The sequence below is a fragment of the Eptesicus fuscus genome, chromosome 9 (assembly GCF_027574615.1).
Source record: "Eptesicus fuscus isolate TK198812 chromosome 9, DD_ASM_mEF_20220401, whole genome shotgun sequence".
NCBI lineage: Eukaryota > Metazoa > Chordata > Mammalia > Chiroptera > Vespertilionidae > Eptesicus > Eptesicus fuscus.
This window is the reverse complement of record NC_072481.1, coordinates 30,053,111-30,122,932: the sequence shown is the minus strand read 5'-3', so window position 1 is coordinate 30,122,932 and position 69,822 is coordinate 30,053,111. Positions and strand designations below refer to the sequence as shown.

At 54.5% G+C, this 69,822-nt stretch overlaps 1 protein-coding gene and 1 long non-coding RNA gene across 3 annotated transcripts; one reads left to right on the top strand and one right to left on the bottom strand.

Moving 5' to 3' along the window:
- The first annotated feature begins 7,134 nt into the window (after nucleotides 1-7,134).
- LOC129150292 (uncharacterized) lies at nucleotides 7,135-7,641 on the top strand. The gene is made up of 2 exons (XR_008557043.1): nucleotides 7,135-7,417; nucleotides 7,548-7,641. It is a non-coding gene; the product is annotated as an uncharacterized LOC129150292 (long non-coding RNA).
- A 43,238-nt stretch (nucleotides 7,642-50,879) lies between these two features.
- EDN2 (endothelin 2) lies at nucleotides 50,880-56,280 on the bottom strand. 2 transcript variants are annotated; one of them, XM_008151291.3, is made up of 5 exons: nucleotides 56,139-56,280; nucleotides 55,635-55,791; nucleotides 54,052-54,174; nucleotides 53,008-53,106; nucleotides 50,880-51,574 (listed from the first exon to the last, which is right to left on the bottom strand). In XM_008151291.3, exons 1-5 carry the CDS (start codon nucleotides 56,200-56,202, stop codon nucleotides 51,481-51,483), a joined length of 537 nt encoding a protein of 178 aa, XP_008149513.1. In that variant the 5' UTR covers nucleotides 56,203-56,280; the 3' UTR covers nucleotides 50,880-51,480. The 2 variants fall into 2 exon arrangements, with proteins under 2 accessions (XP_008149513.1, XP_028016063.1); XM_028160262.2 differs by lacking the exon at nucleotides 56,139-56,280 and having other exon boundaries at nucleotides 55,635-56,130.
- Nucleotides 56,281-69,822: the final 13,542 nt, after the last annotated feature.

Below are 69,822 nucleotides of genomic sequence, written 5' to 3'. Positions count from 1 at the left end.
TGAGAGGGTTCGTGTGCACACACCCATCTCCCCCAGTGTGCCTGGACTGATGGGGGACAGTCAGGAAGGGTCTTGAGGGCAGTGGCAGGCAAGTTGCTGGAAATTTCTCCGTCCTGCTATTTTTTTAGAGGGCTGCGCTCTCTCCACTTCCAGTTGGCAACACCCACTTTCTCACGGTCCCTCCCTCCAGTATGGGGCCCCTCCTTCAAAGCTCCACTCTGGCAAGCTGCCAGCAGCATCCCGGGGCTAATGCACCACTTTGGAGGGGCTGAGGAGGGTGGATTAATGAGCAATTGGCTGTGGGCTGTGATCAGAGCCAGCCCCGGGCCCCAACCCTGGAACCAGCAGCTCCCAAAACGCCAGTGAGTCGGGCCTCCCTCTCAGGGCTGAGCTGTAAGTACCAGGCAGGGGCTGTACTGGGCAGGGCACCTGCTTGTGCCAGGCCTGGCCAGCTGTCCTGTCTTATGTCCTAGAGCCCACTCCACAGCCTCCCTAGGCAGGAAGGGGTAAGGAGTGGCTCTATATATGGGGTCAAAGCTGAGATTTCCCAGCAGGGACCCTAGGCCCCTTCCAGGCCACCCCACTCTCTGCTCTGGGGGATGGCTGGTTGGTTTTCCCACATTCCTGGGAATCTGAAACAGCAAGAGAGGTGCTAGCCCTTGCTTGCCACAGCCAGCTCCACTCCTGGAGGCCGTGCCTGGGAGAGACCATCAGACTCACGTGGTGAGGTGGGCGGGGCACGCGGCCCCACAAGCTGGCTCAGGACACACGGATTGGTTGGGGCCTCTGTGTGCCACACCCTGTGTTGCAAATGGGATTGAGGACCAGCATCTGCTTGGAAGAGTAGCTTTTGTCATTTCTCTGGACCTCAGGTTCCTCTTCTGTAAAATGGGAGTGATGGAGACACCCACCTTGGAAGGTTGTTGCAAGGTTTCTTTCTTTTTATTTTTTTTCATGTAACAGGTCTTTATCAGCAAGTCCAGAAATATTCTTGGTGTAACACATATGACATTTGTATATAAATTTCTCCAGGTATTTTAGATTTCAGAATAGTAATATTTGGGATTTCCACAACTCCCATAAATATTTTATTTTTTTATTTTATTGAGTTTATTGGGGCAACATCCTATCTAATAAAGAGGGAATATGCTAATTGACTGTCACACCCTCACAAGATGGCAGTGCCCACAGCCACAAGATGGCGGTGCCCAGTCCCCTCAGGCCAGCCTCATCCAGCCAGAGTTCCCCAGTCCCCTCAGCCCACAGGGGAAGGCAGTTGGGGGTGATTGGGCCAGCAGGGGAGGGCAGTTGGGATGATCATGCCAGCAGGGGAGCAGTTAGATGTCAATCAGGCCGGCAGGGGAGTGGTTAGGGGGCAATCAGGCAGGCAGGCAGACGAGTGTTTAGGAGACAGTGGTCCCGGATTGTGAGAGGGATGTCTGACTGCCGATCCTGTGGGATTGGGCCTAAACTGGCAGTCAGACTTTCCCAAAGGGTCCCAGATTGGAGAGGGTGCAGGCTGAGCTGAGGGACACCCCCTCTCCCCCCAGTGCACAAATTTCATGCACCGGGCCTCTAGTTGGTTAATAAAATTATATAGGTTTCAGGTGGATAATTCTATAATACATCATCTGTATATTGTATTGCATGTTCACCACCCCAAGTCAAGTCTCCTTCCATCACCATTCATCCCTCCTTTACCCTCTTCATCCTCCCCCACCCCCTTTCCCTCTGGTACTCACCATACTGTTTCCTTTGGTTAATCCCTTCACCTTTTCCGCCCAGACCCCTAACCCCCCTCCCCTCTGACAGCTGTCCGTCTGTTCTCTGTATCTACGAGTCTGTTTCTATTTTGTTTGTTAGTTAACTTTGTTCATTAGATTCCACATATAGGTGGAATCATATGGTACTTGTCTTTCTCTGACTGGCTTATTTCATCAAATACAGTGGCTGCCAGACCAGGAGGAGGTGCCTATGAATAGCCTAGCAGATTGGTCCCTGGTGTCTCATGCCTCCTGGCACACCTGCCTGCTTGGAGCTTCCCTGGGGTGGGGGAGCACTTGCAGGGCCTCACCGGACTCTGTGAGATGGTGAGGGGTGGGGGTCATGCCAAGGCTGGTGCTCCCGGCAGGGGCTCATGGTGAGGGGTGCTGGGCAGGCGGCTGCTGTGATGGTGGAGCTCCCCACCTAGCCTGCTGCTCCTGTCAGGGGCTGCCCAGCCATGATGGAGGGGGGGGTGCGCGGTTCTGGTTGGGTTCCTCACGGCTCCAGCAGACAGATGGTCACTCTGTATACAGGTGCTGCTCACATCTGCACTGCAGCCCTCTGGCCACACCTTCTCCATAAGCCCCCCCCGCCCCCTTCACATCCTGCCCCCCCTCCCCCAGGCAACTGCCTAAAGCTGTCTCAGCCCCATCCCAAGTGCAGGCGGCTTTACAGTTGTGCACGTGCACCACCCACACTCCCACATGCCCACAGGGTGCCCACTCTGCACACCCCCTCCCTCCCACCAGGAGAGCTCGCATGCTGCGCAGAAACACCCCAACCTGAACCTGCGGTTCCTGCTCAGTGTGGGGGGGGGGGGGCGGGGAGGCAGGGAGTGGGTGAGTGGCACTGTGCTACTCCTGGGAGCTCTCTCACCCCAGCCTGTAACTTCACCCTGGGCAGGCCGCTAGCAAACTGGCAGACAGCTGGTTCCCCTCTCCCGGACCCCCAGTGCACCCATGGCTGGCGCTGTCTCTGACCCTCACCAGCCCAGCCCTCACCCTGGTCCCACCAGGCAGTGTGGGTGCAGCACCAGAAGTGACTCCAGACATACCAGATGGCTTGGGAAAGGGGCCCCGGGGCCTCTGGAGCCAGCACAGCTGTGTGGCCTTGGCCAAGGGACCACCACCTCTCTGAGCATTTCTCATTGGTCAACTGTGAGCAATAATTGTACCCCCACACCCGGGAAATACGGGAGGATGTTGGAGGTAAAGCACACACAGGAGCTCACAGAGGCGAAGAGACCCCACTTGCCCACGGGACAAGGCACATAGTAGGTGCACAACATGTATCCCTTCTCTCCCATTCTCCCTCGGGAGCAGATCTGGGACTGAAACTCAGGACTCCTGGCCTGCTCTGAGCTGCATTGAGGAAGCGCCTACTGTATATAGGATGCAGCCCCTGGGATGGTGGGGTAGACAAATGCCAGCCTCCATCTGCTTTTGTCTCTCTAGCCCTCCAGCCTCCCCCTCTGTGTCCCCCACACCCACACCCACACACGTACACACACATGCACACATACATGTATACTTCTCTCAACACCCCAGGAAACAATTCCCCAAATCCTTCAGAGACAGCCTCTCATTTGCCATTTCTTAGATGGGGCAACTGAGACTCAGGTTCAGTGACTTACCCAAGGGCACTTAAGTACACAGATCTATGACGTCCCCTCGGCTGGACTCCCCGCCCATCACCCTGCACACCTTCCTCCCCGAGGACTGGGGCCACTGCATAAAGTCTCCTGACATCCGGCTGTGTCCCCCCCAGGGGCTGTGTCCCCTCCCAGGGCTGTGCCCCCCTCCCAAGGTCATGTCCCGGGCTAACACACTCATGCCTCCCTCCCAGTCTCTTCCTCAACCCAGAGGCACCCTCGCTCTCCACAGTCTGTCACACACATCTCCCTGCTTCTAGCACCCCTCCTTCTTGCCACAGAAGGGGCTTTGAGCCCCACCAAACGTCTCAGTGACCCCCACTGCCTGCAGGATCAAGTCCGATGCCGCCTGCACCAGCTCCCCATGACTCCTCCCACCCTTGGCTCTCTGTGCTCCCAAGCCCGGACCTGGCCCACATGGTCCTGCCTCTAGACCGGTGCTGCCCCGTGCGGTAGTCCCTAGCCACACGTGACGATTTAAATCTAATTAAAGTGAAATAAGACAAAAGAAAGTTCCGTTTCTCACTCACACTGGCCCCATTTCAGGTGTTCCATGACCTGAGGTGTCCGTGGGCTCTGTAGAGCTCTCACCCCGCAGAGTTCGCTGGGGCCGTGCTGCTCTAGACCTCGGTCCAGGCCCTTTCTGCTCGGATGCCATTCCCTCTGTGTCCTGAGGTCAAAACCTACCCTCCAAAGCCCAGCGCATGCGTCACTTCCTCCAGGAAGCTCCCCTCCCCTCTAGGCAGAAATGTTCCCCCATTCCCTCCCTCCTTCCCCCAGTCCGCCCTGCCTCTCTCCCTCCCTCCTCTGCTGACCTCACACTTGCTCTGTCCCTCTAGGACCTAGAGTCTAGGTGATCCCGAGCCCTCTCCACCCGGTTCACACACCTGGTCTTCCTCCTGGGACTTCACCTCCATGAGAACAGTGCCCATGGCAGACCCGGTACAGCCACTCAGCACAGGGCTGGGCGCAGGGGCTTCTGTGACTGTCCACCGAGTGACCGACTGGATGAATGCCCACAGCCCAATGCAACCAGAGCACTCCTTCAGAACCTCTGTTCTCCCCTGCTTGCCTGCCTCCGGCTACGGGGAGCTCATTCCCTTACGGGAATCCATTTCCGTCTTCAGGTGACTCTGTCTGTCCGCAGGTCTGCGCTTACGGCGAGGTGGAGGCCATCTCTCCGGAGCTGCCCCTGAGGGCCTTCTCTGCCCCAGGAGCCACACGGAACAAGCCTGTTGTCTTTCCCCACGACATCCGTTGGCTGAAACCCCCACTGCTCCGTGCTCTGGGCTGAGGATGGAGGTCTGGCTCCCGCCCCCGGGCTTCTTAGCTGTTGTGCACGCATCACGCTCGATTCTCAGCTCTGCACTGTGCATGGCCTGTTCTCCACGCCCCCAGCCCTTGGCTGCTGCTTCACAGACGAGGCAAACATGAACCTCTGTCTCCTCAGGAGCCCCAGTCCTCTTCCCAGGGCCACTGGGGACACCCCATCCGTGTGGGCCTTGAGCAGAAGGGAAAGTCTCCCCTGGAAATCCTCTAATGGGCTGGGGAGGGTTTGAGGCACACTCTCCTGCCTCGCCAGCACAAAGCATCCCCCTTTCAAGGCTGTCTTTGGAGAGAGAGCCTCTGACCTGCCACCTGCTTCTGTCAGTCAGTCCTGAGGAGACGCGTCCGGGTTTGGGGAAAGCTGCCGGCCCATGGGTACTCATCACAGCTCTGCTTAGAGCAGCGGGAAGTGGAAAGGGCCTTCAGATGGTGAACCAGGGAGCAGCCTCTGGGCAGAGATGGGACGCGGAGCCCAAGGGGAGGCTCACGGAGCCCTCAGTGCACCACGGAGGTGGTTAGAGTGTGGGGAGGCCAACGCCCAGAGGTCACTGGATGCTGAAAGTGAGTGGTGAGCCGGTGTGGTGTTGCTTTCTTGTGCTTTGCTGCTGTTGTATGTTTCAGATTTATTTAACGAGTATTAATTTTATAGTGGGCCGGGGCAGGAGGGGGAGAGAGAGAGAGGGAGAGTCCAACCTTTCCAGGCAGCTAAAACTGCTTCCAGATGCAAACGAGAACCACGTGTGCCCCTCTGGTGCTGATGCGGGTTTCCCCCCCGCCGGGCCCTGCCGGGCGGGCGGGGCGCTTATTCCCCAAAGCCGCCCTCCTCCGAGGAGCACTGAACATCTTGGTCCAACGTGAGGGACCAGGCTTGCCAGGACTTCCTTCCGCCGCACTTGCGGCCTTACCTCAGGCTTGGCCGTGGGGTAGCTTGGCCGTTCTCTCCGCACACGTCCTCCTCAAAGCACAGAGTTATTTTTAATGGCCGGCCGTCCCCCTGCAGGGCTCATGCAGGCCAGGGGTGGGGGGAGGGAAGGTGGGCTGCAGGCCTGGCAGTTAGCTGGCTGATATCCACGTGCATGAGGAGGCAATGCCGTTTATCTGATGGCCCAACCAAGGAGTTTAATTATAATTTGGGTTTCCCAGGCCTGGGGGGGCGGGGGCGGGGAAGTCCCTTCCAAGTCAGGCGAGGCCTCCAACATCCTACGGCCAGGGGAACCCAGAAGTGCAGGAGATCGAGGCAGGAGACCAGAGCAGGCCAGGCGCCCCCAGCCCCTGCTTCTTCCTGCCCAGACCTGCTCCCCGGTTTCGTATGCCCCCAGATGCCGGGCCTCCTCAGCCGGGTGTCTGCTCCATGGTAGGAAGTCCTCAGGGAGCACTCGGTGCACCGAGAGGGCACCTCGGTAGGGTGCCTGCAGCCCCAGCCCCAGCAGGGAGCGTGCTTCTGGGAAGGGGGAACGCGCTCAGCACGGCAGCAGCCTGTGCCATCTGAGGGGGCGAGTCCTGGGGGTGCCTGGAGAGGGAAGCCTGGGATGGAGCAGGCAGAGGAAAGAAACAAAGAGGGGCGGAGGATGCCCTATGCTTATTGAACTCTTTCTCCCATTTTAAGGAGAGGGAAACGGAGGCCTAGGATAAGAGACTTGTCCCCGGTCACACAGTCTGCAGCAGATCCAGGATTATTATCCAAGACATTATTAGGCTTTTAATGGTGGGGGACCAGGACCCCCGGGGGGGGGGGGCCTCACCACGGACAGCTCCTTGTGAACTGTTCTTCCTAAGGACTCTTTTGGTCCTAGATGGGCCCGTATAAAGAAGGAACAGTCTGCCTGAGGCTGTATATGCTCTAGAAAAAACAGACGTTGGAGTAATGCACCTGGTTTATACTGTGTGATGTTGGGCAAGACACTTAACCTCTCTGAGCCTTTCCTTTGATGTAGCTGGGGATCAATACCAACCTCACAGGGTTAGTTCAAAGCAGAGGGGCTTTCCTGGTGAAAGGGAAACCATATAATAATTCACTGAGCCTGTCCTTGTAGTCTCCTGCCAGGCCTAGGGGGCCCATTTCATAAGTGAGGAACCCGAGGCTAAGAGGGCAGGAATGGCTTACCCCAGGTCACCAGGTAAGTAGCAAAGCCCAGATGTGAACCCAAGTCCTGCTGGCTCCAGAGTCTCTGAGAGCAGTGGCCTTTTCAGGGTAGAGAGCATGGGGGTGGGGCGCTGGCCTGCTCGGCCACTGGCCCCCTCCCTGAGCTCGAACCTTCATAAGCCTTCACTTGCCAAGTCACAGCTCACCTTATATGGGGCAATAATGGGGCCTTGTGAGGTCAAGTGCGGACCCCGTACCAGGAGGTGCTCAACCAGTGTTAACCCAGGGCAGGCAGCACTGGCCCTACCTGGCTGTGGTCAGCAGGAGCTGTCCCTGCCTGAGACCGGAGGGCAGGGCATGTGTGTCTCCTTTCCTGAAACCTCCGTGCCTGACGCAGCCTGACATAGGGCAGGTGCTTGATAATTCACTGAGCAAATGAAGCAAACCCGGCAGGTAGCTGAGGCCCCATCCCCACCCGCAGGAGCTTTGCCTGGCTCGCTGTCTCTATAGCCCTTCTCTTCCTGCGCCGGAAGGTAAAGGACCCCGGGTCAGTGGCTCAGGGGGACGTGGACATCTGCCAAACTGGTCCTCAGGTCTGAACGTGTTCTTGTTCCGTACAAAGGACTCTGTCCGTTTACTGAGCACTTACTGCACACCAGGTTCCACGCCTCCCTGATGCCTGCATTCTCTCATTTATGCCTCACAACAACCCCCTGGGAAAAGAGCTGTGAGCATCTTCAGTTTTTAGAGGTGGAATCTGAAGATCAGAGGAGAAACGACTTGCCCAAGGCCACACAGCAACAAGCAGGATTCCCACTCAAGTGCATCTTTGTGGTTGCCGAAGTCTGTGCTCTTATTCATGACACTGCACGGGACCCGTGTGCCAGGTCATGCCTCGACAATCAGGTCTGATGAGCAGGTGCCTTTCCTCCCTGTCCCAGCATCATGTCCCAGCCTCAGAACCTCCAGACCCTTCTCAGGGCTGGCAGGCTCCCCCTGCTTGCCACTGGCTGGGTTTCTGCTGCGCCAGCGCCCCCTGCTGGACGGGACTACTATTGCTTTGTCCCAAACCCTGCCCTCTCCCTGCTATCGCTTGGGGTCTGCAGGGCAGCAGCTGCTTTGGCACAGCTGGACCACCCCCTGTGTATCCAAGAATTCACAGGACAGGATCAGCCTTCTCCCGGGCTTGGCCCTCCAGGCTGGGCCCAGCAATTACTTCCCTTGGACCACAGAATTCTTGTTCTCTCCCTGCCTGACGAAACGGCTGCTGCTCGGTCTCAGGCCAGTGGTCCAGGTGTCTTCTGGACAGAAGGTCCAGCACTGGCCGGAGTGCCCCCAGGGACGCTGACAGAGGAGAACTGAGTAGACAGCCCTGTCAGCCTCCCCCCTTCAGCCGCCTGGGCACAGGAGGCTGCCCTGGGCTCTGGGGGGCAGAGGAAGAGGGAAGAGATGCCAGTGTGGATGCTCAGGTGGCCCCCAAGGCTCTCAGAAACTTTCTAGCTGGCCCACTTCCTCTTATTTCTCATCCTCTCCTCAGGCCTGCAAACCAGAGGCCCAGGGCCCTCAGAGAGGGTGACGGGGGAAGGAGAGGGGTCTGGTGGCCCCTGAGCCCACGGTGTCTCCCTGGCTGTCTCCACCAACTGCTCACCGAACCCCTCCCGCTCTTAGGAAGGGCGAGCGGGGAAGCTGGAGCCAGACGTCCTGCGTCCTTTCTGCACCTGCCACTAACTTACCTCTCTCTGGGCCCTCTCTCTCAACGGCAAAATCCCTTTCTGGTATGAAGGGATGGGCAGAGGGCTTAGCACAGAGCTGGCATCGGGACCGGTTTGTGCAATGCACCCAGGGCCATGAGGCGAGGTCGTGCCTTGGCTGTGAGTGTCGGGGTCCCCGCTCACCTCCAGGCTGCCTTCCTCACCCTTCCCTCCTTTACTGGGGCAACCCTAAGGGGGGTGCTTCCCACCAAGTGCCCCCAGAGGCTAACAAGCTCCCTGCAAACTCCACTGCGTCTGTGCTTGGCCCTCCTTTCTCCCCTGGGCAGGCTCCACCCAAGGAGGCATGCTGGGGGCAGCTTGAAGCGGGAGAAACTCAGGAAGGGCCCATCTGGTTCCAACCTTGGTTCTGCCACGTGGTTCCTCACGTGGAACTCTGAGCAAACTGTGTTCCTGTCTGAGCCTCAGTTTCCTCTTCTGCAAAAGGGGAGCAACGACACCTGCCAGGTTAAAGGAGCAACAGAGGAGGAGCAGCTCGCAGAAGGCGCCTCATGGTCCCGGTTGTGTCTCACTCCCCTCTCCCCTCTGGGCCTCAGCTGCTCTGAGCTGAAGTTTCTCAAAAGCATCTCAGGCTCAGCCTGTTCCCCTCCCGCATCAGTGCCCCGTCTCAGCAGCTGCCTGTCCCATCGCACAAACCAGAATCCTGGAGGGGGGCGTTTCTTGGCTCTTTCCTCTCCCTCAACTCCTCCCCAGCCTGCCCCCCTGTCCCGGCCCTGCTCCAGGAGGTTCCATCCTCACACACTCCTGTCCTGACACCCTATCCCAGTGGTTGGCAAACCGCGGCTCGCGAGCCACATGCGGCTCTTTGGCCCCTTGAGTGTGGCTCGGCGGTAGAACCACTTCTTCAAAATAGATTCGCCCAGGCCGAAAACCGACTTCTGCGCATGGGCCACTAAGTTTCAATTGCACTGTATGTGCGCACCCGCACGTGATATTTTGTGGAAGAGCCACACTCAAGGGGCCAAAGAGCTGCATGTGGCTCGCGAGCCACGGTTTGCCAACCACTGCCCTATCCCTACTGCCCACTGGCACTGTGCTGGCCCATGCCACCGTCACCTGCTCCAGGAGGCCCCTCGTCCACTGGCTTCTTCCCAGCCCTTTCCCTGGACGGCAGCAGTGACATTTACCAGACAGTGAGCTGTTCCCTTGCTGAAAATCCTGCAGGGCCTCCCAGGGCTTTTAGGATAAAGATCAACATCCGTAGCCAGAGGCCCTGCGTCGTCTGGGCCCTGTGACCTGCTGGCTCTCAGTCCCCTGCCCCTCACTCTGAGCTCCAGCCATCCTGGACTCCCCCTGCCGGCCTCGGACAGGCCATTCCCTGTCTGGAATGCTCTTCTCCACCCCAGCTCATCAGCAGGTGGCTGCCTTCCCGTCTCCAGATAGCAGCCCAGGCGCATGGTCTTCGGAGAGGCGGTCTTCGGCCCCTGCCAGGTTAGATGTGTTTGCCACCAGCTCCCGCCAGCCCTTCTTTGATTGGGCCCTTTTATTGGTTTCATTGAACATGCCTCTGGGTGATCCTGTGGAGGGTCCTCTGCCGCAGAGACCGCAAACTCCCTGCGGGCAGGGCCGTGTCCGTGTCTACTTATCACAGCACCCCTAGTGCCTGACACAGAAGCCAGAGTGAAGTAGGTGCTGGGTAAACATGATCAGGGCTCCTCGAATCCTCTGTGGCTCTCAGTCTGTGTCCTGGGTTTTGCACATGAGGATGCTCAGATTGGTGGTTGGTTAATGAGCTCACGGTATGGAATAGAGAAGCTTAGTTTGAGATTCAGGAGTTTCAAGTTCCGGTCCTGGTTTTGCTGTGTGACCCTGGGCAAAATTATTGCCCTCTCTGAGCCTGCTTCCTCACCATACCACGAAGGGGCTGGGTCCTAAGAGGACAGAGCAGTCCTTTCCCACAGGACTGGCCCAGGAAAACGTCTTGGAGGAGATGGGCCTGTGCAGGGTCTGATGGGAGGGCAGGACCGAGTGAAGCAGAGCAGCTGGTGGAAGGCATTCCAGGTGGGAAGAGCAGAACCTGTGGATCACATGCGAAGCTGGACAGAGGGTAGGGGTCGGGACCCGGGGGAGACAGGAGCAAAAAGAGAAGGAAGAGTGGGGAGCAGGGGCTCATTCCCCCTCCTAAAGTCGTCTGGGGCCCCCAACTGAGTACAATCATAGTCCCCCCCACCCCCACAGAACACGGCCCTGCTTGAAGGCGCCTTAATTGCAGGGCCCCTTAATTACGCACCCCGCCCTGCACCTCCTGCCTCTGGCGTGGTGGGTTAATTTCCTGCTCCCTGGAGCTGCCCTGTTAACAGTCTTGCTTTCCTGTAACCGACAGCTCCCTCATCAGATAGCAGCAAGGACGAGTCCTCTGGGGGAATCAGAGGCTCCTGCCTGCCGCCCTCCATTGCCTGGAAGATGGCATCACCACCCAGGAACGCTGAGCCCAGACCCCCTCCCGGTTCCCCACAGCCTTATCTAGTCTGGGATCTTGTGTCTGGCTCTGCCATCTCCTGTCCTGTGCCTCCCCCTGCCACTCCTGGCCCGACACGGTTCCTCAAAGCCGATTCCTCAGATGGTTTGGGTCTAAAAGCTGTCAGGCTTGGTGACCGGAGCCCCTTTGGGTCAGTGCTAGAACCCTGGCTTCTTGGGCTGAGGTTGGGGTGGGTGCTGGGATCTTGGCTGGGGGATGGGATAATAGGCTGGGGTACACGTGCTGGATGCAGCAGGCTGAGTTCGCAGAACTAAGACTGAGATGGGCTGGAACTTGCTGCCAGAAAGAACCAGGATCCCTGAAGCGGTGGGGTCTGGGGAGCAGGGAGTAAGGGTCTCACCCTGAATACTCAGCCTGCCCAGGAGGCCCAGTATCCAAGCAGAGGGGAGAGACTGGAGCAGGTGAGATCAGCTCTCCTCCTTTCTCCCTATGTTTCAGCCGCATGGGCCTCCTTTCAGTTTGCCTGATTCCAAGTTCAATCCTGCCTCAGGGCCTTTGCACGTGCTGTTCCCTCTACATGGAACCCTCCCCACTCTGCTCTTTGCATGACTTGTTTCTTTGCTTTCTTCAGATCTCAGCTCATACAGCACTTCCTCAGAGAAGCTATCCCTGACCACCCAGTATTTTCCATTGTGTCACCCTGTCTCTCTTTCTAGCACATGTAGCTATCTGAAATGACTGCCTAATTTTTTAGTTTATTTGTTTTTTATCTGCCCCCTCCCCCCGCTACTAGATTATAAATTCCATGAGAGCAGAAACTGTGTGTGTCTTGTTTGCAGTGTCTCCCCAGGTTTTAGCCCATTGCCTGGCACACATCTGCGCTCAATAATATTAGTGTCCCACGTTCTGATCTTAAAAGTCAAGACAATTTGTATATATATATATTAGAGGCCCGATGAATGAAATTCGTGCAAGGGGCTCGGCTGCCGCTGCTGTCTCGGCCCCCACCCGCCACGGCAGCAGCCTCTCCTTGCCCCTCCCCGCACCGTGGCTTCATCCGGAAGGTTGTCTGGAAGGACGTCCGGTCTAATTAGCATATTATGCTTTTATTATTATAGATATATATGATATTTCCTGTATCTATGCTTTTGCATGTGCCATTCCTTCTGTCTGGAACGCCCTTCCCTCAGCTTTTACCTGGGTGAATGGAGGAGGTATGCTTTCCCAAGTGTCTCACTGCCCCTACCTTGCCCAGCGTCTCTCTAGGAAGAAGGAAAGCAAACCTCTCTATGTCCCCCACGGTGGGGTTTAGTCAATAACACGCTGGAGGAGTTTCTGTTTGGATCTAAATTCAGTGCATCTTTCTGCAGGTTCAGCTCATTTCTTCAGACTCTGTCCTCAACCAGACAAAGGCAGATCCATTTTATAGTTTTAAAAACTGCCATTCATTCATTCATCCATTCATTCATTTTCTAAGCATCCGCTGGGTGCTAGGCCTTGGGTTGGGTCCTGAGGTTACAGACAAGAAGGCACAACTTCAGGCCTAGAGTAAGTGCCCAGTAGTTGGAGGTGGGACTGGGCAGACAGTCTAGTGCAGCTGGCCGGTGCTGAGACCCGTGTGCAGGTGGCAGGGGGCTCAGAGGGGACCCTGGGCGGCTTTCCCTGAGTTGTATTCAGAAGGATGAGGGGACAGTGAGCAGGCAAGGTTGTGGGGGGAGAGAAAGGGCAAGTAAATCTTAGGCAGAGCCAGACAGAGAGGAGAATGGCGTATTTCCTGCACTAAAAACTAGTCTGGTTTGAATATATACAGTTCAGGGGATGTAACAATAATGGTGGATATTTACTGAGGGCACACTATATACACAACACTCTATGTGCCTTATTTAACCCCCCAGCAGTCCTAATTTTATAGGTGGGGAAACTGAGACCCAGCGAGGGGGAAGGCCAGGGTCACAAGCCTGTCAGGGACACCTGTCTGCCCAGCTTTTATATGGGCCGGACCTTCCTTTGTGACTGTCGTGTGTGAGACTGGAAGTCTGACCCCAGGCTTTGCTGTCATTGTCATTGCACACAAGTATACACAAGAGCCTCATTTTTATAGGATACCTGTGGTGGCTCCTGAGAGACCCCACGCGTTTTCCTGGGAGGGACCTCATGATCACTGGGAACACTCTCCCTGCCCAGAAAGGAAAGCACAGAGCCGGGGCCAGAAACGCACCTCCTGCTGCTCACCATGCTGGCTCCATGCCTGGCCCTGGGCGGGGCCCCTCACACACTCTCGCGTGAAGGCCTCGTCACAGCCTTGCAGGAGACAGTGGCACCCTATTTACAGATTCAGAAACCAAGGCCTGTACCGAGGACACTCAGCTAGACCCTGGCCGACTAAGACAGTGGCATTGAACGGAGGTCTCTCTGGTTCCAAAGCCCCAGCCCTTACCAGTATATGTGCACAGCCCTTGGCAGTTTACAAAGCCCTTCCTAATCCCTTAGCTTATTCCTTCTTTCATTCAACAAATATTTGCTGGGCCCATAGGACATTTGATTCATTTTTCTAGGTCTTGAGGAAACAGCCTGAGCAGATTGATGAAGTCCTTGACCTTGCAGAGCTGACGGTTTGCTGGAAGAACAGCCATTATTGGTATAATTCACAGGGAAGCGCCTGGTTACACATTGAGCTGAGTCCTGTCCATGAAAGGAAGGATGCTATGGCACACAACACCTCAGTGAGACTGGGAAAATGGATATTGTCCCCATTTTCCAGATGATAAAACTGAGACCCACCCAGAGAAGTTCAGTGATTTGCTCAAGGTCACATAGCTGGGTCAAGTCAACTGATAGAACTGGGACTCCAGCCAGACCAGGGTAGGTCACTTCTACTTTAGCGCTGGTTCTATTTCCCCACAAAACAAACCTAGGAGAGAGCAACTCACCTACCTGTACACACACACACACACACACACACACACACACACACACACACGTACGTGACAGAAAGAGTGACCTAAGGCTCAGGGTCAGTGAGGACAATTGCAGCTGGAGACGATGGCACGAGAGCAGCTCCGGAGCCTGTCATTCCTGCATCAGGCGTTCGTGTGTGTCTCCCTGCCTCCTGTCTGGTCTTCCTGCTTCTGCACAGAGTCTCTGCGCTCCCTGATGCCTGTTCCATACATTTATTTGCCGCATAAGTCAACCTGAGTTTCCTTCTGTTGCAAACAAGAACCCTCATTAGTGCAGACATTGGTGCTATAATTGGGGTGCAGGCAGAGACCTTGAGGGAATGGTGGGAATCCGGGATTGGTGACTTCCCTAGTTAGGCTGACAGCAGGAAAATAGCAGGTAGTGCTAAGGGGTGGGACCCAGCAGCTCATGGTACCTATGCTGAAATGCCTAATTAAAGTGTCCCTTGTGGTCATCTAAAATGAAGTGCCCACTGAAGGCGAGACGTTAGTGGCCTGAACCACTGAGCAGAAGAAAGGGCAGGAGGAACTGAAGGATGCTGGGAGGCGATGTCTGTTGTTAATGGCACTGGTTAGTTTCAAGAAAGAAAATATGAACAAAAATCCCTAGAGTCTTAGCTCAAGGGATGGACCGAAACTCAGGAATGGTCTATGACTGGGGAAAAGAATCTTATCTCTTATCAAGGCAGGGCTGAAACTCCCCAAAACTAAATGCCTCATTTGTTCTGCTGAATTATAACGTTAGCTGAGTTCTCAGTCTTTGCAGGTCGTTACAACAGTTTAAGAAATTAATCTTGAGAGGGTGATAATTGAGAATCAAAATGGGAGCATATACGAGGACAGACTCAGCTATCCAGACTTCCAAAGCTGTGGAGTCTACCATGTTGGCCCAGCTGGCCAGCTCCCGTTAGATGAGGCTCTTCTGCCTCAGTAGGACTCCTTGCCCAAGGGTGTTATCTTGCAAAGGGAACCAGCAATCCTCATTGTCCCTCCAGGCTCAGGACTAGGTCAGATTCCAGCATGTGCCTAGGGACCAATTATAAACACAAACCTTGGAGGAGAAAGTTTACTCACTGACAGAATGACAAGACTTGGCAAAATTTATCTTGGCAAAATTCTAGGGAATACATAGGGGGTGGTGTGAATTCTCAGAAGGAATAGCATTTTATTTATTTATTTTTATTTTTTTAAATTTATTTTTAAAATATATTTTATTGATTTTTTACAGAAAGGGAGAGGGATAGAGAGTCAGAAACACCGATGAGAGAGAAACATCGATCAGCTGCCTCCTACACACTCCCCACTGGGTATGTGCCCACAACCAAGGTACATGCCCTTGACTGAAATCGAACGTGGGACCCTTGAGTCTGCAGGCCGATGCTCTATCCACTGAACCAAACCGGCCAGGGCAGAAGGCATAACATTTTAAATCTGCATGAATTTCCTGATGTTGATGAGCCTGTCTGAGCTCTGGATGCAACACTGGTTTGAGGGGCTGAAAGGAATTTCTTGATGTAAGAAATTCAGAGGAAAGAAATGCCCTCTAAACTCTGACCCCTAAGAAAGCCCAGAAGAGACACCCTTCACCAGGACCTTGGGGAAAAAATCGCTGAGCAGGGAAATGCCAGCCTCTTGAGAAACCCCTGAATGGCTGTCCTCTGTGGGCTAGGCATGCTGGTGGAAGTTGCCATGGTTGAATGAGCCCTGCTTTTGATTGTAATGGACGGTTCCTGGTGTGATAGAGGACATGTGGTGGCACTTAAACGTCGAAGGTTGAGTGGGTGGGGTGACCATTATAGAGCAGAGATACCTGGTAATCAGAATGGTCCAAACTGCAGGAATTGTGTGTGTGTGTGTGTGTGTGTGTGTGTGTGTGTGTGTGTGTGTGTGTGCGGGGGCATGGTTAATGACCATGATTTTATGGCCAAAAGAGATGGGGAGCTCACTAAGATTCTATACTGATTCAGATAATAAGAAAGAGGTGCCTCTAATGAATGGAAAATAAACATTTTCAGAACCTCACCCAATCAATATGCAGAACCAGAGTCTGTTGAGTGAAAGAGGAGTGGGGTCCCTGAGAAAATGCTCTGCAATGAAAATAAATTAAATAATAATTTAATTCCTTAAAGCTTCACCAAAGGGATGGGTGGCCATATTTCAGGGTAACAGAGTACAGGCAAAGATTCTAGATCTTCTGAGAGTTATTAGACACTAGCCCTGAACTAATGCGAATTCCTAGAGACCCAGATTACCCCTGAGATTTACCAGTTAGAGTGGGGGCTTCTAGGGATCATCTTATGGAATGTTGACCTGAGTCCCCTCCATGGCAGAGAGCAGTCATGTCTGTGGCTACTTATCCAGGTTCTCAGTGTCCCGTCAGAATAGATTTCCGCAGGACTGCAGATTTCCTAGCCTGGCTCCGTGACTCAGGGAGCATGCACAGGCCAAGTGAAAGCCACCATAGGTTTCCAGATCTCATCAAAATAGACAGGACAGCAACACTTCTTCAGCGGAATCGCGAAGGAAAGCTACTGTCAGAGAAAGATGCAGGGATGATGATTCTATTTAACTTTCTGGTTTGGCCAGAGCACAAGCTGGATGAGTCTTAAAAAGTGAAAGCGAATTATTATAATAATTAATCAGGTGGTGATTCCAGGTATAGTCCCGCAATGTACCAAGTGTGGTCTCATGACTGGAACAAGTTAATGGGTGTCTGACACCCCGAGGATATTTTTCTTCTCTATCCTCATAATCAGAGGACACCAGAAGCGCTGCGGGTTTCTCATGGCAGGGATAGCAGTACACGTGTACTTCCATCTTGCCTCAGGGCTGTGTCGACTCTGACTCCCTGTCTAGCTTTCTAACAAGTTAGTTTATAGGGACCTTGATCGTTTCATCATTCCATAGGACATCACACTAGTCTAGTACATTGGTGATATCAGGGATCATAAAATGGCAAGTATCTTGAAATACAATTGTGTTTCTAGGGGGTGGGGTGGAATAGCCTGAGAAAGTACAGGGAAAGTTCTGGGAAAACAGGAGCCTGGGAAATTCAGAACATCCCCTTCAAAATGAAGAATAGGATGTTAAACTGTGCAGACCTGATCACTAAGAAAGGAGCACCTCACTTGGGGGGCAGCTTTGGATTTTAGAGGCAGCATATACCATGTTTGCATGTACTACTTCAAGCCATTTCCCGAGTGATCCAAAAAGCTGCTGGCTCTGAGTGGGATCAGAGCTGGTTAAGACTTCAAGCCAAGTTCTTATCCTACATTCGATTCAACGGAGGCTGAAGAGTCCGTGGCAGATTGCAATGCTGTATGGAGTCTTTGGCAAGACAAGATAGAGAATCACAGTTAGAGACCCTTCAGTTTTGGAGCAAGGCCATTCCTTTCCTGGCAAATAACTATACAACTTTTGAGAAACAGTTCTTGGCTTGCCCCTTGGCACTGTCAGAGGCTAACCACCTGACCATAGACTATGAAGTCATCGTTTAGTCCAAAATACCCACCATGTTATCGGCTCCATCTAACCATTAAACGGAGCATGCCCAACAGGACTCCTTCATTAAGTGAAAATGGTAGAAAGGGGTCTGGACCAAGCAGGTCCTGAGAGCACAAGTATGTTGCATAAGCAGGTGGTGCACACTTGTGGATGCCATGTCTTTCCCAGCCTACACTTGTGCTCTGCCTATAGCCAACTTATTGAGAAAAACCATTCTGCGCCTGGTTAGCAAATGGCTCTGCATGGCAAGCTGGCACCAGCTGGAAGAGGGAGGCTGTGATGTGGCAGTCCAACTAGAAGTATCTCTGAAAGACAGAGTAGGGAAGTCCTCCCAGAAAGCACTGCTTTGGTATATCTCATTGTCTTGGTCTAAAAAAACAGATCTAAGTTCTACAGTGATTCATGGTAAGTGGCTAATGATTTGGCCAGACAGGGACTTGGGAGAGACAAGATGGAAGGATTGGTGAAGGAGGAACTTGGGGAAGAGGCATGTGCTTGGACTCACAGCATGGACCCAGCATAATAAGCATACTTATGTCCTGTACGAGCACTCGCCGAAAGTTCCTAAAGACCCTGGATGAAAGGACCTTAATAAACAACCCACACAATAACTTCCTTTTGGATGCCAGTTATTCTGTTTCTCTGGCCACCCCATTGCTTGCTCAACGGGCTCAATGACAGAGCAGCCATGACTGTCACCCGACACTGGATTCCTGTCTTCATGGAAGGGAACAGTAATTTTTCCTCATTGGAATAGCCATTTATTCTGGATTTGGAGTTGCTTCCCTGCCTGCTATAATTCTGCCAGCAGCACCATCTGCAGACTCACTGAACACCTCACTGGCATGATACCCCATATGACATTGCTGTAGACCAAGGAATTCATTTTACAGAGAGAGGAGTAAACCAACGGACTGAAGCTAATTGGATCCATTGGTCATGCCAGGTACCCCACTGCCCAGAGGCAGGCGGGCCTATAGAATTATGACCAATGAAGAACTTAGTTCCAGAGCCCATTGTAATTACAAAGACTATGATGCCAGGGGGCCATTCTACAGGACGCCAGATACACTCTTGACCAACTGCTTCTACCTAGTGCTATTTCTCCCAGAGCTGGAATGCATGGCTAGGGGACCATGGAGCAAAAGTAGGGGTGGCACCACTCACAGTCTCACCTAATGACCTTCTCCCCAAACTCGGAGTTTAGAAGTGTTAGTAACCAAGGAAGGAATGCTTCCTCTGCATTCAAATGGAAGCAGAGAATGTCAGCTGGCCATTGACAACTCCTTACGTCACTGACAAACAAGCAGAAAATGGGCTTACCATGTGACTGGGGCTAATGATTCTGATTATTATGAGGAAGGCAGCTTTCTGATATTCAGAGGGAGCAAGGAGTAATAGGGATGGGAACTGTTTTAGGCTAATTTAACAAAATCACCATAGTCCTGTATGGGTAGGAATTCCAAGGTCCCAGATCTGTAGGAATGAGTGGGTGACCTCACTCGGTAAAGCATTTTGCCAAGGAAAGGAGAAAATTGGTAAACACCAACTATGTTCTCATACTGAGTACCAGAAGGAGATCTGTAGTATTTGTCTGTATACAGGGGTGGGCTAAAGTAGGCTTATGATTATAATACAAATAAATAATACACTAATTAAAAATAATAATAATACAAGAATACTAGTAAACTGTTTTGTGTACTCACAACTGTAAGCCTATTTTTTGCCCACCCCGTATATCCTTTATTCCCTCCCTGTCATGTCTGTGTTAATATATTTTAACCCAGTGCTTCTTAATCACTAATGTGCATACACATTGTCTGGAGATCTTGTTAAAATGCAGGTTCTGAACTTGGGGGTCTGGGTTGAGACCTGAGACTGCACTTCTGAGCAGTCTTCCTGACCTCTTTATAGGAAGTAATCCTTCCCAAGTGACTCTAATTATCCCGCCTTTTCCCTCCATGGCAGTGACCGTTGAGATTATTCATTTGTTTATTTATTCACTCATTTGCTGCCTGTATCTTACACTACACGGAAACTGCATAGAGAAAGAGACCTTCCATATCTTATTCATCTCTGCATTCCCAGCTTCTAGGACAACATATAGCACACACTAGGTACTCAGTAATTAATTATTAGTGGAGTAAACAAATGTATGTAACTCATGTAATCACTTGCACTCGCCTGTATATACCTAGAAACGTACAAATACACGTACGGGCACACACAGGCATAGGCGTATAGGAGATGTGGTTAGATAGAAACATACACACACAAGCCGGTGTGGAGATTCACGTGCACAAACAGAAATTTGCGATTCACATTTTTAGACAGAGGAACACAGAACATAACAGAAACGCACACTTCCTCCAGGAAACCCAGACACCAGAGTCCCGGGTGTCACTGGCCAGTCTCGCAGCGCTTCAGGCTGGGCCCTTCTTGGCTGCCTTCCAATCCCCTCTAGGTGCCAGAGTTTCTCCAACGAAGTCAGAGAAAGAGCTCAGAGCTTGGACCCCTCCACCTTCCTCTTAGAGGCCCCTGCTGCTCTGCCCACCCCCACCCCCACCGCAAGCCTGAGCTAGTGTGTGTCAGTCAGTGCTGCTGGATGCAAAGCATGTCCTTCCTCTGGGCTGCTTGAAGGCAGTGCGGATGGCTCCTTCACCCCAGTGCTGGCCAAGTACAGTGTGGATGCCCAGGGTTCTCAGTCCTCAGTCCGACGGGCAGCCTGCAGCCAGAGAGAGGCGGCCTTGCCCCCATCACACAGAATGCTTCCGAGACCAGAATCATAGCCATTCTGAGTGCAACTGGTTCCCTCTATGACTCAGGGTTCTGAGCCTGCTCCTGCGTGTCCCATTCTGGGCCCTTCTCTACAGAAAGGGGTTGTAGCTGCTGCCCAGGCCCCAGTCTATTTTGTTTGCAATTATCAGGCCACAAAGCTCAGAAGCTGCAGTGAGCAAGTTTCAGCAGACAGACCCATGTCTCTGCCTAAAGATCCCCACTCCCGATAATCCCCGAGGAAACATGCAGCCTCCCCTTCTCCTTGGTGTTCCCCCCCCCTCCACCCGCCAGATCTACTTTGCTTTGAGTCCCTGATTGGCCTCCTCATCTCATGGCTGGGGTCCTCTCTGAGCCTGCCCAGGTGGGGGCAGAGAGGGGGAGTCAGGGCCTGCTTGCACCTACAAGGCAGGGAGCTCACTCCTTCCCAGGGCCCAGTTCCCCTAACCATGGATGGTCCTGCTTGTAAGTGACTCTGCTCCTATTGCTCCAGGAAAGCCCTTTAGAATTCAGAGGCAGGGCCCATGTCTTCCCCGAATTGTCTCTTCCTTGTGACCAACTCCAGACTTCACTCCATCCAAAGAGGACATGGCTTCAAGTTCTCATTACTTACCTATTCGATCGCTTATTCAACCAGTAGTTATATCGAGTTCCCACTATGTGCTCAGTGCTGTGCTAAGACCTGGGCCTCACTGGTGAGCACAACACATTGTGTGCAGCCTCATGGGGGGTAATTCTCTAGAGAGAGAGACAGATCAAAGGAAATGAAAAAATATTAATAAATATGATGTTATGATCATTACAACAATGTTAAAAGAAAGAAAAAATATTGCCCTCATGTATAGAAAAGAATAAGGGAAAACCCACCGTAGGTTTTGTGGCTCTGAGGCCTCTGAGGAGGGACATTTAAACTGTGATCTGAAGGATGAGAAAGAGCCACCATGAGAAGAGCTGACCCTTGCGTGGCCTCGGGTTACTATGATTATTTCCTGGAGCACTGAAAGTGATGACCAGAGCCTCAATTTCCTCATATCTTTAATGTGCATAATTACGCCTGCTAAGAGGGCTATTAGAAGGAACCAATGAGATAGTCAAGTTCTGTGCTATAACTAGAATCACTCGCCTCACTAGTTTGAGAGTATTGGTCACAAGCCTCTTAATTTTCCAGTCAATTGCTCAAGTACCCGTCTGTACAACTTAATGAGAGTCTAATATTTTCTGATTGAAGCCATTGCCGGCCCTTGTTGTCCAAATGAACCCAGGAGGTTTCCCAGTCCAACAGGGAGAATCCTGCTTCCCATGCTTAGAAGAGAGAAATGAGTTCTTTCTTGTCAGGCCATCAGTATTACTGCCTCTGCTGCTACCACACGGGGGCGCTGTTGAAGAGCTGTTCTGCACAGCTTTGTGAACACCTGTCCGCCCTTTGGCAGAGCCAGTGGCCCCGTGCTTTTGGCAGGTTGGCTCCAAGTTATAGCTTTCTTAGACTCACACTCACGCACTTGGCCGTTGGTCCCAAAGCAAGACCACCCTGCCAGGCCAAGAAGGTCTTATAGCCTGAACCACATGGGAAACCAGAACCAGCCTCCTCCCAATACTCCAGACCCTGTGCTGAGTCAGCTCATCCTTTCAGACCCTCCCCTCACACATGGATGGTGTGGCACGTACTTGGTGTCTTTTCTGGACAATGAGCTATCCTAGCCCTTAAGACATAACATGGAGCACAGAGGATTCTTGGTCCCTATGCAGATTTGCCCACCAATGCCTCAGAGACCAGCTTTGCAAGTCAAAGGAAGCCTTTGTCAGGTCACAGTAAGTCGTGTCACCCTTTCCCAGGACCACAGGGGCCTCCTGGCTTTGTGGTCGAGAGCTGAGAAGGACATGCTTCCCTCACACTGGCCAAGTGACACTTACCTGAACCAGGGGACAGCTCCATTTGTACTTTGACAGAGAACTAGAGGCAGCTTCTCTCACCCGCCAGCCCTGACCTAAACTATCCTTGCTAGGGACTCTGGAGAGGATGCATTTCCCACTCAGCCTCGCAAACCACCCAGTGAGGAAGCAGCTGCTGCAAGGATGGACTGGAATGATGTGGGCCAGGAAGAGTGGCCACTTAATGAATGTCAGGCGTCACTATTGTCATTATTCTCTGAGCGCATTTCGGGTTCTCCTGCAGTGAAAACACATCTTAGGCCCCTCACTTAAAGATTGCTTGGGGCCTGCCTTCTTGACTTAATGTAGCCCCTTCCCCATGTGAGACAAGAGCAGCCTTTACTGCCTCTCTGAGCTGTGGTTAAGAGGCCCTATGTCCTGCCCCTGCCCAGTGCTCACCTGGATCCCTCCAGATGGACCAGGCAGGTCTTCCCCAGCATCAGGGAGAGGGAAGGGCAGCAGGGGTGGGTAGAAACAGGCATTCCATCTGGCAGGCAGGTGGGGAGGTGGGGCCCCTGGACCAGGCAAAGGAGAGGCCAGCTTGCCGAGCCCAGCTGGAGAAGGGGGAGCAAAGCCCTCATAGCTGCAGGGTGCAGGCTGTGTCCACAGTGACCCTAGCCCAAGTCCCTGCCTCCTGAATGACAGCAAGCAGAGGCCATGATCTGCCTCGCAGCCATGGCATCATCAGGGGGCAGTGCCACCCTCAACTCGCAGGGGCCCACTCATGAAGAAATGGCCTCTTGATAATATTGGCATGGACACCCCTGCATGTCTTCCTTCCCGACCCCCAAATCTGAGCTCTTCAAATCAAGATGAGTGACTCTGAGTTCAGGGGGTAGGTGAGCGAACTCCTCTTGGCTCTCTGAAAGATGTCATGAGAGGGGTGGAGAGAAACCACCCTTTGCTGTGTGGCTTAGCCACGTCAGGCTATCTCTGCAGGCTGCAGTGTCAGCTCCCAAGTGACCTTTGAGGTTCCTTCTGGTTCTGACATTCAGTGGAATAGCAATGACAAGAGCAGCAACAGCGACCTTGTGAGCGCCCCTCTAATGAAACCCTCCTGAGCTTGTACTTACATTACTCCACTTCATAGACAAGGAAACTGAGCGTAGAAAAGATAAGGTAAGTAATTTGCCTAAGATTGCCCAGTGGGGTAGGGGCAAAGCCTGGATTCAAACCTGAGACTCTCTCTGAGTGCCAAGTTCAGCACACGTGACCCTTCCACTACGCCCTCTGGGCCTGCCTTTTGGGGTGTTGAGATCATCTAGTCAATGTTAGTCCATTGCTGGTCTTTGCTGATGGGAAGTGACCCATCCCTTGTTTGGGTTTTGTGCTTTGTGGCCTTAAAAAAATTTTTCCACTCTTTTCTACTGTTGTTTCTGAAGAAACCGGCCAAGCTGACTCAGAACAGCCAGCCGGAAGAACTCAGTGCGAGTAAGTCAAACAGCCTCTTGCCTAAGAAAGCTGATGTGTGTGGAGGGAGGGAGCAGGGAGTAATTAGGGCAATATCTCGTAGGGGCAACATGCTTCCTTCTTGGGGGAAGATGGTGGGCCCATCTGTCAGCAAGGCCTCCTGGACTCCCCTCTCCAGGCCGGGCACCGTGGGGGGTAGAAGGATGTCAGGAGTACAGCAATCCCTCCCAGGTCTGAACGCTCTGACATGAAGACGCCCCAGCCCTTTCCCGCTGCTCCACCTCCCCCGTACCCTGGAGCTCAAATCCTGTTAGGAGATAAGATTTATATTCGTGAAAATGAAGGAACAATAAGATGATTTGTACCAAGTGTGTGGTCCGTCTACTCATTAATAAGCACTTATTGAGTGTTCTTGGGGCCAGGCACTGGGCTAGGCAAGGGAGGTGCAGAGACAAAAGGGACTCTGTCTCCCCTCCTAACACAGGACCAGTGGGAAGGCAGGCTCATTACCCAGTCAGGGCCACCACCATGGGTGCCAAGCACTGGGCTAAGTCCTCCTGTGCATCTCCTGATTTAATCCCTAAAAATCCCATGAGGTGGGACTAGTACTCTTCCTGTTGTGTGTGGGAGGGAACCGAGGCCCAAGATCCTGGAGCTTGTAAGGGGCAAAGGCAGGGCATGAATGCAGGAAATATGGCTTAAATTGTTATTATTATTGTTGTTGTTGCCATTATCATTTTTTTTTCTTTCAGGAAACATGGCTTTAAAGGTCAGGTCCTGCCGTGCTGGGCCCCGAGCTGTGGGGGCTGTGGGCGTGGGGCGCTGAGAGTGTAGGCTCGGGCTGGATTGTGAAGGCCCCGGTGCTTGTGAGTTGCTCCTGGAGCTAGTGAGGCAGGCTGTCAGTGCAGAGGAAGGTGAGCTGTGTGGTCGGAACTGAAGCAGCGTGAGGCCGATGGGCTTGAGCGGGCCACTGTTGCACGAACAGCATTAGAGAAAAAGAGAGGCGGGAGGTGGGGGGGTTGGATTGGTGGGAGCAAAGGGAGGTGGGGAGGCTCTCCAGTGTGGAAGGCTCTCCATGTGTGGGGGGTGCAGGACAGGAACCACCGGAAGGGTGAGTCCTCGAAATGCAGACTACTGTTGTCCCAGGGGCAGTCGGCACTGGCTGTTTGAACAGGCGATGCCCAGGCAAGTGGGGCTCAGAGATGCCATGTGCCAGGCTCGGTGTGGCTGTAGGCTGAGCAAGGCAGACATGGCCCCTGACTTCATGGAATTTGCAGTCCAGGAGCCGAGATAGACATGAATCGAGCAACCACAGGCACCCATGGGTGCGTGCAAACAACCTGGCAGCTGATGCAAACCCAAGGGCCCTGTGGGGGATGGTGGGAAGTGTGGGAAGAAACCCTTGGCCTGATCTCTTGGGGATGGGTCGGGGGAGAAGAGAAAGCATTCCAGGCAGAGAAGGCAGCAGGAGCTAAGCCTAGGAGACAGGCAGTGATGTAGTGAATTAAAAGACAAGCTAAAAGGCCAGATGGCTGGTGCTCAGAGAGCTAGAGGAAGGATGGAACAAGGTAAGGTGCCAGCGTTTTGGGGTTTACTGGAGAGCAACTGGAAGACAGTGATGACTTTTAAGGAGGGAATAACATAAAGACATCGGAAATGGCATAAAGAGATCTGTGTTCTAGAAAGATCCCTCTGGCTGCTGTAAGGAGAGTGGTATGAGGGGTAAGTATGGCTTTGAGAGACCCATTAGAAGTCCCAGAGTTAGGTCCTGGTAGTGGAATCGAGAGGCCTGGGTGGATTGTACAGGGGTTTGAAAGGTGGACCCAGCAGAACTAGGTAACTGGCCAGGTAAGGGGGTGAGGAAGAGGAAGGGCTGGTGGCTCCCTGGTGGACTTCAACTTGAACGAAAGGGTGGATGGTGGGGCTGTTTACAGAGATGGGGGCTTGGGAGGGGGAGCAAGTTTTGAGAGAGAGAATCCTGAGGTGGTTGCAGACATGCTCCGTTTGAGTTGCCTTTAGAGACATTCAGTAGAGGCGGTGGGTGCCCAGGCCTGGGACTCAGGAGATGTGGATCTAGGAATCACTGGTTAGAGATGGGAATTCAATCCGTGGGAGTGCCTAGGGGAAGAGCATGATGGGAAGAGAAGAGGACCCAAGATTGACCGCTGCATTTGGGTGGAGGAGGACTGACAAAGGAGATGGGGAAGATGCTGGCAGAGCAGTGGAGGGGCGGGGGAGGGGGGGAGAGAAAAAAGGGGTGTCAGGAAACCCCTAGGAGAGATTGGTCAGCAGGGGGGCTGACACAGAAAGACCAGGCAGGTTGAAGACCACACAGTGCCCTGTGGGTTTAGGGAAATGGAGTCACCAGTGACTTGAGCAGAAGCAGTTTGGGTGGAGGGTGCAGAGCGGGCAGAGGCAGCCGGCTGGGCTGGGGTGTGGGAGTGACACTGAGGAGGTGGGACCTGGACATGACAGGTGCCCACCAGGAAATGGGGCTGAAGGAGAGAATGGGGCTGGCTGGAAGGAGAAGGGGATGGACAGAGGCTCCTTTGTCTGCCTGCGGGTGGTTTTGGGATGGGAGGAACTGGGAATGTTTTCAGGCCGGGGAGAGGGAGGCTCTGGTTTTCCTTCACAAAGTAGACCCTTGAGGCTAAGAACAGCTACAAAAACCCAGAAGGGCCCTGGGAGAAAAGGAATTCGGAGTTTTAGCTGAGTAGCAAAAAGGCAAGCCAGCAATTGCCCCTTGCTCCGCCAGGGCAGGTCACAGAAAGGCCTCCTTCGGGCGGGAGAGGGGGAGAAAGTGAGCTTTGCTTGGAAGGAGGATGGAGCCGCTTCTCGGAAGGTACACAGGCATGTGAAAGGGTGGGTGGGGGGACGTGGATTGAAAGTGAGAACAAACGGTAAAGATTCATATTTAAACTTTGGTGTTTGAACTTGACTCTTAGCAATGGCAGCTTGTAGGGGAAGTGTTCTGGCTTGTAAAACCGGAGAGCTTGCTTCTGGTTTAGCTCTGCCATTCCCTGACTTCGGGGCCTTGGGCCTCCGTTTCCCATATTTAAGTCGGGCTGGAGGTGAGTATTTCTAATTTTTTCATGTGAAGTTGTGGTTTGACACCCTGGCTAGCTTGTGGTGGCTTGGTGCTTAGTACGTGTGCTGCGTGAGCTGCACGGAGTAATAGCAGCCCTGATCGTGACAATAGTAGCTCAAGTGGATTGAGTGCCATCTCTGTGGTCGGCACCAGGCCAGGAGCTTCGAATCCTGGGGAGGGATCATCATTCCCATTTTACAAAAGAGAAAACGGAGGCTTACTTCCCTAAGTTCACAATGCCAGGAAGTGGCAGGATGGGGATTCCTCTTGCCATGGCTCCTCTGACTGGGGCAGACTCAAGACCGCCTGTTCTTCAAAGGAAGGTATGCCCGCTGGCTAGGATCCCTCCTTTCGCCACAGGCTGTAAACGACCTGACAGGCCAAATCCAGACTGATGAGCAGGCTGCATGGGAGAGCACCCCAAGACTCAGAGTCAGCAGTGGGGCAGAGGGGAGCCGTGGGGATCAAGGTTAGAGACCAGATCTTGGCGATGCTGAAAGCCAAGCCGAGGCCTGAACTAGACCCTGTAGACATGGGGAGCCATGGAAGGTTTGGGAGGAAGGCTCAGCAGACCTCATAACAGGACCCACATCGGACAGGTGGGGATGAGGTTGGAGTCCAGCAAGGAAGAGAGCAAGTAATAAACCCAGAGGGGATTTATGAATGAGCTAGATGGGGAAGGAACAGGGCTGGCCCGAGGGAGGCGCTGGCCTCTCCAGGTCCAAGCATAGCTGCCCACCTCCTTGGAAAGCGGCAGGGAATCTGAGCAGGCCAGCTCCGGCTCTGAGCCCACGAGAGAGATGAGTTGGGACATGTCTGAGGGATTTTGTTGTCTGTTTACACACCGATCTCCTGCCTTTGGCTGCAGCTGGGAGCTTGCGAAAGCCCTAGCCTGCAGCTGGCTCGATCCCACTCTGTCTCTCGGTCTTACTGCCTCTGAGGTACCTTGGGGGTCCCCTGGCCTCCACTCCCTCTGCTGCAGGGCCTCAGTTCCAAGGACTCTGCCTGCCTCCTTGTCACCTGCCCTCCAGGGACCGGGACCGCTCAGATCCCCGTGGAGGCTTGTCCTGGGCTCAGGCTCCCTGGAGTCCCTGATGCCACATCAGTGGGTTCCCTGCCAACACCCTCAATACTCAGGAGTCAAGACTGTGCACTCCGAGGCCCCACCCTCACCGCACGTGGACACTGCATTTCTTTCCAAGCACTTTCACATCTATTACCCGATTTAATGCTCCTCTGACCTGAGAGATCAGCCGCTGAGCGGCAGGCCAGAGCCAGAGGCGGGGCTCCCCCTGCTACTGCTCAGGGCTGAGGCACCCTCAGGTGCCGAGCTGGAAAAAGGCCTGAGACACAGGACACTTGGGTTCTTCCCCGAGTCCCAGAGAAAGTCCTGTCCCCCCTCTGGGGGGTGTGGGGGTGCGGCCGGGGAGTGGACTAGAGGACCTTTACATTTTTCCAGCTCTGAGACCCGGTGGAGGACTGAACCATGCCCGTTATTCAGCAGACACCCATTGACCCTGTGTGTGCCCAGCCTGGGCTGGGGCTGGGGCCACCTGGAAGACCTGCCCTCAGGGCTGGGATGACCCATATGATAGGCCTGGCCCACAGGCCCAGTCGCTGTGCACAATGAGGCAGCATCCAGAAGGCTGCTGGCTCAGGAAGGGGGTTCTACCTGCAGCCTGGGCCTCCAAAACTGCCGCAGACTTCCAAGCGCCTCTTGGGACTCTTTGCTTTTCTCCCCAATTCTCACCTGCCCCAGGTCTCTTCTTCCCCACCCATCCCACCATCACCCCAGCCTGGCCCCTCCAGCTCCTGGCCCTCTGGCTCTTGCCATGCCAATCGCTCAGTGGCACAACCCTTGCCCTTCCAGCCTTTCGTTGCTTTGCTCTGCTTCACCAAGGATCACCAAGGACCTGGACGAACTTAGGGGCTAAGAGGCAGAGGGATGATGATAGGACACGATCTGAGGCAATCCCGAGGTGGAGTGTTGTGGTCTGTGTTGTGGGGACACCATGCAGGGGCCTCCTGCTCCCACCCTCATTCCTTTGCCCCAGGGCCTCTTGTCCTCCCTTCAGTGCGTGTCTCTGAGTGCCCTGCCCCTGCTCCCCTCAGGCCAGCCTGTGATGAGGGCCCAGCAGGCAGAGCCCAGGGGTCCATTCTGCGTGGGAAAACCTGGAACAAGGTTCCCTGACACACAGACCATCAGAACAGAAGCCGTCCTCAAGTCTGCCCTTCTCCCATTTTACAGGCAAGGAAACTGAGGCCCAGAGAGGAGACTGATGTGTCAGAGCTGATCTGAAGTCAGTCCCCTAACTCCCAGGCATGGCTTCCTCCCACAGCATAATGCTGTCTCATTGGTGATGACTGCTATTATTGTCAGGACACAGGCATGCAAAGTATTATCATTGTTGTTCTTGTCTTCACAGCTTGTATCGTGACACTACTTTTGGTCACTCATTGAAGCCTCCCTACAACCATCACGTGCAACAGATATTCTCATTCCAGTTTTACAGATGAGGAACCCAGGGGGCTCTGAGAGGCCAAATGACCCATCTGCAGCCTCCCAGTCAGCAGGTGGCAGTGTGGGGAAGTGGCCCGAGAGCACACACGGAGGCCCAGTGCCGGAGGTCAAACCCCAGTTCTCTGCTCATCCGCTGTGTGGCCTTGGGAGGTCACTTGCCCTCTCTGAGCTTTAGCTTCCTTCCTTGTAGGTCAGAGCTGTCCATTCCTTCAGTGGGGGTGGCTATGAACGGGCCTAGCAGCACTGGTAGTGCCGGTGCCTGTCACTAGCTGTGTGTCCTCAGCAAATCCCTCTCCCTCTCTGATGCTGTGTCTAGAATGGAGAAAGCAAGACCCACTTCACAGGGGTGGAGTGGGGATTGCAAGAGAGGGTGCACTGGCAAAGGGTACACCCTCTTTGGTGCTCAGTAAGCCACAACCTACCTGAAGCTGTGTAATTTCTACAGCGAGCATGGCCTGTGGCTGGGAGGTGGCCTCTCGTTGTCCTCCATCTCACAAACATGGCTGCAATGAACATCCTTTGGGCTCCCTTGCCTTGCTTCCTAGAGGGAAAGTCCCGGGACTGCCTGTTGCAGGGTGGAAGGGCACAGACATGCAAGTTGGCAGCTTTTGTTTTGAGCAGAGCTCTGGAGTCCAGGGATCTGTGTGTGACTCTCTACCAGGCCCTTTCCCGGTGTGTGGCCTTGGGCAAGCGACTTGCCCTCTCTGGGCCTCAGATCTCTCATCTGTAAACCCGGGACGATGTCACCTGCCTCCAGGATCGCTGCCTGACATGAAGGAAGTGTTCATAAGCTCCTTCTCACTGTGCTCCCAGCTCGCTCTGAGCACCCTTCCTCGGCCCCTCTGTAAGAATCCAAAGAGGGGAACGGTGGCCTGGCTGAGGTCACGCAGTCTGTATGCCATAGCTGGCCCAGATCTCTCCGGGCCTGTTTCAGCTCTGGAACACTACCCTGGACCCAGGGTGGGAACTGAGAAGGATGGAAGCTGTGGGGGCCTAAGACCTTCTGCAGGTGCAGGCTTTGGGAACATGGGGACAAGAGGGGGACCATTGGGTAAAGGTTCCAGGTGGTTCTCTCATCCTAGATGTACCTGCTGATCCCTTGCTACTTCCTTATCTGCCTCTGGGCTTTTGCACCACAGTTAGCTCCACCAGAATGCTTTCACGTCAACCCACCTTGGGGCACACGGCCTTTCCCGCTGGACTGTGAGGGCAGAGCCCCCTGCCTCTGTCTCCCGGGCAGGGCACAGCGCTTCTCAAGGAATGCTGATTGAAGAGAATGCCCTTGCATGTTTCAGTGGTGGGCTGGGCCAATTTCATAGTTTCTAATGGAGAAACAGAAGCCCCGAAGGGTGATGAACTTTGTTCGCAGCCACACAGTCTGTCCATGAATCCTATTCTTACAGATCTACTAAGTGCTTAGTGCTGGCTAAGTGCCTGGCTGGGAAGGGGCGAGGTGTGGAAGGAATACGAAGACTCAGGTTCACGCCTTTGCTGGGACCTGGCCTAGTTATGGCCCCTCTCTAGGCCTCAGTTTCCCACCAGTTCCCCGCTGTACTTCTTGAGGCTGATATGAGAAAGGAGTGGAGACTATGCCAACGTTACCCATGGGTGTAATGGTGCCGATGAGCCCTGGCAGGGAGGGGGGCCTTCCAGGGTGGCCAGTTCGGTCTGGAGCCAGGAAGGCCCGGGCCAGGTCTCTCTCCTCTACTTACCAGCTGTGTGACCTTAGACAAATCACCTCTCCTCTCTGAGCCTCAGTTCCTCCTCTGTGAACAGTCACCTCCTCAGAGAGGCCTTGCCCAGCCTTCCTCCATCTGCCCCTTCATTGCTCCCATAGCTCTGGTCCCAAGGTGCAGGTACCTTGTTTGCTCCTTTTTCGGTGTCTGTCTCCCTCTTTCAGAATGTAAGTTCCACGAGAGCAGGGATTTTTGTCTGTTTTGCTCCCTGCTGTATCTCCAGGACCTAGCAAGTGCTGGCACACAGAAGGAACTCAATAAATACCTGTTGAATGAATGGATGGATGACTAAATAAATGCAATGGAGTTAATAATTCTACCCCCCCGCCCCTCCGCAAGGAGACAAGATGCATAATGTGCCCGGCCCAGCACACAGTAGGTTCAATCAGTGAGGATGGATCTGCTGTTGCCATCCTGGAGACAAACTGCAGCTGCGTCCTGGATGCTGGCCCGCAGCGGAGGGCAGAACAGCTCAGCAGCTCTCCCAGTGCAGCCTCCACTCCCTGGCTTGAGCTGGGCTTCTAATTGTTCCCGTCTCCTTGGCAGCCTCCGCAGCTGTCTAATGAGTTTGCACCCGATTGGCCCCTGGGCCTGGACGCACAGCCCAGGCCTGCCTGCCCATCTGCAGGCAGACAAAGACCCTCTGTCTCTGGGATCTGCCTCCTGCCCGCCCCACACCTCCCTGACAAACTGAGGTCTCGGCTGCCAAGCTTCTGAGTGGAGGAGCCCAAGACTCCCATGTGGACCAGGGGCACACCGCAGAGTGGAAGGACTGTTTGCCATGGAGAGTGGGGTCCTGGGTTCAAGCCCAAGCTCTGCCTCAACTACTGGGCGAGGTGGGAGGCCATCAGTGTCATGTGGAGGAGCATGGCCTTGTCATGACTCCCTTGGGTGGGAATTCCTGGCTTTGCGAGGACAAGTCAATCTGTTTCTTCCTCCCTGAATTAGGCGTAGATTACATGCGCTAACAGGGGCAGCTCCTGGCACACATGAGGAGCTACTGTATCATTGGCGACCGCCTTCGATCCGGCAAATCAGTCCTCTCATTTGTGAAAATGGGCTGCAGAACTCGGCCCTCTGACATTTTGGACTAGATCATTCTTGCCGTCTAGGGCCGTCCTGTGCCTTGCAGTGTGGCCAGTAGCTTCCCTCACCTCCACTGACCCAGTTTCAAGGTTCTCTGTCAAACTCAGGAATTCCCTGACTTGTTGCAGGAAGCCAGAGCACTCCCCACCCTCCGACCTCAACAACCCGGGCTTGCAAACACCCACTTATAAGGGTTCCCCTCAGTAACCTCCCCAGTCTGGGGTCCCCAAATGCCTCATGGGAGTACTAAGGCTGGGAAGAGGAGGAAGGCTTCTTTGTGGAGAGAAGCCTGAAGCTAAATTATGCAAAAGCTGTGGCAGGATCCAGCCCTGAGCACCCTGAAATCTCCTTGATATATATGCTCCCTGTTGCATTTTCCTGGATTCTCCCATCTTCCTCCCCAAACACACAGGCTGCCAGCCCATAACCCTGCTCCTCCTCTTCCTTTGCTGGGCCCAGCATTCGCTGAGGCCCCATCTGCGCACCGCGCTCTCCCCTGCTCTGGATCCCCAAGCCGCTGTGCCTTTGCTGGCACTGTCCCTCCTGCCCGGTGCCTTTCTCCACCCTCCCCTCCTTCCAGGGTCAGCACTGAGGTCCCTCCTCTCAAGGACTCCCCCAGGTCTTCCGCCAGGCTCTGCCCTGCCCCAGGCTGCAGAGCCAGCCCTGAGCTCACGGCTCTGCCAGAACACATGTCTGCCCAGCATGGCATCGAGTTAATTTATGAGGTTGACTGTCTGCCCTCAATCCCTGGAGCCCCAGGGCAGGGCCTATCTGATTCATGGCCCAGCGCTGGGTCTGGCCAGCATCAGGGAGGCTGTGCTGAGCTGCCCTGATGTGCGCTGGCTCTGGGAGGAGGCATCATGAGGTCTGGTTGGCACAGAGCACAGGCCCAGGGGTGGCGGGGACTTACCGATGTCAGGGCTGCTGGAGGAGCTGGGAACCCTCTCGGCCCTCCCTCCTTCACAGGCTCACTCACCGTCCCCTCCCTCCCCCTTCCTCTCCCCTGGGTCACTGACTCATTCACTCAGTAACTCCTCGGGCTCATTCATGCATCTGCCTGCTCCTTCACGTGCCCGCTCACTGATGGGAGAGCGCATTTCTTCACTCACTCTGCTCATCTAACAAACACTTCCCGAGCTCTGATAGTACACCCAGCCCTACCCGCTGCAGAAGCCCTGGACGTGCAGAGAGAAACTGGCCCCAGCCCAGCTCCGAAGATGCTTCTGTTCAGGAGTGGCGGGGGCGTGGGGGTGGGGTGGGGGAACACAGACATATAAACAAACAAATGACTGCAGTTCTGAGTGAGAGAAACTCAAGTCATGAACAACGTGACTGCAACTGCGGAGGGATCTGGTTCAGCTTCACAGCGGAGGTGACATTTCCACCTGCTGCCTGAGATGAAGAAATACCAAGTAAGGGCTGGTGAGGCTGGGCTTAGAGTTTGGGAGGGAGAGAAGGAAAGATGGCAGAGCAGGGGAAAATACACTTTCCATAGGACTTGGGGACCACTTGGGTAGGTGACTGGTGAGGGAGGGGAGGGACAAGAACTGTGTTTAACCCCCATCCTTCATCCAGATAGACTGAATCCACAAATATATAATCAGGGCCCACCGTGTATCAGATGGTGTCCTGGGGCTGGGGATGCAACACAGACACCCACCCTTAAAAAGTGAGCGTAGGTCCCAGGGTGGGGAGACAGACCACCAAAGAGCAAATCGAACATGCAGTGCTAGACGGCGAGACGTGCTTTACAGACCCTGGAGTAGTGAGTGGCTGGTTCAACAGTGTGCCCACAGAGGACCTCCCCACAAAGGCAACACTGGGGAGCGATGCTGCATTTGCTGAGCGTGTCCACCAGATCCCGGCCGGAGACTGGCCTGCTTGTCGAAGGCAGGGACTGGCCTCAATTCAACACCACAGCCCAGCGGGCATCGAGCTGAGCAAAGATGCAGCCCCTGGCAGCCACTGCTGATGCTGTGGTCTGGGCATCCACCCACCCGCGGCACCAGGCTGTGCTGGGGCAGGGACGGGGCCTTCATCTCCGAAACGGATGCCCAGCGCATGTAGCTCCCGGGAGACTGGGAAGCCACACGGGGATCAGAATGAGCCAGGAAACTCTGGGGCAGCTGCTGCCTAGCCAGGTGGGGTCAGGGGTGTAGGAGGAGGTTCAGGGGGCCTGGAGGGGTGGGCATCCATGGGGAGCAGGGTCTTTCAGTGGGAGGTGAGCATGGGAGAAATCCAGACCACCCCAATCCCAGGCAGGGGCAGCCAGGGACTGTGAGGGTCCTCTATACCACCTTTCTGAGAGTTGAGATTCTCAAAGTGGGGACCACATGGTACTCCACACTGAGGCTTTTCCTGATCCTGGAGCCAGAGGCTCTGGAAAGGGGCAGAGTCCAGGGTCCAAGCATATGGATGAGGCCTAGGGAGGAGAGGATGGTAGGCAGGAGTGAGCAAGTCCTGGGAACTTGCCTCTTCTCTAGCTCCTTCATCTTCCTTCCTCCCGTCCCCTAGCTCTGAGCCAGAGCCCAGCTTCTTCAGTCCTTCCTTGTGAGTATGGGGTCAGCCCTGGGATTCCTTCTGGGCTGATCCCATAACAGGCCCCTAAGGGACCTCTGGATTTTAAGTTACAAATGTAATTTATGTTTACTTTAAAAATTCAAACATTACGGTAATATCAACCTAAAAAGGGAGGTCTATTTTCCTAAAATCATCTTCCCCAGAGGTGACCACTGTTAACAATTTAGAAGTTCTTCCCCCAGGTTTTTGTGTGAGTGTTTGTATTACATAGATAATGTCTTTGAAATACAGCAATGGGTATTTTTTGTCATACTTCCCGATGAGAGCTTTCCTACTGGGCCAGAGGTATCCATCTTCCTCAGGGAGATTTAAAATAGTTAGAAGAGTAATGTGAAGAGGAATCAAGAACAATGCTTGGTTAGCTTTTGACTCCCAAAATAGGATCTCAAAGCCCACAGTAAGACAGTAGTCTTGAAAATTGGCTTTGGTGAGTGACATATTGGTTAGAATGCTTTGGGTTGCAAGTAACATTAAGTCCAACAGACACTAGCTTCAACGTGCGATGTATTGCCCAGTCGGCGTGACTTAGTGGTTGAGCATTGACCTATGAACCAGGAGGTCTCAGTTCGATTCCCATTCAGGGCACATGCCCAGGTTGAGGGCTCGATCCCCAGTGTGGGGCGTGCAGGAGGCAGCCCATCAAAGATTCTCTCTCATCATTGATGTTTCTATCTCTCCCTCTCCCAAATCAATAAAAATTTATAAACAAACAAAGGAACAAAAAACCCAATGAGATGTATTGCCTCAAATAACTAGACTCCAAAGATAAGGTGGGCTTCAGGCCTGGCTTAATCCAGGAACTTTGGACCATTTCTCTGAAGCCTTCTTGTGTCTGATGGTTTTGTCCATGGGTGGCCTCCCTCAGAATGCCAAATGGCTGGACTACACATTCACCACCATGACACTTAGGAAATGTCATGGTAGTGAGTGTGTAGGAAGGTAGAGCATGTCTCTTCTGGTGAATCTTTCTTAAGAGTAAGGAAATACCTTCCCCAGAAGCCCCCAGCAAGTCTCTCCTCTCATCTCAGCGAGGATCACACGTCCGATCCTGTGGTCAGAGGTGTGCCCTGAGCTGGAGCTGAGGCCTAGATTTCTAGACCATCACTGGGCCGGTGGGATGGGATTCCATGACACCAGTTAGAACTGTCCCTGGATCTGAAGTTGGGGTCCACTTCTCATGAAGCACATGGGTGATAGGAGGGCAAGGTGGACTCCAGAGTGAAAATTGGGGTATTTTCAAGAGGAGGAGCAGGGAAATAGAAGATGGGTAGAGAATCAAGACCATTCACCATAAAATCAAAGTCAATTTCTCTGTTCCCAGAACTTTCCTGTAGATATCAAGTGCAAACCTTGAAGGCCTGAACATGGAGTTTGACTCTAGGACACAGGTAGAACAAATTTAGGGTGTGATATAAGGGAAATTCCTGCTCAGCTTGGGAGAAGGTAGAAGCACTTCCACAGAAGAGTTGGAAAGACAGTTCTGGAAGAGGCAAGAGGCTGCTTGAGGGGCCCAGGGCCCCACCTTTCCTTCTGAGCCCCAGCCTGGGGAGGGGTGGTGGACAGAGATGAGATTGTAGCAGCTGATGGACATCTTGACACACAGTGGAAACCCCAGCTGGCGGCTTCCCCTCACTCCTGGAACTCTAGCCTCTGGGGTTGCTGTCTGGAGGGATGTTTGGTCCACGCCCACAGTAGAGTAGAAAGGGCAACAGAAGGTATGTGTTAGTTCCTCGGGTTGTCATAACAAATTAGCACCCACTTGGTAGTTTAAAATAACAGAAAGTTATTCTTTCACAGTTCGGAGGCCAGAAGTCTGGAACAGAGGTATCGCAGGGCTGTGCTCCCTGGAAGAGGCTAGGGGACAATCTGTTCCTCGCCTCTTCCAGCTTCTGCTGGCTGCCGGAATTTTTGTGGCTGCATCGCTCCGATCTCGCCTGACGTTGCACGTCCTTCTCAATTTCTGAGTCATCTCCCCTTCTGTGATAAATCTCCCTCTGACTCTCTCTATAGGCACTTGTCATTGGATCTCAGGCCCACCTAGATAATCCAGGATGACCTCATCTTGAAACCCTGACTTAATTATATCGTTTTGGAGGCCAACATTCAACCCACTACAGGAAGTTCAGGCAGAGAGGAGAGCAGCGATAGTGCCCCTAGTCATGCTTGTCTCTGTGTGATGTGGAAGGGATACCCCAATTCCCCAGCACCCCACAATGGGAGGACACAGAAGGCCACTGAGAACTCTGGTGGGTCATTTGCCAGTCAGGGCCCAGGACAGGGACACAAGGACACTCCCACCCCCAGGTCCCAGTCAGATCTTAGGGATCAGGGTCAGCCCAGCAACTCTGGAGCTCCCGCCAGTCTTTGCCCAAGTCAGAACAGACACCGAACTTCGCCTGCTGCACAGGTAATGACAGCCAGGACAGAAACGGAGGCTCAGAACAATCGCATGAGTCTTGCTGACAATTGGGTGACCTGGGCCAGGGAGGGGCCTTTCCCTGATGCCAAGAGGACATCAAGCTCCCAGCTCTTAGACCCTCATCATGGGAGGGAGATGCCCAGTGATGGGAAATAGCTCGGATAGGGAACTGAAGTTTGCAGCGACTAAATCCCCAAAGAGAATGTCACCTTTCACTGCAGTTTACTTTCCTCCTTTGCTCCACATCTAAGTGAGTAAATGATAAGCCTCCTGTAAATGATAGACCTGCCAGGTATTATCCTTAATGGGCACATGCTATGCATATCACTCTGAAAATTGCTTTTTAAAAATGCCCCTTTATGAGGTACGATTGTGGAAATTGCATTTAATTACATTACAGACATATTCATTCCTATAACAGTATATTCCAAGCTACCTTACTTCTTTTTAAACCCACATACTACACTTTATTTAACCAGATCCCTATCGATGGACATTCAGGTGGTTTATCTCAATCGAATTAACAAGTGTATCAGTTGAGCAATATGCCAACAATGCCACTCACACTGGGGTTGTAAAAATGCAATGTTTTCTTCCCTTTCTCCTAAATCTATATGGCTCTGACCCCCACATTTCAGCAAACAAAATAAATGTCCTTTAGTGATCCCAGAACTGTTGGTCAGAAAAGTGCACCGCGGTCTTTCCCACTGTCCAGAGCACTCTGGGAAGTCAGGAGGTGGGCAGCGTGCCAAGACACGGCCCTTCCAGTGTGAGTAACATTCCGAACTCTTGAACACGAACTGCTGGCAGCATCTGCTCTGTTTCACATTAGTCAATTGTCACTTCTCAAAGAAGGGCAGCAGGGCAACAGTCCGGTTGCAATGGCCCTTTGAAAAGAAACTCCCTGCATATCTCTGTGTATCTCTGGGAAATGAAGGTGCGGAAAGGACTTGGCTGTGTTCTCACCTCGCGTTTTAATCAGAGCCCTTTAGACTGCAAGTGACAGAAACCCTGATGAAATGTTAGCAGAGCAGGACATGTATTGGCTCATGGAAATGAGAAGTCCCAGGGACTTCAGAGATGCTGCATCCAGGTGTTTCATTGATGCCTCTCCATCTCTCCATCTCTCCATCTTTCAGCTAGCTAGGCTTGCCTGTTTTGGGCTTTTTTTTTTCTCGACAGATTTGCTCCATGGGATGTAAGATATCCACCAGCTGCTACAATCTCATCTTTATGGCTCACAATCTCCGAAGAAGAGAGAGTTTCCTGAGAGCTCCACCAAAAGTCTCAGGGAAGACTCCTATTGGCCTGACTTGGGTCATGTGTTTATCCTTGTCAATCACTGTGCCAGGGGAGGGGGGCTTGGGGGCTCTGATTGGCCAGGCAGAGCTCACGAGTCCCCCTGCCTGGGTATGTGGGGAGGCTGCCCCATCTGAGCCACATGGACAGAACAGGATTAGTGGGGGAAATGTAGCTTGCCAAAGAAAGGCTGAGCTAACAAACAGGTGTCCATGATGCTGGGCCTCTGTCAGGATTACACCTCTGTCTGTAGAGAATCTGCTTGTTATTTGGATACAGAATTGGACATGGCTGTACTCCAAACCGATAGCTATGCAGAGCAGTCAGACCCTGCTCAGACCTGTCTTAGGTTCCCACCTCCCCATCCCCCCTCAGGCCAAAACAATGTGGGGGTTGCCCAGCTAAGCCCACAGCCCTGGCCCAGCCTTTCCCTGACCCTTGTGTGGGCTCTGCAGGCAGGGAAACCAACACAGATTTTCTGGCCGGTGACAAGACCTCCAAAGAGCAGCACAGTCTGAATTCAGGTGGCACGAGGTGAAATACACAGCATTTTAGTACACCCTCAGCTCAAGGTTCTTTGTTCAGGACTGGCCTCGGGGCCTACCCTTGACTCACCTGATTCTAGAAGAGAAATTGCTGACCCATTGCTTGTTTCAATTTCATTTTTCCTCCGCTGCTATTCTGACCCCCACCCCCACTTAGGATAACCAAGGAGGCCTCTGGTTTCCCTTCCTGGTTGAAGTCAGGGGGCCTCAGTTTCCCTCTGTGGCTGGGGCATGCCTGCCTATGCCAGGTGTCATGAAGTTCTAAGTGCTTTTCAAGGGAGTAGTCAGGTTGTGAGCCCCTTTGACCTCCTGGCCCAGATCCAAACATTCCTGAGGCCAAAGGTATCTCAGAGCAGGGCTGATACTGCAGGTCCAGCCCCAGATGCAGGAATAGGGCAGTGGGTGAGTCTTGGGTCAGGGCCAGGCCAGGCAGGGGAAGGCTGGCATGGAGTGGGCACAGCCCAGGTTTAGGGTGCCCTGCGAAGCAGGAGGTAGGATCGGGAAGGCTCTGGACCACTTTGTGTGCACTGAGCATGGGCTGGCCTCCTTAGCACCTGCTTGCTCTTCTCTGGGCTTTCACTGCCTCTTCTGTCAACTGGGGATCAGAGTTGCCTCCTCCCCAGGATTGAAGAAGATTGCAGATGCTTCCCTGGGGTGTGATGGAAGAAGATTGCAGATGCTTCCCTGAGGCGTGTAGGCATTGTCAGCCCATTTCACAGCCCAGGAAGCTGAGGCTCAGAGAGGTTAAGGGGGTTCTCTAAGGATATGAGCCCAAGTCTGCCTGGCTCTGAAGCTGCCTGCCTGGGGGAGACATGGTGTCGTTAGAGGGGCATAAGAAAGGCCAACCCCCAATGTCAAGCTATGTCTCTTCCAGGGCTTGGGTTTTCATTATTAGAACTTTATTCTCTGGGTTAGTAATACCCTCCTTTGAAAGTGTATGGAGACGAGGGGCAAGATGTGCCACATCCAATGTTTCGTGTGCCAATGACTTCCTGGCAGAATTGGAGACTATGAGCCCTCCAAGGGGTGCTGAGACCACATCATCCCCTTCTCACGTCATCCCCCTCTCAGCCCCACACGGGCCCTGTACCTTGATGAATGGGAAACAGGCCCAGAGAAGGACCCTGAGCTGCTCAGACTCACCGTTAGGGCCTTACCCCAGGCAGCCTCCCTGCTTGGCCTGGACGGACCCAGGCTAGAGGGGCTGAGTGGAAGAGGGCCAGTGGAGATCCCTGGGGTTTTTCAGCCGAGATCTGCCTGGGCCTCAGAGCCGCATTGTCTGAGGCATACTTCTACAGAAGGGAGGGAGGACTGGGTGCGGTGTTGGGCCCGGAGATAAACCTGCTGCGCTCACACCCACGCCCTCTCTCCCTACAGCACGCAGCCCTGGGGATTGCCGACCTCCACTGAGCTGTTTGTGATCCGGAGATAGAGGTCCCTTTGGAACGAGGCTCTCTGGGCTGCTGCCCCTGGGTCTTGGGTTGAAGCCCCTGAAACTGACGTGAACCAGGATTTGAGGACATGGAGTTTATGTACGAGGTGATTTCAGGAAGTCACGAAGGACGTGTGAAGTGAGTCAGGGAGGGAGACCCATGAGGCAAGTTAATGAGCAGCAGGTGGGCAACTGGGGCTCCGGGAGGGCTGCAGAACCAGCCTCAGAGCCGTCCCACCACCCACCTGCTCTTCAGGATCAAGGGTCACTTCCAAGGGCATGAAGGCAGTCCGAGCAGAGTCGCAGACACCTGCCAGTGCCTGGGAATGTGGGCGGGGCTCATAAAGGAGAAAAGGAAGCTGGAGGAGAGAGCCTGGAGAAGGTTCTGGAATCAGGAGGGCTTGAGGTCCAGCTCCGGGGCTGACTCATCTTCTCCGAGGGTCAGTTTCTGCATCATTAAAACGAGAATAAAAATATCGCCTACCTCCCAGGTATGTGGTGAGGATCAAACACGATAAGACTTGTAAATGGCGGGGGTGGTGCGGGTACCGGTGGAGATTGACAAATAGTGGTTTCCCTTTCTCCCGGGGCAAGGGGCAGCTGACTCACCTAGACAGGGGGCACCCAGTGACCTGCTGTGTGTACCAAACATCGCTGCTCCCAGAGCCCTTGCCCCTCCTTTCCTCATTATTTGCAACTTTGAAAGCTCAATAGTGAGTGATATCTAAGCCGTGTCAGGTCAGGGTAGGCTCTGGGGACCCAGGAATGCCCTTGCCCTAGGAGTTCACAGTCTGGTCAGGAAGACAAACAAACATGGGCCTGGGTGGTGACGTGGGCATGGGCTTTGACGGGTGGGTAGAAGTTTGTGGGTCAGGCCTAGGCAAGGAGGCCGTGCAGGCTGAGGGAGGAGCTGGGATGGAAGAGGAATGGGAGCATAGAAATTGTTCTGGGGCAGGAGGGAGTTGAGCTGAGAAAGGGGTGCAGATGTCAGAGTTTGTATTTTGAGCTTTCAGGTAAGATTGTGTGCTTTACGGATAAGGAAATGGAGGTTGAGCAGGGACGTGTCTTGTCCAGTTGCGGTCAGGGCAGGGCTGGCCAGAGCTCTGTCTGATTCCTCCAAACCCCCAATCTCACTTGAGCCAGAAATGGGGGCCCCTGGGACCAGGAAAGTGATCTCCCTGGGTGTGGGGTGGGGGTGGAGCTCAGGGTTGGGCAGCCCTGGAAACTGAGGCAAGGGCTGTCTGCTCAGGCTCCTCCCTTTCTGGCCCCTGCAAGCGTGCAGCCAGCACTACTATCCCTGACCCTGGACAGCCTCCGGCCCTTGGGGGTGGGAAATCCTCCACTTTGTGCTTTCTGTTTAAATTCCATATGAATTCTGCATCTATGATGTGTTTGTTCTGAAAATCAATAAGGTTTGTAATGACATTAATCACTAAGGTGATTGTTCTGCCTGTAACTAAAGCAAGACGTCAGAGGTGGTACCGTGACAACGGCCCTGTTTGTTCCCCAGGCAAGGAGGGGGAGCGCCCGGAGGGAATGTCAGTGTTTGAAGACCTCGAGGTGGCACATCAGGGGTGCAGCTGCACATTGTGTGTACTCACATCTGCAGAGCCACAGGACTCTACCCCCTCACACACGGAAGCACTCTAGATCCACACGTGTGTGTGCACACCAATGCACACACTCCCTCTATATTTCTGTAAGTTATGCACGTGTTCTTACACATACTCAGACACAAATACACACACCTGCATGTATGCTCATGTCACTTGTGCACCCGCACACCCTTAGAGGACTTGTATGCACAGCCTGCAGGCACACATGCATCCTCACACATGCACACACATGTAGCACATGCATGCACACACCTATGCAGCCACAACCAGGCAAAGATTTACACACCCAGTGGCACTCACAGCCACACCTGCTTGTACATGTTGACACGCACAAGAATATGCACATGCGTGAATTGTGCACGAAAACCTGTCACATGAGATACAAACCCGAATGCCTGCAGACATGCAGAAGGCTCCCCTGTTGCACAGAGAACACGTTTTATACATAGGTGTGCCTTGTGTGCATGCACTCATGCACGGTCTCCTATTAGCCAGGTGGGACTCGGTGTACTAAGCTCACCACTGGGCATCAGCGTCACAGGGAGGGAGCCTCAGATGTCAGGCCCTGAGGGAACATGGGCTTGCTCCCCTTTTCTATGCTCCCTGCTCCTCCCCTGCCCCCAGTCTGCCACCTCTCAGGAGGAGCCCGCCTTCCACCCTGATGCGCATGGCAAGTGGAGCAGATTCTGCACCTGCTCCCTGCGAGGGGTCTCCCCAGACTTGCAGCTGGAAACCTGGAGCCCTGAAGAAAGGGACAGCAGCCTGCCTGGGGCTACACAGCAAGGCCTGGGCAGAGGCAAAGTCCAAAAGGCCAGCTCCAGGCTCCTCCTCTTAAATACCTACCAGGTTCAGGTGCTGCAAGTCTCCCATCCCACATGCTTTCCAATGGTGGTGCTGTCCCCTGAGGGCTCTACTCAAAGGCACACTTATTCGGGGAGGATTGGCCAGCTGAGGATGAGGCTGGCCAGCCCCTCCATCCTCAAATTCCCTGGGGGTGCCAACTGATTGGCTGGGGGCTAATGCCAGCACTGGAGGACCCTGGAGACATCCTGTGTGCCAGCTGGGGAGGGGGAACCGGAGCCTCCAGGCCCCTCACCCTCATCCACCCAGCGGCATCAGGCCTGTCTCTTTTGCACATCAGATTCCACGTGAAGAAATGGGCTCTCCATCAGAGCAGCCAGTGCTGGAGGGGAGGGGAGCAAAGGGCGCTCAGAGTGCAAACTGGAACCTCATTCTCGGCAGACTATTGAAAACCTGCATGCCCTTTGATCAGCAATTTCACATCTAAAAATCTGTTCTTTGTGCACAAAGCCGTATAAACAAAGTGCTTACTAGTGCGTCTTTACGAAAGCAATAGAGGGAGGGCATCCTAAAGGCGTCAGCAGGTGAATGGCTAAGTAAGTAATAGTCTGTCCATGCCGGGGACCACCACGGGGCTGGTAAACGCAGACTGGGACGGATCCATGTGGACTGATCTGGGAAGATGTCTATGAAGCGAGGAAAGCAAGTGGCAGAGTAGGGAGGCCTCTGTCGCCACTTGTTGTTTTAAACACCTGTTAAAAATTAGATATAAAACATATATCTGAATTTACAGGAAAGGGCAACATAACCCACTCTTATAGTACCTTGGAGTGGGAGGCAGGAAGACGACTTAATTTTTATTCTAGATACTCCTTATATTTTCATTTTTTTGTTTGTTTTGAGCCGCAAGCTTTTGTGTGTTTATTGCCTTACTTTGTAGTTAAGAAAAAATGATTTCTTAACAAAGCATTAAGAGTCCTCTTTAAAAATCTTTAAAAAGCGTTAAGATTCTCGTCTCATTAGATGGAGGCCCTGAGGAGGCAGAGACCCACCCAAGGTCACAAGTGGCCTTGACTACAGCTATAGTTCTGACCTTGACCCCACCCGAGGATCCTTCCTCTGCCTCCCAGTGGTAGGACATTGGGGCCAGGAGAGGAGCCAGTGCTTACCAGGTGGGGATGGTAAGTGACCCGGGAAGGGTTCGTAACCTCTCTGGACCTCAGTCTCTTTGTCCATATGATGATGTAAAAGCATCTCCACGTAGGGTCATCGAGGACTGAAATGGAGTGCTTAGGCCAAAAGTGGAAACAACGCAACTGCCCGTCAGTGGATAAACTGATAACCAAGGTGGTCGCTCTACCATGGAATAGTACTCAGTCATGGAAAGGAACGAAGGACTGACACGCTACAAGGCGGATGAACCTTGAGAGCCTTATGCCAAATGAAAGAAAGGCCACATGGTGTATGATCCCATTTATAGGAAATGTCCAGGTTAGGCAAGTCCCTAGAGACAGAAAGTAGGTTAGTGATCCCCAGTGGCTGGGGGATATGGGGAATGGGGAGTGACTGCTAAAGGGTGCAGTATTTCTTTTGGGGTGATGAAAATGTTCTGGGATTAGATAGCGGTGATGGTTGCATAACTTTGTGAATACACTAAAAACCACTAAGTTGTACACTTTAAAAGAGTGAATTTTATGGTGTGTGAATTATGTCTCTATAAAAAATGTAGCAAAAGGAATTAGGGATGAATATGAAAATTATGTGTAAGTGCAGCACACAGCGCTATTTTATTGGTTGGAAATTGAACACACTTAAAAAATATACGCTTGCTACCCTCAGATGCATTATGGTACAGTCTTATGATGATAGGTTATGTAGCCATGAATAAAATCTTGTCTTGGAAAACTTTTAAAAATTAAGTAAAATACTTAGGATGGTGCCTGACACAGGAAGTGCCACCAGTGAGGGTTCTCATGAATGAACTCTGTTGGTCCTCTCACCCCCCATGGCAGATGAGGGAACTGAGGCCCAGAGCCGGAAGGTGACGCAGCCTAGGGAAGGGCGGAGTGTTGGCTTCTGGCCAGTCTGGGTCCCCGTTGTGGCTCCACCACTTCCTATCTGTAGGACCAAGGTCCAGTCGGTCCCTGCACCACCCCGAGGTCCACCTGTGGAGGGGAGTAGGGTCTGGAGGAGTCTCCGGAGTGTGCACCAGCTGTCGGTGCTGTTACCAGGCCTCTGGGACCAAATGGGGGGAGACCCCCGGGAGCAGAATCACTTCCTCCAGCCCGACCTGCTTGGAGTAGTGAGTGAACCTAGTCCCTGTGGGTGACCCGAGGGCCAGGGGGGAAGAAGCCCCAGGGGAAACCTTGGGAAGAGGCAATTCAAAGCCCAGCCGAGGGGTGTGGCCTTCCCCCTGCAGGTCCTTACTCCATTCGGATCCCGAGCCCCCTTCTTAGTCTACTCCTCGTGGGAAAGGCATCCCACCTTCCTGGGACCTCAATCTCCTCCGCTGAGCCAGTCCAGCAGGGTAGTTATGACAACTGCCTGGGTCCAGATGCCGGCTTCCCTGCCTGTGCTTTCTGATTGCATGTTCCTGGGCAGGGAAGTTCTCCTCCCTGAGCCCCAGTTTCCTCATCAGCAAAATGGAGCTGCTAACAGTAGCCACCTCGGTGGTCCTTGTCACGATGCGATGAGAGTGAATGCAGCATGCTTTTCGCACTGAGCCTGGCACTCTGAGCCCTCGGGCCTGTTGGCTATCACTGTGACTATTATTGTGTCATCAGCTGCGGAGGGGTCCGGGGACACGTGTATGCCTGGAGGCGAGGGGCTGGCCCCTGAGCTCGGTTCCCAGCTCCCTCTTGCTGGCCCCTCACTCTCTTCAGCACCAAGTGATCGACAGGCTGGGCGGATGGCATCCTGGCAGGCCTGTCCTGGCAGCTGCTCCCACAAGGCGAGGCCCTTGAGCTTCAGAGAATTAATTAGGCCACATTCCTCTTCCAGGGCGCCTGGCGGGCCTGCACACGGCCCCCTTCCGAGCTGCTGAGGGCTCTTGGCTCAGGTCCCTGGCAGGCGAGGTGAGGCCCACACTGCTCTCCCAGGCGAGGGGCTGGGAGGGCCCTCCTGAGTTGGAAGCGCTGGCTGGCTGTGGAGGGCACAGCCACAAGCCAGCAGCCCGAGGCCAGCTCCTGTCCTGGCTCTCCCCTGCTAGCCACCCTCACTGGCTCCCCATCACTCAAGTTCAAATTTCAGGCATCCGATGCACTTCCCAGCCTCTCCCTGCCCGTTCCAATTCCTCCGTGCTCTGGCCAGACATAGGTCACACCCTTTCCCCAGCTATGATGCCCTTTCCCACATCCCAGCCTGTCAAACCCTACCCATTCCCAACCCTCCTTCCCCTCCAACCCCCACCAACTGGAAGGGCAGCCCATAACACACTCCATCTCCTGTCCCTTTATTTCCCGTTGTCTGTCTCACCTGGCAGCCTGAGGGCAGCAAGAGTGGTTTGATCCAAAGACATGGAGCAGTGGTGAAGGGCACTTGGCAATCCCCCCGGAGACGTTGTCTGAAGCTGTCCTGGGGTGACAGATGCCCTGGATCTCCCTGCCTGCAGACCTTCCCCCACTCCAAGGCTCAGGCTTGATCTGGTGCTCAGGAGGGCACTGCCCATCCCCACCGGCCCTTCTCCCGCCTTCTCCCTGCCCTTCTTTTGCTCCCTGGGAAAGAGAACAGCTCCCTTCCCCACAGAGCCTTCACCCCTGCAGTTCCCTCTGCCTGGAACACTCTCCTTCACCCTTCTCCTTCACGTGACTGGCGCCCTCGAGCTTGGCCTGGATGCCACTTCCTTCAGGAAGCCGGCCTGGGTCCCCCACCCCAGGAGCTCTATCACAGGGCAGTTGTGCTTTATCAGGGAGACGGAGCAGCTACCAAGTTAGTCTGAGGTTTAACTCCACCTCAGGCACCTCCTTGCTGTGTGACTCTGAGCAAGTTAACCTCTTGTTGGCTCTTCTTTAAAATGGGAATAACAATGCGAGCACCTGTTGCATTATTGGTTGCTGTGAGGAACCCAGGAATCCATATGCAGAGAGCATTTAGTGAGCGCTCCATGAATGTTAGCTGTTACTTTCATCTTAATAGTTAATTTAACAGTGTTTTCCTCTTGACCTTCGAAGGCAGGGGCTGTGTCTTTCTTGCGCACAAGACTCTCCAGAGAGGTGATTATTCATAATTGTTGAATGGATGGGTGGCCACATTCCAATGATTTATTGCCCTGATAGGCAAATGACTTTTCTAAAATGAAAATTCTGAACCTTGCCTAAGGCCACACAGTGCCAGTATGCAGTAGGAGTTCAGTATGTGTCCACTGTGTGAACTGAGTCTATCATACATACGTATGTATGTATTTAATAAATATTTAAATAAATAAAACTGAGGCTCCGAATATTTATTGATTGAATTCATGGATCACCATGATATAACCACTGCCTTCTCTGTGCATCAGTTTCCTCATCTGTAAAGTGGGAATCATAGAGAGCCTGAGGGCAGCAAGAGCGGTGGTCGGAGAAAGACTCCTGGACAAAGGCTACTCCTATAGCCTCAAAAGATGAGTAAGGCCCGGCTGGCGTGGCTCAGTGGTTGAGCGTCGACCTATGAACCAGGAGGTCATGGTTTGATTCCCAGTGAGGCCACGTGTCTGGGTTGCTGGCTCAATCCCCGGTGTGGGGAGTGCAGGAAGCAGCGATCAACAGTTCTCTCTCATCATTGATGTTTCTACCTCTCTTCTCCCTCTCCCTTCCTCTCTGAAATCAATAAAAATGTTTTAAAGATGAGTAAGACTCAAGTAAATAGCAAGGAAATCAGGAAAGAATTCCAGACAGAGGGAACAGGAAGGGTGAAGGTATGGCAGGGGATGACAAAGGAGGTTCGCACAGAGGACCCCACGTGGCTGGAGCATGGTGAGGGGGGACAGCAGGAGTGAAGGCGAGAGGCCCTGAGGACGTTCTCTTGTGGGCCATGGGAAGCCACCAAAGGTCTGAGAGCACAGTCCTGGTCGGAGAGGGCCTTTGGCAATATGCCACCAGAGGGCCGCGCAGGGCAGGAGCGAATGCGGAGACAGGAGGCAGCCCTAAGGGGTCCACGGTGCATCCTGGGTGGTGAGGTTGGTGTACTGGGGCCCAGCCCAGTCACTTCCTACCCCAGCCCAGGGCCAGAGCACACCTCTCAAATCTCAGGCGAGCCTCATGCCCAGGAACTTCGCTCCCTGGCAGCCCAGCAGCCCATTCAAAATCACGCTGCCCTCATTGGGAGCCCAACATAACAGCCAACGGCCAGGCGGGCCTCTGAGTGGGACAAGCCCAGGTGGCAGGTGCGATGGAAGCCTGGCAGAGGGATGACAAGGTCCTGGTTGAGGGTGTGGCGGAGGCCCAGGGAAACAGGCATTCATGCCCTTGGCAAAGGCACCGGAGGCCCCGGCCAGAGTTCATAGATCAGCGGCCCACATGATTAAATAACAGAGATGATTAAAGGGAGGAGAGGAGGCCCAGAAGCAGGTAAAGGCAAGGTGATACCGCAGTGCTCTGGCAATGGGGCCTCTGGGGCCCGGCACAGTAGGTGGTCCTGTTCTGGCTCCCTTGGTCCTACCTCTCTCCACAGGGTGAGGAGTTTGCAGGGCCGAGGGGTCGCATGCACCCAAAGTCTGTGCCTGCTTCTAGACCACACCCCAGGCAGCTGGGCCCTGGAAGTGTGGGGGGAAGAGGGGAGCTTGGAAGAAGCAGCGAGACATTTGTGAGAAGCAGCTGCCAAGTGGAATGGAACCCTGGGAGGAAAGGTGTCAGCATTTCAGGAAGTTTGTCTGGATTTTGTGGGACAAAGTCTCCCCTTTTCCTGCTTTCTTCTGCCTTTCTCATAAATGTTTAACAGGTTTTGTCAAGGCTTTTGAGTCAAATTGGTGTTCTTTTTGGTGGGAACACCAGGCAAAGATAGGCCAGAGGGACACAGAAGGAGCTAGATTTATTGGGGTTACGTGCACAGATGGAAGCTGAGGCCGAGTTGGGTCCACATCCAGGGCTCCCAGGCCTGATACAGATCCCAGCTGCAGACTGGGCCCGTCCCTCCCTGGCTGCCTCTGCCCCACACCTCACTCAGGAGAGAGCCCCAACGAGTTACTCTCTGTCTCTCTGTCTCTGTGTCTCTGTGTCTCTCTCTCAGACCTTTGGTGGCTTCCCATGGCCCACAAGAGAACGTCCTCAGGGCCTCTCGCCTTCACTCCTGCTGTCCCCCCTCACCATGCTCCAGCCACGTGGGGTCCTCTGTGCGAACCTCCTTTGTCATCCCCTGCCATACCTTCACCCTTCCTGTTCCCTCTGTCTGGAGTTCTTTCCTGATCTCCTTGCTATTTACTTGAGTCTTACTCATCTTTAAAACATTTTTATTGATTTCAGAGAGGAAGGGAGAGGGAGAAGAGAGGTAGAAACATCAATGATGAGAGAGAACTGTTGATCGCTGCTTCCTGCACTCCCCACACCGGGGGTTGAGCCAGCAACCCAGACACGTGCCCTGACCGGGAATCAAACCGTGACCTCCTGGTTCATAGGTCGACGCTCAACCACTGAGCCACGCCAGCCGGGCCTTACTCATCTTTTGAGGCTATAGGAGTAGCCTTTGTCCAGGAGTCTTTCTCCGACCACCGCTCTTGCCCCCAGCCAGCCCCAGGCTCTCTCCCCTCAGGTCTTTCAACTCTTTGCCCCTTAGCAGGCCTGCTGTGAGCCCAGCACTGGAGCTTAACTGTTTAGTGTTCATACCAGCCCCGCAAGGTAGGGACAATTTTTTCCATTTTACAGACTTAAAAACAAAATAAAACTGAGGCTCCGAAAGAGACTTGTTCAAGGTTACATGCAGTGGTGATCCATGAATTCAATCAATAAATATTTATTAAATACGTACATACGTATGTATGATAGACTCAGTTCAAATCCTGATGCCACCACTGACTTGTGACCTTAGGCAAGTCAGTTGCCTTCTCTGTGCATCAGTTTCCTCATCTGTAAAGTGGGAATCATAAAGTACCGACGTCATAGGGTTGTTGTGAGGATGAAACAAGTTACTCTGGGTGAAGGGCCAGTATGCAGTAGGAGCTCAGTATGTGTCACCATGTTATTCTCCCAGGAGTGGGTCGGGGATGGCTTTGTGCACAAGGCAGGATTAACAGGGTCTAGATAATTCTTTTTCAGTTGCTGGCTCAGGTCACAAGCGGCCACTTCCAGCACAGGCCAGCCAGGAGGGAAAGGGAAAGGGACAGCCTGCTCAGGAGGGGATTTGGCAGAGATGGAGGCTGTGGGTCTAGGCAGCTGCGAGCAGGGGCGGCCCTAGTTGCTGGCTGTCCCTGGGACTCAGGTGGGCTGCTTCTCTGGCCTTGGTGGGATTGACCAACCCAGTCCTAGAGCTCTGGGCTCCTTCAGTCAGAGCAGTGTTGAGCCACTTCTACTAGGACTCCACGCAAGGCCCAAGGTGAGAGGCAAGGCCAGGGCCAGGCCGTGGCTCTACCATAGCACCGGTCACTGCCCACAAGGATGCACACAGCCTTGGAATCCATCATGCGGCCCTCCCTGGAGAGACGTGCCCTGGGCCTCCCAGCAGGCCCTGGGGGCACAGGAGGCTGGAGCAGAAGTGAGTCTTGGCTCCTTCCAAGCCTGCTCTTGGGAAAAGCTGGCTAGTGGTTGGTTACTGGTCTGAGGGGAACGTAGGTCCTGGAATCCTGGATGTCAAAGCTACAAATGGCTGTCCAGGCACGTGCTAGGCAAAAGCCCAGAGAGGGTGGGTTAGTAGCCAGAGATGCTCTGGTCACCTCCTCCCCATTCCTGTGTCCCCCAACTTCCAAGCAGCCCCTTCCCAAGAGGTGCCTCCCACCCGTGCCTCAGCCAAGATGAAATGCCAGAGTACAGCCTGGCCGGCGTGGCTCAGTGGCTGAGCATCGACCTATGAACCAGGAGGTCACCTTTCGATTCCCAGTCAAGGCACATGCCTGTGTTTTGGGCTCAATCCCCAGCAGGGGATGTGCAGGAAGCAGCCAATCACTGATTCTCTATCATCATTGATGCTTCTCTCTCTCTCTCCCCCTCTCCCGTCCTCTCTGAAATAAATAAAAACATATTTAAAAAAAAAGAAATACCAAAGTACATTTCACCGTTTATTACAAACACAAGTTTATAGGCAAATAATTGAAAGTCTAAAAAAATACATTACAATAAATAATTGGAATTCTCCAAGTTCTTAGAGCAAATAAGTTATGTACAGACAGGTGAAGCAGAACAGGCCCTTCTCACCAGGAGTGTCCCGAGGGTCTGAGGGTACAGGACCCTGGGAGGGAGAGCTGGAGGGGACAGATGAAGGCGGGGGTGGAGGGGAGGACACCAGCCATTGGGCTGGCTGAGGTGTGAGCGTCCATCACTGTGCGTCGCTCCTGGTGTGTAGCCAACAGACAGGACACCTCTCAGGACATGGCCTCCAGGTCAGTTCTTTTCAGCAGGGATGTGGGACCAGAGCCAGAGTGGGAGGCTGCGCTGCAGCCTGGGAGCTGAAGGCTTTGCTGGGCAGTGTGAGGGCTCGGAGCTGCCTTGAGGGGGCTCCCTCACTAGGGCGAGGAGGCCACAGCTTGTGCCCATCCAGCAGGTGGGCTTCCTGGTCCAGGAAGCAGGTAGAGTCTCCTGCCCTGGGCTGCCCTTCTCCTCCCCTCTCCGCACAGGCTTCCTTTCGAGAGTTTTTCCAGCTCCCAGCACTATCTCTTCTGCTGCCTGGAGTGCGTAGGCCTGGTCTCCCTCGTTGCCTCCTGCTGCCGCCTAGCAAAGCGGATCTTGGCAGAAGAAATGTCCCTGGAATGAGAAGGGTCCATTTAGCATCGCACGAGATAGGGACCGCCCAAGAGTTCCCTGTGAGAGGCAGCAGTAGTAGGGACTGCACCCCTTCATCATGGCTGCCCTGGGTCAGAAGGTGGCCACTGACCCTGAACACAAGGCCTAGAAGCTTCTTTGCCCTCAGGGGCTTGGACAAAGCTGATGTTCCATATCAAACGCAGCTGGAATGACCGGACAGCCAAGAAGAGCCCAGCGTTTCTTTCCCAGGACCTGCCGTCCTATTTCCACACCTTCCCTCCCGGCTGCTCACCCCAACTCCACCCACTGCCGTTCCCATGTCCAAGTTCCAGACAAATAGGGTCCTAGCTGCCCCTTGACCCTGACTGAGACCCTTGCATGGACTGTGTCATTCAGGTGGCCTCGTCCTGGCTCAAAGCATTCGAGCCTGGGAGCTAGGAGGTTGGCTTCAGTTCCAGCTGTGGGAACGTGGGCAAGTGTCTCCACCTCTCTGAGCCCCTTTCTGGGTCTGTAAGATAGCAACAGCCCTGAACTGTTGTAAGGAGGAGTACAGGTTGGCTAAGCAAGCTCTCTGCCCACTTTGAAGGGCCATGCCCTTGCCAAGTCTTATCTTGATTTTTTCACCCTCAGACAGTTCCTAAGTATATGCTGGGTCCTGTCCATCTCACCACCTGGCCTTTGCTCCTATGTTTCTGCCTGCCCACAAAGACCGGAACCCGAAGCCACGCTGGGCCCAGCACTGGCTGGCCCCGAGGAGCCACCTTTACAGAGATAGAATGGCTAACACCGCCAGGGCTCCCACTGGGGGCAGGTGCTTCCTTATGTCAAAGCATCTGACCTCAACCCCATGAGATGGGTAGCCCCTGTTTCAAAATAGGAACTTAAAGCACAGACAAATGACAAACCCAAGGTCACAAAGCTTGTTTGTGGCAGGGCTTGCGTTCAAATGAGGCAGTCCTGGCTCAGAAGCTGCCCTGTAGCCACTCTGCTGCATGGCCTATAGGGGGCTTTGTTCTCAAGTCAGTTTGGTTGGACAAACATTCATGGGCACCTCTGTGAGCAGACTCTGGAGCTGAGCCATGCTGAGGCCACCACAGGTGGGATCCAGTCTGGGATGGGGGAAGGAGCAGGCTGGGTAGTTGGCCCCTCTGGACACCAGCAAATGGGAGATGCTCAATGAAGACACAGCCTGAATGAACACCTTCAGGCTCTAAAAAGTCAACTTCCAGGCATAGCAGTTAAAAGCACGGGCTCTGGAGTCAGCCTGATGCCAGACTGCTGTGTGACCTTCGGAAAGTACCTTCACCTCTCTGAGCCTCAGATCTCTTAACCGTCCAATGAGGACGCAGTCCTGCCTCTTATAGAGAACAAGAGAAATGCAAGGAAACATGCCAGGCATACAGGAGGCACTGGATCAGTGCGGTGGCCCTTACCTCAGCCGCTGGAGGAGCTCTCCTGCAGTCGTCCATGTCTTGCCAGCCTGGGACACGTCTGCAGGGGACCCAATGCCTGGGTTTGCCACGGTTTCAGGCCTGAATGAACAGCATTAGAATCCAAGTGAGGGGCTATCCAGGGCCCCAAGGCCAGCTGGCTGCAGGCCCAGCCCAGCCCCACCCTATCCCCACCTGCCCTCAGGAGCAGATCCATTTCCACCCTGTGCACCTGGCACCCTTCCTTTCCAGGCGGGGTGGGGAAAACTGAGCTACGGGGAATGTGTTCCTAGCTTCAGAGAGAAGCAGCTGGGTGGCTGGCCTTCTCAGAATCTGGCCACGGGTAGCTGAGTGTGGCCCTTTTCAGGAGAAACTAAGGCAGGGCAGAGCGATAGCTTGAGCCTCAGAGGAGGAGTTTTCTCATAAACCATCGTGGGCATGGAGGCTGGGATTGCGAGGCCAATTTCTGCTTTCCCCAAATGCTCTAAGTGGAGGAGGGAAAAGAATGAAGTTTCCCACCTTTTTACAGATGGGAAAACTGAGGCCCAAAGAGTTAAGGGATTTGCAAAGCCCCCCAACAACTCTGTGATGACCCTGAAACAGTGCCATGGCCTCCCAATTCCAGATGGTACTCCTCCACTGAGAAAGCTCCGAAGTCCCCCGAGCCTCAGGTCTGACTCCAAAGCCCTGTGGACTCGGCCACATAGACGGAGGCTGAAGCCCAGCGCTCCCTCTGACCAGCTGTGTGGACTGACAGGACCAGCCTTTGAGGCCTCAGCTGTTACCTGGGAGAATCCCCCTGCCCAGGAGTGAACATGGCGCTCTGGAAGCCCCCAGAGATGGGCAGTGGGAGGGACTCCGGGGCGACGGGTTCCCTGTGGGAAGGGACACTGCCATGGGCCCAGGGCAGCCCATGGGTCCCTAGGGCCCTGCTCCCCTCCCCCATTTGCTCCTCTGCTCTTTCTCTGGTCTCCCAGACACCTTGCTGTCTAGGGCAGGTCTGGGCTGGCAGCTGCCCCTGACCCCTGCAGCTGGGTGCCCACTTACCAGGGCCTTCGATGGCAGAAGGTGGCACAGGCAGGGTCCCTGGCACTAGAGCATTCACAGCGCCCTGGCAGAGAGCGGCGCCGGCGTTTTGGCGGGTTTCCCAGGCCGTAAGGAACTGTCTGTCTGTGGGCGGGCAGCCAGTGAGGTAGTGATGTAGAGGGAAAGAGGGAGAGAGGGAGGGAGAGGAAGAGAGGGAGGATTAGATAAATCACTACCATTGACAAGCAGGGGGACCGTCTTCGCTGTACTCTGGGATGGCCACTGTGGCAGCAAAAGGTGACCAGCCCCTGACCTCAAGAAGTCCCACCACAGGCTCCCACCTAGGTGCCAGGGAGCCCTGACAAGACCCAAGACCCAACACCCTTCCCTCCTCTGGGACTCTGCCTCCCCCCAGGAGTCCTCCCAGGCCCCCTGCCCAGACAGGAACGTAAGCTGATAGAACCAGGCTGTCCCTTATTCTCAAAGAGGCCCGCAGCTTGCCCCCAGAGGAGGGGAGGAAATACCATCTCATAAGTAAACACACAGGCTCACAGCTAAGCTGCCCCCAGCTGGTCCCCACTTGCCTACAGAAGTGACATGTATGTCTTAGAGTTTTGACTTAAAAACGGTGAAAGTGTGTGTGCATGTGTGTATATGTGCATATGTGCATGCACATGTGTGTGAGATCAGAGGGGGTTGATGTCAGATCAGAGTCTAGCCAAGGCGGGTCGAGGGCAGGGCAGGGGCCCTGTGGCCGGTTGGACCAGCACCTTCGGGTGCCAGAGCTAATTTTAGCTGGTGTCTGAAGCTGTAATGACTCCAGGTAGACCCGGCAGGCAGGGACTGGCAGGGTTCCCACCCTGAGCGAGTGTTTGGATGTGGATTAGCTCCACACGCTTACGTGCCGGGCTTCTCTTGTCTTTTGCAATTTGGGGAAGGGAAAAAACACAAATGCACACAGAAACTTCAACGTGAAGTATGCAGTGGCCCGGAGGCAGTGCGGGTGCAGACAGAGCAGACAGCGCAGGCCCCCACCCTGGCTCCACCAGGTGACAAAGGGCAGGTTTCTCATCTGTCATTTGGGGACAACAGCAGTACCTGCCTCAGGGAAGGATTGGAGGGAGGGGGGGGGCGTTCATGAGATGATCATGCACGAGCCCTGCTTGGCATAGGGCCCGGCACAGTCCAGACATGGGCGCTGTCATTAATTGTATTATTCTTGGAAGATCATGCTGAGGCAGCATGGCCGAGTGGGTGTGAGCTCTGGCATCCACCGGACCTAGGATGGAGCTTCCACCTACCACTTTCTCCTTCCTGTGTGAGCTTGCGGGCGGCACCTAACCTCTCTGAGCCTCAGTACCCTGATCTGGAAAATGAAGCCAACACTTCCTTGCTGGATGTCGTGAGAATTCTCCTGAGACATCCCTCTGTATTGCTCAGGCAGCCTCCCCATGGGAGTGAAACAGTAACTGCTAATGATCGATATTGGCCCAGGGCTCCCACCTGGAGGCCCAGGGAGAGCCATGTTGTGCCCATTTCCCAGTGGGCCAGCAGCCCCCTCCCCCCACTCCTAGCAGCCCGCCTGGATCCCCACGGTAGCTCACCCGGGAGTGTTCACCCAGATGATGTCCAGGTGGCAGAAGTAGACGCACTCCTTGTCGAGCCAGGAGCTGCAGGAGCAACGCCGAGGCCGCAGGTGGGCGCCTCGGGCATGGCGCGGGGGCACGGGCTGCTCCTGGGTGGCAGCGGCCTGGCCCTTGCCTGCACGCACAGAAGGGAGAGAGAGGTGGAGAGGTGGGTCAGGACGCCTGGCACAGCTGGAATAGGGGGACCTGCCAGGCTCCTCCTCTTGCATAATCGAGGAAGTTGGCACTCTCACTGCTCAGGAGCTCCAGACCAGCCCGGGGAAGCCTCAGCAGCCGCCCTGTGCCCTCCCTGTGCCGCAGCACCTCTGCACTGGCAGAGCCCCGGCTGTGGCCAGCCGTGCCGCTGCTGCTGGGCTCCCGCCCTGTGTGCCCCAGCTGGCTTGTGGGGCGCCGCGGTCCCCAGCGGGAGACACCGCTGAACAGACCCGGGGCTGCTGCAGCAGGCGAGGCCGGATGGCTCACCTTCATGCAGGGCCACGAGCAGGGCCAGGGCGACGGAGCACCAGGCAGTGGGCATGGCAACCATAGCAGCGGAGTGCGGGGCTGGACTGGAGCAGGGAGCAGGGAGTGCGCCTGTTGCCTGCGTCCTGCTGCCAAGCGGAGCCAAGCCGATAGCTCATTGCCTCCGTGCCCGGGCTGCTTATAACTGCTAGGCACTTCCCCGCCCCTGCCGTCCGGCCCTGCCACTGCACCAGCGGGCGGGCGGAGGGCCCAGAGCCAGGGACAACGCCTCCTCCTGGGGCGTCAGCCCTGCCCAACCTTCACGGTGGGGGGGACAGGGGAGGGCGGAGGCGGGAGGGAAGGCCCAGCTCCTCCCTCTGAGCTTGGAGTGCCGAGGCTCCCCTGCAACCCCCAGGGACTCCTCCCAGTCCCTAGAACTTCCTCAAATCAACCCCCAAAGTGCCCCAGAGCCCCTCCCCCACTCTCCCCGTGGCTGCTCCCAGGTCTTGCCCAGAGCTAAGAGTTTGAAAGGGGAGCATGAGAAAAACCTGCCCTCTCCTCGGAGTGACCCTACTGTCCTGCCTGCCTGCTGCCAGCCGAGCTGAGGGTGCCCCTTCTTTGGTGCAGGAGGTGAAAGGCCTGCATATGGCTGTGTGGCCTTGGGCAAGTCAGAGCCCTCTCTGGGCCTGCTTCCCTCAGTGAAGGACATAGCCTACCCCTGACCTCTGACCTCTGACCTCTGACCAGCCTGGAGCTGCCTCATCTCTCCCTCACTCAGGAAGTGCCCCTCTCCCCTCCTTCCACCCCAGGGCCCAGGACAGGAATCTTGGTCCCTCCCAGAACCTTTTCAGCTGTGCAGCCATGGCTAAGGATACCCATCCTGCACCTCAGTTTCCTTGTTTGCGAAACAAAGCTAAAATGGGGGAATCTCGATGTGTTGGCTCATGGGCTCCATGGAGACTAAGAAGGGGCTTCAGAGTCCTTTCCAGGAAGATGCCCTGGGGTCCCACACAAAGCGCCCCTCAAAAGGCCTCCGTCTCAGCCATGACAGGATGTCGTGGCTCTCTCAGTGGCTACTTTCTGCAAAAAAGGCCAGGTGGAGGGGTGCTCCCTGAGGGCTAGCAATCTGCTGCTGCCCCTCTGCTGGCTCCGAAGCTGGGCCGTATGGAGACCAGAGCGGGTGCACTGCTGTTGAGCCACACAGTTCGTGGACCTGGCAGCTGCCCTCTGTTCCTGCCCAGGCCGGGCTCAGGGTCCACCTCTTCCAGCATCTTCCCAGGGACCCTGTCTCCAGGCACAGCAGGAAAGGCTCTTCATTTCTGGGAAATCCCGGAGCCCGGGCTCTGGAGCCTGACTCATGAGATTGTGCTTATCTCCCCAGCAATCTTGAGGTCCAGAACTCCAGAGAAGGCAGGGCCTGGAGCCTGCCTGGCACACAGTAGGAGCCCTCCGAGTGAGGGCACTCTGAAGGAGGGGGAATGAAAGAATAAATGCCTGGCTTTGAGCTGGGAAAATGGGGTCTGCAGGGACCCAGTTCAGCAGCAATTTTGTCATTAGACATTTATGAAGGGGGACATAGATGGCCACAAAGAAACAGGCAATCTTGCTTTTTCATAGCATGTGTTCAGAGCACGCATGTGTGCACGTGTGTGTGTGTGTGTGTGTGTGTGTGTGTGTGTCTGCGGGCACGCGTGTACGTGAGATCCTAGTAGAGCAGAGAGAGATTCTGGTAGGAAGCGGGGAGAGACCTTTCAGCCTTATCTTTATTGCCCTGGCTGGGCCAGGCTGCAGGGAAAGCAGGAACAAATATTCCTGGGCACCTACTGTGTGCTCAGAACGCTTTCATTTCCTCTCATCACTACCCAGGAGGCAGCCGCTCTCATCTGGCTCCCAGCTCCACTACTGCCCAGGAGGAAGCGGAGCCTGGCTGAGGTCACACAGCGGGTAGGTGCGGAGCTGGCTCTGGAACTCAGATCTCTGTCTCTCAGGCAAACCAGTGACTCCCCAGGTGGTGCTCACTGCCTTCCCCCGCGAGGTGCCTCTCGAAGAATTTAGAAGAGTATTTCTGGAATGAGGTGAGCAATACTCCCAGTCATTTCTATTAGCCTCCGAGAGAATATAAATACAGAATCAAGCAGGCTTGGGGTGGGGGTAGGAGGTGGATAGAGATTTTAAACCACTGAACCGTGAAGAGAAGAAAGAAGCAAATGCAGATCATGGGGAGGAGGAGGAGTCAGGGTGGGAAGAAAACAAGCAGGAGGCAGATAAAAAGACAGGTAGAGAGAGAGGGAGGACAAGGAAGCAGAGCGTAGCCAGAAAGAAAGAACTCGGATTTGAGAAAGGAAAAGGGAAAGAGCATTGGGAGTGAGAGCGAAGGTTCTAACGTGTCTAATCTTTACACAAATGCAAAGTGCCTGCTCGGGACAATAGGGAACCAGAGGCTCCGAGTCTGGGAAACATAATAGAAGAATTAAACGGAGCAGGAGACAGGATCCCTCTCTGGTGTGAAAGGAGGATGACGACAGGGCAGGGGCGGCGGCCCAGCTTGGCAGGGTCAGCGCAGGGAGTTTTTTCCCCTGCCCTCAGCTCCAGCTGAGCTGGGCATGCAGGGCTCCTGTGAAATGGAGAGGCCTGGCCCAAGGAACCTGAGCGACCCCAGGTCTCAGGGGTTAGCGCTACCCCACTGGCAAGAGAAATTAAGCTGAGTAAAAATAGCCCCCTAGGCTCTTAGTCTGGGCCCTGAACCTTCACCTCTACCCCTCATGGCTGGCCTGGCTGCATGGCCTTCCCACTCCATTGCACTGCCCCCCACCAACTGCCCCAGCCAGCTGCCCTGCTGCACTCCCCAACCCGACCTGGCCCTGTTACCTGCCGGGGCTAGGCAAGGCAGCAGGTCAAGGGGCAGGGATTCCCTGACGGTCACCATCAGGATTTGGAGGGAATAGTTTTGCACACAAAGTAATTTGTTCTACTTCTGCTTGGTGCAGGCTTAATCTAAGAGGGAGAGATTTGCCCTGGCCAGGTGGCTCAGTTGGTTAGAATGCCATCCCGTTCACCAAAAGGTTGTAGGTTCAATCCCCCGTCGGGGCAATGAGAGGCAACCAATCGATGTTTCTCTCTCACACTGATGTTTCTCTCTTCCTTCCTCTCTTTCTAAAATCAATAAACATATCCTCAGGTGAGGATAAAAAAAAAAAAAAAAAGGGAGAGCTTTGTGGGGAGGGCGGGCTGGCATATTTCTGGGTGAGACGCTGTGCTAGATACTGCCCTCTGGAAATCCTCTGCGTCCTCACTCCCATTTTCTGGATGAGATAACTGTGGCCTAGGAGAAGGAGCAACGTTGTCATGGCAGTGATGGGGCCACACTCATTCTCTTGCTACTAATCCAGCCCCACCCTTTCCTGCACAGCAGTGAGGCTCTCCCAGGGTCCAAGTAGAGTGGAGACTCTGGGTCCATTTGGGATGGGCTGCCAGGAAGGACCAGGGCACTGGGGCAGGGTAGGCCATGTGCCTGTGCACCCCGAAGCTCTCTCCACCACACCTGCACTGAGAGTAAATGTGGGTCCATCAGCAGCTGTCCAGCAGCCATGGACACTGTGTGGGGTGGGGGATGCACAGGAGTAAGGATGGTGATGGTGCCCACAGGGAGGCGTGGGCTGGAGCAGGAGGCTGGCCCAGCAGGAGCAACAAACTGTTGTCCCTGCTGTGTGGCCTTGGGCAAGTCCCATTCTTTCCTTGGAAAACTTTCCTGTCTTCCCATTGACTGTGAGGGGCATGGACTCCCAGCATGGACTGCCTATGACTTTTACAACCAACCTGACCCGAGTGTAGAGGTCCCCAAATCTGAGCCCGGCAGACTGTGCTGTGACTGTGACTCCCAGCTTGGGACCCTCCGCTCTCTCCCCTCTGGAAAACCAGTCACTTTCCCCTTGCCACCTGGCCCCTCCAGGTTTCAGGAGGTTCTGTTTGCAGCCCTGATGGAAGGGACACAGTGTCTTGGTCACAGGCACATACCGTGCAGGCAGCTTAGTAGAGCGAGCAGCTGGGAAGATGGGTCTGGCTAGGGCAGATGTCTGCAGCCCTGGGGAATGGGGACCTGGGGAGGGTATGGCCCTGGAGCCAGCCTGGGTTGGGGACTTAAGGAATGAGGGAGTTCAGACATTCCCATCAATACTTGTCCCCAAATTATGTCCCCAAGGCTGTGGGTCAAGGCTGCCCCCACTAGGGCCTGAGGACACTCAGCCCCGGGGCCTCTTTCTGGTGGGTGGTCTGGGCCTCCTGCCAACAACCACAGCTCGCCCTGAGCCTTCAGGGCCTGGCACCACCCACACCATTGTCCCGCACTGGGTCTCCACAAGGGCAGTCTCAGCCCTGAGGGACCAGCTGTCCTGGTCTCTACGGCTTCCCTCAGAGGACACCCCCTTACTAGTTGTCTTCCTCCCTCTGCCTCAGCCCATTTGGAAAGATTTATATCTCCCGCATGAACTGTACTTTTAAAGGAATAATTCATGTGCCCTGTTTGTTATTAATCTAAGGGTGATCAAAACAGGGTCAGCGAGGCCCAGGGAACTGATGGAATTTCAGCCGAAAGCAGCTATTCTTCATGAAGGCACCGTGGAATCGGGCTGGACTTTTTGAAATGAGAAAACCCTCTCAGGGACTCAGTCTCCAGGATGGAAGTCTCTGAACTCGGGATTTTTGAGTTACCTCCAAAGAGCAAAGGGCCCATTGCCCACTTAGCCTTTTAAGGATGTGAGGTAAACATGCATTTCTTGAGGAGTTAATATATTCCAAGCACTGTGCTAAGCGATTTACATATGCTGCCTTTATTAACTGTCACAGCATACCCGGTACCATAATTAGTTCCTATTTCATAAACGAGGAAACAGGCTCGGGACTTGCCCAATGTCTAAGCCAAGGTTAGAGAGCAGACCTGTGTAACTCCAAAGCCTGACCCTGAGCCCTGTGCTTTCTTGACTCTCCAGCCATGGGGAGCCCTCCTGCAGCAACTGTTCCCCAGGGGTCCCTTCCCTGCTCTTAGGAGGCAGAGAGCTCTATGCAGGCTGGGAAGGTGGGAGCCCAGGAACAGAGGTAGCTTCTCACCTGCATCTGTGGGAGCCCTCACTCCCAAGGCAAGAACAGCATGTTGCCATGCCTACCAGGCCAGTGGTTGAGGCCTGCCTCCAGCCGTCAGGGAGGTATGGACAGTCCATTCTTATTGTACTGGATGTCCACACCAGACCTGGGAGGCACACTGGGCCCATGAGTCTCACTTTACAGATGAAGTCTTCCCTGATAAGATTCTCACTTTACAGAATAGGAAGTGACTTCCTCAGGGTCACACAATGAACAAGAGGCAGGGCTGGAACTTTTCCCCTATACTCATCTGCGATGGGGACAAGAGCCTATATCACAAATATCCAATGACCCATCCATCCATCATCCATCCATCCATCCATCCATCCATCCATCCATGGCCCAGCCCGTTCAACTTCCCATGGCCACATCCATTCATCTATCCTTCCTTCCTTGCACCCACCCATTATCTAACTGCCATCTACCCTTCCATCCATTCATCTCCACACCAGCCTCCCTTGCATCATCTTCCTTCATGACAGATGTGGTTGGAGAGATAAGAGGGTCAAAGCTTGAAGAGTTTCAAAGGGCACATTATACTTGTCCTGAGAACATTTGATTATTTCCTGGGGAGAGCTGTGTCTCCCCACTGACGAAGAACTCACTGAGGCATGGTCTTCTCTAGAATCTTCATCACAGGGTCCAGCACAGGCCTGGGCACATGGTCCGTGTCCAACGCTGGAGAGAAATGGAAAGTACGAGTGGCTTTATCTCGCCAAAGCCTTCCTGTGCATAGACACCCTTTCTGAGGAGGGAGGTCTAAGCCCCTTTCTTTGACTGATGCCATCTTCAAAATGCTCTAATGGGGAAGAGTTGAGATAACCTTTAAGAAAAAAATCGGACAGGCAGCCAGAGAGGGAAGGACCCTTGGCCTATGCCTAGATGAGGAACCTGAGGTCCAGCGGGGAGGAAGAGCCTTCCAGAGGCCGCCCTGCCAGGCCTGGATCCCAGAAACCCAGAATGCCGGCACTCTTTTCTCTCGGAGGACTAGGCCCCTGTACTTAGAGGGGCTGGAACCCCAACCTTCACCTCCATCCCACCGCCACCACCAGCCAAGACATGCAGCTGGTGACTTGTCAGTTACACCCACTCTGTTGCCTAGGACCCATGTTTTCCATGGCACACCCAGCGCCCCACCAGGAGGCCGCCTTTCCCCGCTGGGAAGGGGTGAGCCACCGGGAGGCCGGGCCACGCAGGAGCACTGTATTTCTTTCTAGAAGTAAGTGTCAGCTAAAAACCAGTGCCTGGTGCCTACATCATCAGGGTAACTAGGTGCCCAGCAGGCAGGCAAAGCCTGGGTTTCCAAGTAGTTCAGGCTGACGTCCGAAGCAGAGTGTGACTGGGATACCTCCTGGCCTAAAGGCTTCGGCCTTCCCACCCAGCTCCAGGGAATCCTGAGCCATGAATGACCCAGGAGGGGCATAGCTGGGCTCTGGTAAACAGGAGGGAGGTCAGGAGCTGAAGCTGCTGCCTGGGGCTGGCTTGGGGTGTGGGGGTGAGTCAGGGGCCATCCCACCCTCGAACCTCTGAGGCTTGGTGGATCCAGCGGCCAGCTTCAAAGCCCTATGACTCAAGCTCCAATCCCATCCCCACTCCTCTCCTCTCCTCCTGTGGACAAGTGTTCAGCACGGTGCCAGGCCTGAAGTCGTGTAGGTCAGGGGTCGGCCAGTCTGGGTCTGGTTCTGTTGCTCCCTAGCACATGACCAAGGGCACGCCGTGGTTTAACCTTCCGGAATGCCAGAGGCCACATCTGTCAAAGGCATCAAAGAACACCCCCACCTCCCAGCGCTGAGAGGCTTTGTGGCAAGGCCAACAGAGGTCTGACCTGGGGCCTGGCATGGGAGGGCTCTGCTGGGCAGTCTCTGTCCCCCCTTCCTCATCCTGGACTGTAACGGGGGCCTCTCGGTGGAGACACACTTCAGGGAAGGAGTGGCATGAATGTGCGTATGGGTGTGTGGTGGTGGTGGTGGGACAGGAGCGGGGGGTTGCACATCATTGGCCAGATCCCCTATGAATGGTCCCTCCACTGCTCTGGGTCACATAAGTCCCTCCTTGGGCATGAGGCCAACCCCGGCTTGCTTCACTCAACCACATTTGCTTTGGCACACCATACAATGCCACACCAGACAAGAAGTGTGTTGAGATTTGGGCCAAAGCTGCCTTCCTATGAAAACCAGGCTTTAGCTGGAAGTCTGCAGCAAGGACCTAGCCCGGTGTCAGGGTAAAGTCTCACTAAGCCCTAATGCCCAACCTGGCATCGGGGCTGCATGGGGTCTGACTTTGAACTATCGTTCCTTCCTCATCTCACCAAGGTGCCCACGGCTTTAGCCCACCAGGCCACAGGCCTTGTCACTCCCTGGATACCCTGCAGACTTTCTTGCCTCCATGTCTCTGTGCAAGCTGGGGCCTCCCAGGCATCTTCCATTCTTATTTGGTTTATTCTTCCCATCCTTTAAGGGCTATCACAAGTGATACCTTTCCCCAGGAAGCCTCCTAACTCTATCTAGACAAGAGCTATGACCCTTCTCTGAACACTCACCTGGTTCTCATTTATAGCCACCTCAGTCTAGGCCTCATCATAAAGGGCTCTTATTCCGGTGTCAGACTGAGCTAAGGTTCTCATTCATAGCCACCTCTCATTACAAGTACATGTGCCCTTTCCTCCTTCTCCGAGCCTCCGTTTCCTCATCTATAAAATGGGTATAATCATGGTAACATGGCTGTGGTAAGGAATAAATGAGCCAGAGCTCCGTCAGTGGTGGTTATTGTTATTGATTACACCCAATTACAGAGCAAATTCATGTTCTTGTTCTCACTTAATTCTTGCAGCGTAACCTTCAAGGTATGTCAGTGCATCCTTTTTCAGACGAGACTTCAGACTCTGAGAGGCTGGCTAGCTCGACCTGTAATGGTCAGGATTCAAACCTAGGTCTTTCTGACCCCAGGGTCAGTGCCATTTCTACTCCACTGCGCTTCTCCACCCATGTGACCTCCCCCAGCCTCTGTCCCTCCATCCAGATCACATGCTCAGTAAATACCTGCTGAGTTGGAAATGGGGAGAAATTTTTTTCCGGGGTTCACTCTTCCTCCAATGACCCCAGCCCAGGCTCACCGGATCCTGCCTTTTGAGCGCAGTGGGTTAACATGAAGACAAATGCTTCGTGAGCTGATGGCCGCACAGCTCAGTGTTTGCCATCCTATGTTCCCAGGAAAACACTGGGTGCTGTTGCATTCGGGACACTGGGTTTCCAGCTGGGTTTCAAAGAGCCTCCACGGGCAGAGGAGCTCTGTGAGTCCCCCAGAGTGCTGTTCCTGACAATGGGAGGGGAGGCTGTCCTGGGCCCCGGGAGGCAGCTCCCAGGCTGGGAAGAGGGAGATGTGGGGTTGCAGGCTTGCGTTCTGCTTCCAGCTGAGAGGCTGAAGGCAAGCCCCTGCTCTTGCCTGAGCATCTGCTTGGTCCTCCATGAGACGAGGGGCTCTGTGGGTGCCCTAGAGACTGGAAAGTGGAAGGCCAGCGGCAGCCCAGGAGGACCTCTTCAGAGAGCCCTCTGGACTCACCTGGGGAAGTTCAGAGCTCAGCCTGTGGACAGTACCCTGGAGCTTCAGTGCCCAGCGAGCTCTCCCCTGTTCGATTCCCTCATCCAAGGAAGAGCCAGAACACCCATCTCCCCACTAGTCACTGAAATCATCCTGGGCTCACGCAGTGTCTGGCACTTTAAGAATTAATCTCAGCTATGGGTTTACCAGTGTCTGGTTCCAGGTGCCAGCCACTGCACAAACCCTTCACATGTATTATCACCTTTAATCACCACAGCAAGGCACTTGTCTGATTATTCCCATTTTGCAGATGAGGAGCCTGAGGCCCGGAGAGGTAAAGGGGCTTGGGCAAGGACACACAGCCATTTGAATCTAGATCTGCTTGCCTCACCGGCTGCTGTCCTGGCAAATGTGATCTCATGTAGAATCCTCATGGGATGTAGTTTATTCTTATTACCCTCTTTTTTTTTGTGGACGGGGAAACTGAGGTAAACCGTTTAGCAAGGAATGAGCTGGGATTTGAACCCAGGTCAGTCTGAACCCTTAGCCTGAGCTTTCAACTCCAATTCTAGATTTTCCTGCCAGAGCCAGAGAGTCCCTAAAAGCAGGCCCTGGAGGTGGAGTCTGCGGGCAACAGGAGAAGTTGCCCCACTCCCCAGCCTGGCGCCTGGGCCTTCGGCAGGAGGAACTCTGGGAGCTTGGGGAGAGGAGTGGGCTGCCTGCGCACTGAGCAGTGTGTGGCTGGGGAGGTGAGCAGTGACTCAGGGTGGGAGACGGTGGGAGCAGCCCAGGCCAGGCCATGGCTGGGGTCCCCTGGAGGAGGAGGTTTGGGTAAGTCAGGGCTGAGTCACAGTAGCGAGATCGGACAGGAAGCTGGGATGGCCCAATGACCTCACGCTTTCATCTGGGCCTGGCAGGAGCCGCGGGCCCAGGCGGGCCTGGTGGGCCCACCCTGGCAGGCTGGACACACCCCCTCTTTGTCCACCCATAGCCATGGGGTGTTTGTGAGACCAGAGTGTCTTCCTCGGGTTCCCTGAGGCCCAGTGTCACCGGAACCCTGAAACCCTGTGGGATCGGGAAGCAGCTGGTATCGCGCGCAGACAGGGGTATAGGGAACACAATCGCACTCTGCCTCTTAGGCTGTGTGACCTGAGCCAAGCAATTCCAGCTCTCTGAACTTGGATGTCAGGCTCTGTCCTATGGGTTCACGTTAGGACCTCATAAGCTGATGATTCCTGTCCAATCCCTGGCACATAGCTGGTGTCCTGGGAGGATTAGAGAGGGAGAGAGCCAGGACCCCAGGAAAGAATGGAGGGCTATGGCAGATGGGCCCTGACCCGTGGCTGCAGACCCGCACACCAGTGTCCTGGCTGTTGGCTGTGTGGCTTTGGATGAGGGCCTTTGAACTCTGGGTCTCAGTTTCCCCATGTGTCAAATAAAAATAATAACCCCAGACTTTCCGGAGGAGGATGTCACAGGGGTGCTGAGAGCTCACACCACCAGCATGGGCCAGAGAGGGGGGAGGAAGAGAGCAGGACCCATTCCTCTGGGCCCAGAAGCAGTGGGTTAGCCCCCTCCCCCGCCACCATGCCTGCCAGGAAGACATGCCTGGGAGCCTTGGGAGCCACTGCCTGCCCTTCACCCAGGGTGAGGGTTGCCAAGGTCATCCGGCAGCCAGCTGAATGGATCCACCATCCAAGGGGAGGGGGCCTTTATCTCTCCAGATAAGAAGCCTGAATGGGCTTGGAAGGCCCATGGCCTCAGATTTGGGTGAATCCTGGGGGTGGGGAGAGGAGGGCCACAGCTGGGCTGGCTCAGGCTGACCATAAAGCAACCATTTCTGCCGATGCCTCCTCAGCCTGAGTCAGCCAGGGCTGCGGCTGCCTCTGAGTTCACCGCCTGCCTGCCCGCCAGCCACCCAGCCTTGGAACCCAGGCCTCGGGCACAAGTAGGTTCGTAATAATGACCTGGTGATAATGACAGCTGTGTGGGGAGCTGTGCCCACGTGCCAAGCATTCTCTCTGTCTTCATTCATTTGATTCTCCAAACAGGCCTGGGAAGCAGGCAGGGCAGGGCAGGACAGGGCCTGGGAGTAAGGTTCAGAGAGGCTGAATAAGCTGCTCAAGGTCACACAGCCAGGAAGAGAAGGGAAGGATCTTCGGGTGCGAGGCTGTGCCCTCTGCCACCATGCAGCAAACACTCCAAGCCGCTCTGTCAGACCTGGGCTGGGTCTGTGGGTCTTTGGGATTTGGGGAGAGGGGCCCCAAAGGCATCACTGTTTGCCTGGGTGAGGGACTGGGGAACATGGAGGGCCTGTAATGAAGGCTCTGGGCCAAGGACCAATGTGTGCTCTGTGCCTGGCTCTGTGACGGCTGAAAGGGGAGGAGAGACAAGGAGCTCCAGGACTCCAGAAGAGGGACTGCTCGCCTCTGTCTTTTCAAAACATTTTTTAAAAATATGTTTTTGCTTTTATTGATTTTAGAGAAAGAGGAGAAGAAGAAAGAGAGAGAGAAAACATCGATGTGAGAGAGAAACATGGATCAGCTGCCTCCCGCATGCTCCAGCCCACCACTGGGCATGTGCCCTGTCCAGGAATTGAATCCGTGACCATTCTGTGCACTGGATGCTCAACCAACTGAGCCACACCAGCCAGGGCTCACTCTGCCTTGAGGATAAGGAGGGCTTTCCAGCAGAAGAGACATTTGAGTGAGACTATGAAGGCCGGAAAGCATTCTAGGCATCGGGAACGGCATGGGTCAAGTCTGGTAGGCTTGGAAGAGCATGCATGTCCTAGGAGCTGGAGTAAATAGTGCGAGGGACTTGGTGATGAGACAGGAGCTCGGAGGCCACACCACAGGCCTTGTATGCCCAGCTGGGAACTGACCTTTTCCTGAGGTCCAATGGAGTCAGTTAGAATCTGTGCTGTGGAGGTCCTGCCCAGGTGGGACCCAGACCAGTCCTGGGTGGGGAGGGAGGGGGACTTCCTCAGGGCCTTCCCTGGACTCTCAGATGGGCCCTTGTGGGGGGGGTGACATCATAGTCTGGGAAAAGCTGCCCAGTCTATGTGGGCACCTGAGAGCAAGGTCACCAACTGCAAGGCCACCTAATTTCTGCACTCAGGGCAGGCCCTTAAAGATCTCCCCCTTCTCGGGAACCAGGCTGCGAGGGGGAAGGGGACAGGTTGGCAGAGGGATCATGGTAGGGACCCTCCCTCTGCCTCATTTTCCTAACAGCACAGGCAACTCAGTGTTCCCCAGCCTCCGGGCTGCCGAAGGAGGGCCTTCCCAGTGTAGCCTGCCCTGGTGACCCGGGCTCAGCTTGGCTCCTTTCTGCACGTTGGTGTTGGTCCAGATGACCAAGGGGCACCGGGCGGAAGGTATATTGAACCAAATCCGCCTTTTCCTCTTCCTTCCTCCCACGACTCCCCTCCCCCCGCCCCCCCCCCCCCCGCCCCCCGCAGGGCGCCCTTCTGCAGGCGCGCACTTTATAGGTGTGAAGGGAGGTTCAGTGAGATGCAGGCAGGGACCTGGTGTCAACCACGAAGGGGCAGAGAGGACATGCACTGTGTGCCAGACTGCACAGCGCACGTTAGCGTATAAGGGATGCAGCTTCGGGACCTTAAAACCTGGTCAAATCCTAGCTGTGCAGCTGCTATAAGTGACCTCAGGGAAACCAGTGTCCCTGCCTCGTTTCCACAGGGTTGGTGTAAGATTTAGGTGAGATAACGCACACCGAGCGCTTACAATCCTGCCCTGCACATCCCCACCTGGCACGTGGGGAAACTGAGGCTTAAAGACAAGCAGTGCCCGGGGGCCTGGATTGACCACCCAGCCCGCCACCTAGGCCCTGCTCACCCTCCCATCCCCACTGGGCAGCCCCACCGCCTCAAACCTCCCTGGCCCTGGGGGGGGGACCCGCAGGGCCCCCACTGCTCCTCCATCTCGTGCCTGCCTAGGGAAGTCCGCAGGCTGCGGGCTCAGAGCAGCGGCTGCGGAGGCGCATGGAGCGGGAACAAACGGCCGACCTGCGGCTGCCTGCTTGGCCCGCCTCACGACCAATTTTGGGCAAAGCTGCATGCGGCAGCGTGCTACGTGACAGCCTGACAGCCGTGAGTCAGCGCAGAGGAATTTGTTCCCCAATCTGTGAACGAACGTGCTGGGACCGGGGCGCGGCGGGCCTGACATCACCGCGGGCAGCGAGGCCACGTGCGCCCCGCCCCCTCTGCTCCTGCTCTGGGGACTCCAGGGGACCCGGGCGGCCCCGCCCCTCCCAAGCCTCAGGGCTCTGCCCTGAATGGTCTGTTCCTAGCCGCCCCAGCCCTCTGCCTGGGTCACAGGGAAACAACCTGGGTGAGGGCAGCCCGGGCAGAGGAAGGCAGCCGCTCTGGGGAGGGGGGGGGCAGTGGGTGGCACACAGGTCGAATGGCCACTGCGAGACCCTAAGGCTGCCCAGGGGACACCATTTGGCGCTGTGACCCCTTCTTCACATTGAGACTGGTGTGGGAGAAGGAAGCAGAGCGTGAGTCCTCCAAGCCCTGCGTCCAGCTTACTGTGCCTTTCCCTCCGTCACTCCCCCTCTCTGGGCCTGGGTCTGGCCCGCTGACAACTGGCTGTCCGGCTCTTCTCCCCCAGAACCCCGTGTTGGGTAACGGATCCCAAGCCTAGAAGTACTTGGGAAAGTACAGGGAGCTCGGGAAGTCTTTGGAAACTCCACGTGGCGGTGCCTGGGTCTCTCTAAATGCCGTGCCATCTAATGATCAGAGTCGCCCTGAGTGGTGGCTTTGCTGCTCGTGGAAACTGAGGCTCAGAGAGGTGAGGAGCTGGGGCCACACTCTAGCACTGGCTCAGAGCAGGTGGGAGCTGGGGCCATGTGACTGGGTCCCCCTTCTCCCTGAAGGTTGTGGACCCTCCTCCTGGGCTGTGGGACAGGCTGGGCACGGAAACATGCTGGGTGGTGCTGATGCGGCCAGCCCTGGCCAGTGCCCCGGGAAGTTTTGAGGGTCCACTTTGGGGTGTCCTCAGAAGGAGCAGTG

Coding starts and splice junctions, on each gene's coding strand:
- EDN2 (XM_028160262.2), bottom strand. CDS start 55,885: ATGCAAGAGGAGGAGCCTGGCAGGTCCCCCTATTCCAGCTGTGCCAGG. Junction 54,175..55,634: donor ATCTGGGTGAACACTCCCGG/GTGAGCTACCGT, acceptor GCCCGCCCACAG/ACAGACAGTTCCTTACGGCC. Junction 53,107..54,051: donor TTCTGCCATCGAAGGCCCTG/GTAAGTGGGCAC, acceptor CTGTTCATTCAG/GCCTGAAACCGTGGCAAACC.